Genomic DNA, 72089 nt, shown 5'->3' with positions numbered 1-72089 from the left:
TGGTCCTGTGATTACTTAATGGATCAAAATTAGTGATAAATGTGAGAACCTATGGGGGTTAATGGTAATTCAATAATTCAACAACTCACATGTCTTCCTATGACTCTTAGGATACAGTCCAGTCTCATAACCTTGGTTCTGAAGGTCCTCGGTGATGGAGCCCCTGGCCATCCCCTGGTTCTCTGCATGCCACCATACTGTTTTTCTGTCAGTTTCTTCAACTCATTGTGTTCCCCAGTCTCTGGGCTTCTGTGCATGTTGTCCCTTTTGCCTGGAAGACTCTTTCCTCAGCTCGTTGCCTGGCTAGCTCCTGTTCATATTTCAGGCCTCAGGATAAATGTCACAGTTTCAACATTTTGGAGTTATCTTTAACTTCTCTCTCTTTCCAAAAAAAAAAAAAAAAATCTCTCCCATTCATCCTCCTGCCTCTGTCTCCATTGCCACTGCTGTGGTCCAGAACTTGATCTCCTCTGGTCTGGACTGCAGCCTCTTGTCTATTCTTGCCTGCTGGTCTCTTCCCCTCCAGTTTATTTTCCATGCTGCAAATATATTTTTAAGGCGCAGTCATAATGTTGTTTGCCTCCTCTGAAACCTTCAGTATTTTCCCACTGCTGACAGGATAAAGTCCAAACATGTTAGCCTGCTGTTTAAGGCCCTCCATGGGCTGGCCCCACACACCTTCTTGGCCTCATCTCTCAACACCGGCACTCACACCCCTTATGATCTAGCATGAGGTGATCATAACCACGCTACTGTAAGGACACAGGGTGATCTGAAGTGGCTCGTGGATGGAAAGTTATTTTAATGTGTAGTGAATAAAAGTGAATTCATGGTGGTAATGTAAAGTTTCCTGTTAGAATATATTAACTTAGGTTACAGGAATGAGTCAATTTGGAGAAAAAATGGTAAGTAATAATAGCATAAGTGGTACTCAGCTGTGGGAAGAACCAGAAAGTGGGATGCAAATGGCTGAAGAATGGGAAACGGGGGTCCAACCACCTTAGTCTACTCCCCATTCTTTCAACCCACCATGCAATTTCACCTCTCCATGCCTTTGGTGATGCTGTTCCCTTATTCTGACTACCCGCTCTCCAACTTTCTGTCTATATCAAAATTCTCTCAGCCCTCAAGGCTTAACTCCTTGATGATATCTTTGCTTATTCTCTGGTCAGAATGAAGAGTTCCCTCCTCTACACACCCACAGCACATTACTTCTGCATCTATTTGGCCCTGTTTCATTTTGCTGCTTGTGTAGTTAGCACCTTACATGGCTGGCCCTTTGCCTTTTAGACAGTAAGCTTCTTTTTTTTTTAAATAAATTTATTTATTTTTGGCTGTGTTGGGTCTTTGTTGTGGTGCACGAGCTTCTCATTGCAGTGCCTTCTCTTGTTGCGGAGCATGGGCTCTAGGCACGTGGGCTTCAGTAGTTGTGGCTCTCGGGCTCTAGAGCACAGGCTCAGTAGTTGTGGCGCATGGGCTTAGTTGCGCCATGGCATGTGGGATATTCCCTGACCAGGGCTCGAACCGTGTCCCCCGCATTAGCAGGCGGATTCTTAACAACTGCGCCACCAGGGAAGCCCTAGACAGTAAGTTTCTTGAAAACAGCCTTCAGCACAGTGCCAAGCACAGGAGGATGACTCAGGATAAATATATTTGTTACATTCAGTTGTAGCACAGGGAAGTTTGATTTCAAAATTCTCCAAGTGACAGGTGAATGTTAACAGGGAAAGAAACCACCAATGCCCTCATTCCAAATAAAGAAAGGCCTCTGAGGTTCCAGGGTGTGCATGAGTGTGTAAGGCTATGGGCAGCCTGTCATTTCTAGTGTAAAACGAAAACCCGGCATCTTAATCAGTTGGCTCAAAGCCTTCAGAAATCCAAGAATGTGGCTGGTTTGTCAAAGACGAGTTTCTGTGGCTTTGTGATTATTTATTGGATCTGTATTACCATAAATATGAGAACCCGCGAGAGTAAAAAAAAGATAACTTAGTAATTCAGCAAACATAGACGAAGCATACCTCATGTGAAATTGCTAGAAGCAATGGGGGCAGGCTTGGGGCCTGGAAGGAGGAGGGTGAAAAGCATAAGTATGAAAATGATGAAAATAACTTAAGTATGGTTACTGATAACTTGTAAGAGCATTTATTGTCAACAAGCACACTGTTCAGCACTTAATGTACATTAGCTCACTTAATCCTCTCATGATCCTGAGAGGTAGATAATTTTGTTACCCCCATTTTACATATGAAGAAACTGAGGTTCAGAGACGTCACATATCTTCATTTCAAGCTTTGGGGAAGAAAGTAGGTAGCATTTGTTGAGTCTTTATTATGAACCAAGAGCTACTTTAAGCACTTTGTGTATGTTTAATTAATTTTAAGTCATATTAAGACATGTAAAAAATAAAGTTCCTGCTTTCCAGAAACTCATAGTCAAGAGGGGAAAACTGACACCATACATAATGGATATATCCTAGAGGGTGAGAACAATACAGTTAGGGTTCAAATGTCATTATATGGGGACCAAAGGAGAAGGCCATTCTTTACTACCAGGCAACCTAGAAAGCCTTCTTGCAGAAGGTAAGAGTTAAATTGAATCTTGAAGGAAGAGTAGGGTTTTGACAGATGGATTTGTTGTGGAAAGGCCTTCCACGCACAAGGAAGAGCTCAAATGAAGGCCTTGAGATGGAAGAGTCCAAGGTCTGTGAGTAATACCATAACCTGCAAAAGTAAAGGGAGCATGGGAAGCCATGGAACAGGAGATGACACTGGGAGGGAGCAGGGGAGCTCAGGTCCCATGTTGAATGGAATGAGAAGCCAATGATTGTTCTTAGCAGAGGAAGAGCATGATTATATCTGCGTATCAGTAAGATCATCTGAGATGACTGTACGAGCAGGAGAAACGGTAGGCAGAGAGGTCAGCTAAGAGTTGCAGTGACTTTGATGAGAGGCAATGGAAACGTGAAATCAGCCACTACTTCAGAAATCAATTTGAAAGATACTATGGAGGCAGAATTTTCAGGGGTTTGCAGTTGACTGGATGTAGGGGGTGAAGGAGAGGGAGTAGTGAATGATGCCTTGAAAGGGCCTGTGGGAATGCTCGGAAGGTATCAGAGTCTCTGTTTGCCTCATTTTCTAGGATCTAGTTACTCATTATTCTTCCTGAAGGTGCAATAAATTTAGAGTCTAGGGTGCCTGTCTCAGAAGTGGTAGTCACTCTTCTGTTGATCAAACGTCTTCTAAGGTGGGGTGGTTGGGCTCTGATGTCAATTTCTATAACAGAAAGAAAATGAACATCTACTGAGGTTTTTCTTTCCTCTTTGATTTTCAGAATGGTCTTGAGAGCTCTGTTCTACAATGGTAGAGGGTGAATGACTTACTTGCACAAGCTCACACAACAAGTAAATGGCAGACCTGGTCTGTCTGACTCCCAAGAGTATGTTCTATTTTTTGTATTATCAGCAACCAGAGATAGGAGGCAGACACACACACACGCACACACACACACACACACACACAAAGATGTCCATGAGAGAGAAAAAAGAACAAGAGGTGGACTTAAAGGTCTTTACTGAGGAGAAGAAATCTGAAAGAATCAACAGTGTCAAGCTTGGTCTTGCAAGAAACATAACAATGACAAGACGTGGCTCCTGTTTTCATGGAGCTTACTGGGTAGAGGAGGCATAGGGTATAAAGGCTGCTATGAAACCAATTTTTCCAAAGTGCTCTGGACTTTCAGAGATAATGTAGTCTCAGGTTGCCAGGAAAATGTTGCAGAGAAGGTATGACTTGAGCAATATCTCAAAGGAGGGGTTGTCCATGGATAGTCCAGGAAGGGTGTTCAGGGAATCTTTTAAGTGGAGGAAATAGAGCAGAGGTGAAGGAGTGAGAGAGTAAGTGCCCTTCACATTTGTTCTGTGAATAGATTGCCTGGAATACGAGCTTCGCCTAGGGGAAGAGTAGGGGGATGAGCTGGTAAAGAGTTCGAGGCAGAGAGTGCAGCAGTGCCTTGAATGCCCAGGATAACACATTTGTACTTCATCAAGTAGGCAAGGGAAAACCGCTGACTATTTTTGAGCAGCAAAGGGCTGTAATCAAAGATGCATTTGAAAGACTCTCCTGGTTGTAGGCAGTGGAATATATGGGAGAGGGTGGAGAATAGAAGGCCAGGAAAGAGGATATTGCAACAGTTTAGATAGATGGCAATACAAGCCCAGAAAAGAAGAGACAGATGGAGAGCCATCTTTTAACTGGAAGCTGGGCCTCAGAGGGGCTCTCAGGAGCATTGCCTAATTCCAAGGGTCATGAATATTTATATTCCACATCTCCCCCAAACCATCTCTTCATTCTTCTCTCCTCGCTTCTTTTCTCCTTCTTGTCCCTCTGCCTTTTCTTTCCCCCTCTTCCCTACTTTTTCCCCCATCACTCCCAGTAGTGTTCAGTAATCAGCCATGATTCTCAACATCATTCAGGAAGGAGAAGAACCGCTGAGGGAGGCTCTGAGCAAGACAGAAAGAATGAAGGAAAGAGGGTGAGAAAAAGAAGGAAGAAATGAATTAGGAAGGAGGAAGGGAGGGAGGAAGGAAGGAAGGACACTTTTCTGTAAGGAGCATTTACTGGGAACCAGGCCATGGACCCCTTTGGCAGTCTGGTAAAGCCCTTTTCTGAACAGTATTTTTTAATGCACAAAATAAAATACACAGAGTTGCAAAGGAAACTCATCATAGTAAAACACCGTTATCAAAATATTGCCAAAAAGGTCATACAGTAACATGGGCTTCTTGATTTATGCATTAAATAACCACACCTAATGGTAGTTCCAATAACTGTTGGAATTTGGACGTGGTAACGAGCATAAATGAACTTTTGGGATGACTGCAACAACTGGCATGTGAAATGTAAATCTCTGTCATGTCTATTATCGACAAATTCACAGGTATTTCTGTGGTTTGCTGCCTACATTCATCATTTCAATATGAAGTTAGTGAAAATAAACAGGTAATTTTTTCCATCCAAATTCAACGTTGTCCCTCCCTGCCTCATTCTAGGTCTATAGGTCCTTAGTTAAGAACCACTGCTCTACGGGGTCGTATAGCTTCCCACAGATTGGACATAGCAGCCTCCTAACCTGTCCCATCCTTCAGGATGACCTTTCTCCACGTCCAGTTTCCAAACTTGCCCCTGTAATTGGCTGCTCACAAAGCCCTGGTTTCTGACTGAGAAAAGCTTCAAGCTCTCAGCCCATTTGCCCAGCACCGATGACTGTCATTCTCTGAGTCCATTGAAGAACTGGCCCTTTCTCAAAATTCTGTCTAATGAGTCACTCATGCAGCCCACAGATTTTCCATAATTCTCTCATCATAGTCTTATCCTGGAAAATCACCTTACATCTACTAGTAACACCAACTCTGCCCCTGCCCCCGAATAGGTCTCTTTTCAGCTAGTTCACAGGGGACAGTCCTGAGAGAAGGTTGGGGTAATCTTTAAACCAGGAAACCTGCAGCCTCACTCCTGGTCTTCATGCCCCTCAGATGGGAGGAGAAAAATCTAATGAACTCAACAGTAGCCATCTCTCTGGGTGGAGAGGCACAGTCCTTCCCAGAGAGAGGGGACCAACGAAATGATCTCTTTGGAGCCCTCCTCATCTGGAGATTCCTGGTCTCTTTCTTCATCTGTTCCCTTGTGCTCTCCAGCCCCTGGGGTTCACTCACCTACAAAGACATAGACTGGGATCCACTGCAAAACAGAGAGTGTTTGGAGGCTTTCCTGAAGATACCGATGGGAGAGAAAGGCAATGGCCAAAGTGCTGTTCTGTTATGGTAAGAAGGCTGGTGCCTCCAAAGCTGAGCTGATTGCAGGTGCTTTGCTTTAATCTCATCACTGAGTACTTTTATCAGCTGGAGGTTTTAGCCTTGACCTAACGTTTCTCCAGTCTTCCCTGTTCTCTCCTCACCTCAACTTCCCACACACACACACCAGGCTTTAGATCATACTTTCTAATCTCTCTAATATGCATCCTTTCCCCACAGATGCTCAATTGCCTCAGGCTGGTTCTAGCTGTGTGTGTGGGAGGTGGGGTGGGGAGGAGGGGTCCCTCACAAATTAGTGCAGGAAAAGGGAATGGCTTAGGCCTCAAATAGGATCTCTGAAAAGCAGTCTGCTCTGGTGGATGCTCTTTGACTCCTCCTGTCTTCTGCTGAGAGCCAACTAGTCGACTAGAGCCTTTTTTTGCATGAATATCTAGACTTCTCAGATCCCTCCTTGTGCCTCTGTTCCCAGGGGTTCTGTACCAGTGGCCAGTGGGAGAAGCATTGCACAGAGAGCAGACCTGGCTTTCGGTCCTGGCTCCGCCAAGTTCCTCCCCGGATGCTGTGGGGGAATCGCTCTGTCTCTCTAGATCTGTTGTTGGGAGGCATTCTAGCTGCTAAAGGCATGGACTTTAGAGCCAGATAGCTGGGGTTCAGATCTCAGCTCTTCCACTTACAAGTTGGCAAACCTCTGTGGCTCGGTTTCCCCAACTGTAAAATGGGGATAATAATAGAACCTGCTTCATAGTGTTGTTCTGAGGATTGAGTGAGTGAATGTAAAGCACTTAACACAGGGCCTGGCACACAGGAGGTATTACTGTAAGTGTTTCCTATTATTATTCTTCGTTTAATTAAATGAATGACTACTGAACACCTATTATGTTTCAGGCTAAAAAGCTTGCTTCTGCACACCAGCCTTTTCAAAATTAAAGATTGTCTCCAGGTCCCAGGCCTGTGGATTCCTTTTTTCGGTAACTATCTGTTGAGTGATTACCGTTTGCCAGGTGCTGTTTTAGGTGTTGAGGATTCATTGGGGAAGAAGATGGGCATGATTCCTGCCTTCGCTGAACTCACAGTCTAGTGGAGGAGACAGACATTAAAAACTTACAAAACTGTCTATACACTTGAATTTCTGATAAGCGTCCTAAAGGAAAAGGCCAGTAATTCTCAGCATAAGCCTTCTAATGTAGGTGCTCAAAAAAATCTTTTGAATGTAATCAAAAAGGTTGCTAGGAAAATCAAATACAAAAAGGTATCAAGTGTCCTACAAGTACAAGGAAATATTGATTCCTTAGCCTTTTCCAGGAATATTAGTGGAACTCTGTCTCTCTCCCTATCTCCCACTCCGGCTTGGGCCTCCTCGATTAGACTGACTAATATGAATCTTCGGAGTTGAGCTTAGGGGATGGTTTTGGTGCACCTTGGGATGTATTGTCCTCCCCCAATGTACCCTCCATGGCCACTTGACATGCCACCCTTCCTCCTCTTCCTCTTTCTTTTCTTCCCCTTGGCTAGCTGGGGTTACCAAACTGCTCCTTGGGGGCTAGTTGGCCACATACAGGGTGAGACATATAAGAGCACATCTGCTCAGAATCTGCAGGGGAGAAGGGAGAGAGGTAAGAGGTGGGCCTGGGCTCTTCCAAGGCAAAGCACAGATGTGGGGAGGGCGAGAGTATCCTGGATAGATGAGTTCCAAAATGCTGCCAGCTCCAAGGCTGCTTACAAATCAGGTCTCTACCCCGCTTCACTTTCAGATGGGTAAATGGAAGAGGCCTAGAAAGGGCTCACACATGGTGCTAGATGCAGGGCAAAGACACACCGATTTCTATTTCTGTCTCCCTATTGTCCGGCTCAGGGCCTGGTACAGTGTAGGCATTCAAGTAAATGCTTGTGGAATAAATAATGAGGTCTGGTTTCCTGGTTCTTTAAGCAAGGTGGACTGGCAGGGCTGGGCCATGACCCTGATTTGCCAGCCATTTCCCCCCCAAAACAAAGAGCATACCATCTGAGCTGGAGCCTCCCTGAGCCAACTGGACAAGGATAACACGAACACCAGTGAATGTAGTAAAAGCAGGAAGAAGAGAAGTAGGTGACCAGACAAATCCTGAATAACCAGCACTCATGATTTCTCAAGTACAATCCAACCAACCAACAAGCAAACCCTTAGCTGCCTCGGAGTAAACAGTACCAAAGGAGAGGTGGCTGAGAAGCACAAAAGGGTCTGGTAGTTTCCTTCATAGACATTTAGGGCTGATATGATTCTAACCCTCAAGAAACTCACAGTCCAACATGTGAGGTGGATGGAATCACAGACACCCGAATGGGGTGCCGTGGGGTGTGCAGACACAGATGAGAGAAGCATCCGCCAGCCTGAGGAGGACAGGGAAGCCTCTATGGAAGCAGAGGTGCTGCGGTGAGGAGAAAGGGTGCAAAAGGCGTGGAAGGACAGCACGGGGAAGACTGCAATTAGCTCACCAAACCAGAAGCTAAGAAGCTTTGCAGGAACAACAGAAAACCAAAGAGGACTGGAAGGAAAAGGAGAGCAAGGGGACTTGGGAGCTCAGAAGAAGTGGGTGGAAGCGAGGGAAATGCTGAGAAAGAAGCAGCCCTAGGATTCCTTCTTCCTGGATTCTGAAGGTTCACCCTCAGCCTTCAGAATGACTCATTTCTAGAAAGCTTTGGATAGCTGAGGTTCGCCATAATGTGTTTTCTTCTGATCGTTCCCCTTCAATCATACTCTTACTTGTTTCGGTACTGCAATTTCAGCAATACCTGCATAGGAGAACCTATTTAATGCCAGTCAATGGGCTAGGTACTATACAAGGGACATACATAGTCCCTTCTTTCACCAAAGTTTTATTGAGGTTCTACTCAAGCCTGGCATTATTCTAGGTTGATAATCATGTGTGTGGTGGGTCAGGGGGCTGGCAGGGAGTGAAAAGTACACACATCATCAACACAAGGATTTGGGCCATCAGAGAAGTATAAAGAAGACGGAGGGGAAGGCTAGTACCTGTGTGACCTTGGACAAGACACTTCCCTTCTCTGAGTCTTGGTTTCCTCCTCTGGAAAAAGGGACTAATCATATTTATTTGCTGTGAGGAGTAGTGGTAATGTTTGAAATGTTCTCGGGAAGTGTCTGCCACTCAGAAGCATTTCCATGGTACTGGTACTCAGCTGTGCGGGGTGGGGGGGTGGGTGGCATTTGCAATGGGCTTCAACAGGCAGAGAAGTAGGAAGAGTGATCTGTCTTGTGGTGGCTGGGGAGACACAAAATTCTGCAGGTTTGCTTTGTCAGAGGGACTAGTTTCATTTGATAGGAGCCTCAGGTTTGTGGAGGGGAGCAGAAAGACAGAAGACTGGACGTTGGCAAGTGGGCCAACGTAAATAAATAAATAAATCCCTTTATGTCTGGAGATCAGCAGCTCTAGAAAGAACCTACAGAAAGTAAATGAACCCAGGAGTAGTGGCTGGAGGTGGGGACCGAGGAGGTAGAGGGTGGGACAGACAGTGTATTTCAAAATCTCTTGGAAGTCACTGGATCACTTCTCAGGGCAGGCAGGCTCTGGGGAACAACAGCATATAGTGCCTTGGTTCAGGCTAGAATGACCGACTATGTCTATTTGCTAGGGGCTGAGGAGTTGCCCTGGACTCAGGACTTTCAGTGCTAAAACCAGGGTGGTTTGGGACTTATTGGGACAGCTTGTCCTCTAGTTCAGGCCTTTGTCACTGTCTCCTGGATTTCAGCAGGCTGCTCCCCACTGCTCTACCTTCCTTTGGTCCTTTGCTGCTAGAGGATTGCTATCAAACACAGCTCTTACCCTCTGCCCTGTTTCTAACCCTCCAAAGGTTCCCATGGCCTCCGGGATCAAGTTTGAACCCGAGAGCCTGGCCTCCAGAGCCCTTGCTCCACTGGTTTCTGCCCTCCTTGAAAGTCTCACTACCCATAACTTTCACACCACACCAGATACAGCCTCCTTTCCCAACCAGGAAGTGCACTTTGCTATTCTGGGCCTTTGCCCACGGTGGTCTCTTATCAGCCTACGCATGCTTAGCATGTCCTACGCATGCTTCAAGTTGCTGTGAAAATGTCACTGTCTGAGATTCTCCACCCTGCTCTCTCCTCTGGATTCCCAAGGTACATTATACATACTTTTGGGAGAGCACATATTAGGAAGTTAGTTTGAGAGTGTAGACCCCACTGCTATATCCAGCTTCTAGTGAGATGCTTCATGTACAGTAAGCTTTTGGTATATATATCTTGAATAGTCAGCATATTCACATGATTCAAAATTCAAAAGGGTCTATAGGGAAATTCAATGAAAAGTCTCCTTCCCACTCCTGGCCTCTAACAATCCCACACCCCTCCTCCTCCTCCAGGGAAATTTTATGCGTGCCCAAGCAAATAAGGTAATTTGCTTTGTTAAATGAATAAAGGAAATAACAGTAGAAACCTAGAAACAATACAAATGTTCAAAATCTGGACCTGGCTAAGTAAGCAATTATATAGGAATCTTATAGACAATCTGCAGTCATTAAAAGTCATAAAAATTATTATAAGGTAGACTCAGTAGTATACGATATGGTAAGCTTTCAAAGCAGAGTATAAAGCAGACCTCTCCACTGAATACACTTTGTGAAGTGATAGGATGAAAGGGGGTCTGAGAGAGAAATGATTGCTGCTTTAAGGTGAAGGGATTCTGGGTTTCCTTTTATGTAAAGTTGTTTGAATATGAAAAGAAAGAGGCTGCATTATTGTGAATCTGCCTGACGAAGAAGCATGATTCATGATGGGACTCATTCATTCAGTAATTCATTCTGCAGACACTGAATGCCGGCTTTGTCAGGAGAAGGCCAGAAACAGTGCTGAGCTTCCCAGGAAGAGCACTAAGTAGGCGACAGGCCCTAAGAAACTCTAATGGAGCCAGAGGGGTGGGGAGTGTGATGAGTTCATTGCCAGGCTGTTGAGTTTGAGTTTTTGTTCATCAAGAGGAGTGGTGTGGTAGATAGATGATAGGATATGGGTCAGGGAGCTCAGCAGAAAGGTCAGGGCTAGTGCTGGCCATCAGCATACATGTGGTGTGTCATGAAAGCCGGAGGTGGGGTGAGCTCACCCAGGCAGAAGGTAGACAAGGAAAGGAGAAGACAGGTTCCATAAAGCGGGTGAGGAGTATTTCTGCCAATCTCTCAATGTCTCTGAGCCGGGGACAAGGGCACCAGGGTAGCAGAGGTGGTATCTGTCTTTGAGTGTGGGAGGGCCTCAGAGTTCAGGCAGAAATCCTCCCTCCCAGCCCCTGGCTGCCAAGTCTCATGCGCTCACAACCTGGGTCTGGTCTTAGTAGTCCAAGAGGGCCTGGTAGATCAAGAGGGGGGGCTTTGACGGGCTTAGAAAATGTGTAGGAACCCTTAAGTGAGAGGGTGGAATAGAGAGAGGGTTTAAAAGATTCACTTGTACCAAGATTGGATGGGGCTGGAAACAGGTGAGCCTGGCACTGGGAGCAGGAATGTTCTACAGGTTGAGGGATGTAGGGCCCCAGGAAGGGGAAAGTTCTGAGTCTGGGGTATTCCCCTAGTGAGCAGGTCTCATATGTGCCCTTAAAGGGCCTGGCCAGCAAAGCTGATAGAATCATTGCTCAAAATTTAGACAGAGAAAGGGGAGGGGTGATCCCCAGAGCCGTGTGCCAGTGGGGTATTTCGCCCACCTTCATATGTCCCCCGTGATTTGTGCTTCCCAGGGAATGTGGCAGACTGGAAGGACGTGGCCTGTGGAATCAGGCCCACCTGGAAGCCAGGCCCAGCTCGACACTTAGGGCTGAGTGACCTTTGGGAAATCCCTTCTCTGAGCCTCAAGTTCCTCATTTACAAATTGAGGCAATAATAATATCTACCTTGGGACGTTGTTGTGAGGATTAGAAATAGTCAAATCCTAGTATACAGTAGGTGCTCAATACATGAATTCTTGTTATTTGTGCTACCAAATGGGAATAGGATGGCCTAAGTCATTGCTGAGTTGTATTCTCTTGGAGGGATTTATTGCCAGTTGGGACAAGAAACTGAAATCTTTTTGTTTACCATCTTTTCACATACGTTTGTCAAAGGCGGTCTGGTGGGCAGATAAGTAAAAACCGTTCTCAATTTCCACTGCAGGTAACAATTCTCTCCTGTGCTGGTCATCTCCAGCACACAAAGAAAAGCATGTTCACAAAGCTTTTCGCTGGTGGTGATATATATAGAAGACTGAGAAAGCAATAGGCGGGCAGGGGTTAAAATAAGTTGTGAAATACTGAATTTAAAAAACAATGCATCCCCTCCTCTGGCCGCCAAACTTACAAACATTTGTGCCATGTTTTCTAATTGTTCAAAGTGCTTTTCCATATTTTATTTCATTTGCTCCTTACTCTGGCCTGTGAGGTAAGTAGGCCAGATGTTGTCAGCATCTGGGAGGGGCTAAAACTGAGAGAGCTGGTATTAGAACCCATACCTCCTTGCTATGGAGCGTGAGTGAACTGAGCCAGGTTAAACCTTGGATGAATAGGTGAAAAGCAATCTGTGAGGAAATGATGTGCAGGTGTTGGAAGGAGCTGTTTTGCAAGGAGACAAAGGTCACAGTGCCATCTTGTTGTTGGGTGTCTGAAAGAGCTGGGTGGCAGTGTATCTTTTGTGCTGATGAGCAAACCAGAGGCCCACAGTAAGGAGAGGAGGACTTTGGAACTCAGTTGACGTAGAGAGGTGGATTTGGGTTCAAAAGTTTTATCCTTTGCACATTGTTTTAAATGACAGCAGTGACCCCGGTGACCTGGGTGGCCCTGGGTCACCCGGCTAGGGAGGGGCAGAGCACTGAGGATTGAGGCTCAATTCAGAACCCTTAACTCCAACTTCTTGGGCTTGAAATCAGCTCATTCAGTCCCCTGCCCTGTCTTCCTTACAGGGGTGTTGAAAAGAATAAGAGTGGAAAGGACAAATCACCACATGATGGCATTAAAAGAAGTAGTGCCCAGCGTTCACCTTTTCCAAATAACTAACTGGCCTCCATGTGAGAGCTACAGAGGGCAAATATTTTGGCTACACTGATATGTTTGCACGGTCTACGTATTAGCCGTGTGGTGAAGTAAGTCACTCACTGTGTTTCCCCAAGCCAGTTTCTTTCCCTGTAAAACGAAGGCATCATCTCCCGCCTGACGGGTTGTGAGGATGAAACATGCAGCATACGTGAAATAAGCATAGCGCAAACGATGAGGCAGTACTGTTATCTGTGGAATGCTTTGAGTCCTCGCTTGCCGCAGTCCACCACACTCAGCTCACTCTAGGACCCTGAAACGCCTTCTTCTGGTGGGAGTAGAGAAGGTGGTTCTCTTTTTGTTTTCTCTAGCCGCCGGGCAGGCAGACTGAACTAGGGAGGAAAATGGAGGAAGATGGGTTTGCTCACCGCCTCTGTCTTCTTGTCCCCCATCTGAGGGGGAAATGGCAGGGGGGAAGCAGGGTGGCATAACCTTTTCTTCGGTGAGTCAGCTAAAAAGGAATTTCTAGAGCTCCAATAACATATAAGTGGTGGTTTGGGTTTGGATTTTTCAAGCTGCTCCTTCTTTTTAAGCTGCTTTGAGATGCACAACTAAAAGCACATGCAATTGGGAAGCACATGGAAAATGACAGAAGCACAGCTTGTTACCAATGTGAACTTGAAGAAATCACTCAGCGACTCTGGCCCTGTTTTCTCATCTGCAAAATGAGGACAATGCTACCAGTTTCGCAGGGTCATTGTGAGTATTAATAGCATGTGAAAGTGCCAGGTCTGGTGCCTGGCACAGAACAGAGTTTCGAACACCTACCTTTCCATTCCCTTTCCCTTCCTAGTGGACAGACCATAGTCACTGAGCTCAGAGGAAAACACTTATTATTCAGCCTATTATCATGGCTGCCATTATTCATTTAATTCTCACAACAACCCTATGAAACAGCTCATCTATGAACATAGAGAAAACAGAGGAGCAGTTCAGAGAAGTTATATTGCCCAAGGTCACACAGCTTTCAACTTTTAAAGCCAGGATTCAAACCCACTTTGTCTAGTTTGCCTGTTCGATATCAGAATGTGAGGGGGCTTCATCAGGCTGGATCTTCTGGAAGGACCATCTTTAAATAGACTCAGACCAAGGGGATAACCCCAACCTGGCCCATTTTGGTAATGAGCTCAGGGTGGAGTTTCAAGGGCACGAAATAGGCCATTGCTAGGGGCAGCCTGGCAACAACTGGAAGAGAACTACAAATGAATGTTTGATTCCCAAATCTGTGGGGAAGTTAATCTGTGCTCTGCCAGTTTCAGGAGCTTATGCTGTGAGGGTGACATGAATTCTTTATTAAGCAGTATATGTTTAGCAATAAATATATCATTGGTAGTCTTCTGTCATCTCTCACTAAACATAACGTCCTATTCATCGTCTGACAGCCCTCCATTTACCACCCTACAAAGGAGAGAGATCTGAGTCTCCTTTTCAAACCCCTGTCCGAAGCTAGACTGCAGAAGCTAGAATAGGAAGGCTGAGTCATCTTCTTAAAAGAAAATGAAGTGTACCAAAGCCACACAGAACAAAAGTATGTTTTCTATAGGTATCATTTGTTTTCACACATGGCTTCTTTTCTAGGGTATTAACCCAGGAGCTGAGGACGTGTCTTCTCTTTACCGCAGAAAGTAGGTACCTTTCCTTGTCATCTGTGCTGTCCCCCCTCTTTCACTCCCAGTTATTGGCATGACTGCAGGTACCTTATTAACTAGCAAAGTAACTGCCACGGCACACTGACCGCTTAGGACTGTGCCAGGTATGGCACAGCACGGGCAAAGAGGGCCAAAATGGTCTTCCAGCAGCCCACTTAAGAGCTAGGCTATGGCCTGAGCTGCTCTTACCCTCAGGGTTCTAGATAGATCCAGAGTAAAGGCCCTGGCCTCAGATGCTCACACAAGGATGGCTCTCATAGTGCCTTATCGGTTTCCTCATTTCTCATGGCTGAAACAAGGAAGATTGGGTAGATAGGATTGTTATGTTCTGTTCATTTACAGCTGTAATTCCCGAAAATAGAGCCGTGTGGCAGGGCAAGTCCTGGCTTTTGTGCTTGTCCCTTGTAAAGCAAGTGTTGGGTTAGTTCACAGCACTGGGGTAGAAAGGAGAAAGCAAGCTCCAGCCAGTCTGGGCAGCTCTGATGCTGGGTAACTCACTGCCCACATCAAAGGGAGATGACTAGGATCTCTCCATAAGCCCAGGGAACCACAGCTGACCCCTTCCCCTCACCCCCTGGAAGAAAGCAGCTGATACTCCTATTTCTGCACAGGCTCACATGATAGAGGGGACTTTTCTTTTTCAAAGAGAATTCATACAGCCATTGATTATACAGAACCATTTCTTAGTACTCTTTTCTTTCCATTTAAGAAAAGTGGAATATACCATGATGAGGATTCTAATGCCAAGACAAGATTGCTGGCTCATCATCTAGGATACAAATACACACTTAATTGTTTGACATTTTAATGAACGCAAAGCAAGATTAAGCATCTCTGCCTTCGTTGTACACAGCTGAACCAGGAGCCCAGGGAGGGGAAGACTGCACAGCTTTCCTTGGTGGGGAAGACAGAAGCCCCTGTAGTCCTGTCTTGTTGTGGGGAGACTAACCCATGTTCTGTCGGTTGCCATAGCCCCTAGGATGGGTGTCCTTCCAGTCATCCCAATCCCGAGCTCTGTGGAGTGCACGTTGATCATCCTCTTCCTCCTGTTCCTGATCTTGTTGCTGAGCTGCTGTTCTGAACTCTGCCCAAGTGGAAAAATGAGAAAGCAGGGTGAGGCAAAGAGTGACTGATACGGGCCCCAGCTCCACTCTGAATACAACCACATAACAAGAGAACAAAGAATATATCCCTAGCTGCCTACCCTGGGGCCAGCAGAACTGGGAAGAGTACTTACTATTACTTAACAGGTGACATGTTAAATAATAGTAAGACAGGATCCTCTGAGTGGTTTTCATGAGAAGGCAAAAACATATAAGTTGCCCCTCAAAATGAATTCTATTTTGGGAAAGAATTCTTGCTAAAATGGCCAACCCCTCACAACAGAAAACAAAAACACCAACTGACCAACAGAACCCCAGCAAACCAAAAACACTGAAGTGTTTCCATAGTATAGTGGTTATCACACTTGCCTGACAAAAACACTAAAGTAAAAAATATTTATGGTTTTATGATTTGTGATTTGCCAGGAAGGTGGGACTACAGGTGACTTCTCCTTCATCCATTTCCTTTATTACAGTTCTACAATTCTGTGTGTGTATAAAATTGGAAATCAGGTGGCAGTTGAACCTACCAGAGAAGAATGTGTGTTATTTTGCGCGTTTGGAACAGGGTGTGAGGTCCAAATGGCACTTGTCATGCAGTGTACCAAATACTACGTCTCTTTTGCACGATTTTTTTCTTTCCTTTGTGAGGTAAAGGAACAATTTCCTAGCTACTTTGAATTTGCCCATGAGAAATACTCTCATTACCATGATAAAGGATGAAATATGTGGGGAATCTGATCTCTCCTTACAGCTTAGGAGTCTTGTGTTCTGCTTTATTTAACCCTTTATTGTAACATATAAGATACTGGAAATCACACAAAAATATATATAACTTAAAATTTGGTAAGGAGGCTATACCTTTATAGCCTTCACTTGGGTCAAGATATATATTTTCTGTACCCATCCCCAAAGTTTCTCCATGAGCATCTACCAAATGACACCCTGTGCTCACTGGCTGTTAATTCCCATTCCTTCCCTCCCTGGAAATCACCAATCTACCTTCTATCTCTATAGATTTGCCTATTCTGAACATTTCACATAAATGGAATCATGTAACAAGTGGTCTTTTGTGTCTGACTTCTTTCACTTAGCATAATGCTTTTGAGGTTAGTCTTACCCATTTTCAAATATTTTGGTATATTTTTAATCTACAGGTTTCTTCTTCCAGCCCTTTCTTTCCTTACAAGTTCTCTATTGAAGAGGCAGGGGCATTTGACCTGTAGTTTCTCCAAATCTGGATTTTGCTGACTGCATAGTCGTGATGGAGTCCAACATGTTCTTCGGTATTTCTGCAGATTGGCAAGTGGACACAGAGCTTGATATGACTCAGGGTTGATCCCTTCGCATGAATACAGGTGGTGCTGTCCTCCCCCAGCAGGCGGCACATAGTATCTGTGTCTCCTATGTTGTGATGTTAGCAGCTGTTGATGCTCAATGCCTAGATTCGTTAATTTTCCCAGGGTTTCAAAATGGTGATACTCTTTAACATTTCCTTTTTTATTAAGTAGAATGCTTTTTATAAAGAGAGGCTTTCCCTCATCTACTACTATTTACAGGAAAAGAAAACAAGATTAATGCTTGATTCTTCTGCTTTAATTTACCATTTCTCAAGGTAATAAATTGGTTCCTTATCATCCTCTGAAATCGAACAATTTTTGTTTTAACTATAGTTATGAACTCATGGATTTAAACATATTTGATGAGTTTCAATGAATTGCAATGATTTCTAAAAAATATTCAAATAAGCTTTCGATTTTAGTTTTAATTTACAGAAAAATTGAGAAGATAGTACAGAGTTCTTATACATCTCTACCCAATTTCCCTTATTGTTAACATCTTACATTCCTATGGTTTGTGTGTCATAACTAATGAACCAATACTGATACACACATAACAACTAAAGTTCATACTTTATTCAGATTTCCTTAGGTTTTACGTAATGTCCTTTTTTTTGGTTCCAGAATCCCATCAAATATTCCATATTACATTAGTCCTCCGTCTCCTTCGTCTCCTCTTGGCTGTGAGAATTTCTCACTTTCCTTGTTTTTGATGACCTGGACAGTTTTGAGGGGTACTCATCAGGTATTTTGCAGAATGTCCCTCAACCTGGGGTTGCCTCATATTTTTCTCATAATTAGACTAGGGTTATGACTTTTGGAAGAGAATAACACAGTGAAGTTTCCTCCTTATCACATCAAACCAAGGCTACACACCACAAACCTGACTTATCACTGTTGATGTTAACTGGGATCACTTCAGGTAGTGTTTGTAGGGTTCCCAACTGCTCCCCCCTCCTTCTATACTATAGTCTTTGGAAGCAAGTAACTAAACATAGCCTACACTTAAGGGGTGAGGAGTTATGCTGCATCTCCTTGAGACAGGTGTATATACACAAATTATTCAGAATTATTCTGTAGGGGAGATTGGTCTCTTCGCCCCTATCTATTTATGTAATCATTTATTTCTATCACTATAGACTCACGGACACATTTTATTCCTTGTGTTATAATCCAATACTGTTATTTTCCTGCTCACATTCTTCCAGTTTTGGCCAGTAACAGTTCTTTCCAAAGGCCCTGTGTCACATTAACATACCTCAATATTTTTTTGTTTGTTGTTATTGTTTTTTGAGTGCTTCCTTATTTTCCAGTACTACAAGATATTTCAGGTTCATCTTGTATATTCCTGGTCCAGCCCTAGAATTATCCATTTCTCTAAGGAGCCCTTTAATTGGAGAATAGTATTAGAAACCAAGATTTGGGCACTAGATGTGCTCGTTGCTACTGGCAATTATCCTTTTTCAAGCCAAACTGTCTTTGGCCAGTGGAAACGTCTTCAAAGTGGCTTCTGAGTCTCTTTGACATGACCATAGCAGTCTTTGAAAGCTTCTTTCCTATCCTTTATGACAAGATGTTCCAAGCTCATCTTATTTATTTCCTGCTGCAAACCTGGAATTAGCTATTTCTCTAAGACATCCTGGTTTATTTTAATGGGAATGGTATTTCAAGAACAGAACCTGGGTTACTAGGTGTGCTCATTGCTTCCGGGCTGGTCATTGTTTCTAAGCCTTTTCAGTGGAAAAAGCAAAAGTGTGTGTGTGTGTGTGTGTACTTTTCAATAAAATGTCTCATGAGTTCATATTCAGGACTACAGGGGTGTTTTGTTTCTAACTCAGATTCGTTTGAGTTACATCTGTGTTCTTCCACACTAAAAGTCTTAGCGCTCAAAGACAGAGGATGATGGAATTTGAATATCTCATAATTACTCAGTTAATATTGTCTCACATTACACAGTCCTGGAATAACATTAATACTGTTACCAATATAATTGCTGAGAACAGTTCTTTTTTTTGCATATTCTTTCCCCATTTCTCCATGGGGAGATCTACATTACCAGAGCACTGGGCATATAGGCATTATTACTTTCTCTCTTTCAAATCTCATTTAGTCTTAGTTCTACAAGTAACTATATATTTAATGCTGACTGATATTACTTATATCAATGTCTCTCGCATCACTTTGGTTGTCTTAAGCTCATTCTCTAGCAAATTTCTCAGAAAGGGATCATGGGACCAATATTTCCTGACTTCCTGTATGTTGATAAATACCTGTACCCTTTATACCTAAAAGGCAGTTTTACCAGATATAATGTTCTTGGCTCACATTTTTTCCCCTTGAGTATCTTAAATGTTACTCCATTTTCTTCTGGCATAAACTGTTGGTGTCAAAAAGTTTGAAGATGATTGAATTTTCCTTCCTTTACAACCCACCTGCTGTTTTTGCTGAAGTATCCAAGGCATTTCTTTTTTTAAAAAAAGTCTAGTAATTTTATTAGAATGTGTCTTGCTGTTGGTCATTCTGGAGCAAAATTCTTAGGTACGCGGTGTGCTTTTTAAAAGCAAATCTAAAGTTTCCTCAATATTAGTTTTTTTTTTTAAAATATCTTTATTGGAGTATAATTGCTTTACAATGTTGTGTTAGTTTCTGCTGTACAACAAAGTGAATCAGCTGTATGTATACATGTATTCCCATATCCCCTCCCTCTTGCATCTCTCTCCCTCCCACCCTCCCTATCCCACCCCTCTAGGTGGTCACAAAGCACTGAGCTGATCTCCCTGTGCTATGCAGCTGCTTCCCACTAGCCATCCATTTTACATTTGGTAGTGTACATATGTCCATGCCACTCTCTCACTTCATCCCAGCTTATCCTTCCCCCCCACCATATCCTCAAGTCCATTCTCTACATCTGCATCTTTATTCCTGCCCTGTCACTAGGTTCATCAGTACTGTTTTTTTTAGATTCCATATATGTGCGTTAGCATATGATATCTGTTTTTCTCTTTCTGACTTACTTCACTCTGTATGACAGTCTCTAGGTCCATCCAATATTAGTTTTAAGCATTTTTTTCTTTTTCCTTGCTTCGGTATCCTTCTTTAGATAATCTTATTATCTATATGTCAGGTCTTCTTTGCTATCTTTCATATTTGTCACTTTTTCTAGAAATCTGTTCATCTTTGCCTCTTTTTGATTTAAAACATTTTCCTTTTTACTTTAGAAAGACATTTTCTGCTATATTCAATCATTCTTGTTTTCTTCTAGTTTAGCCTTCATTTATTTTCTTTTATTCAAATTGAAGTCTAACTGATTTACAATATTAGTTTCAGGTGTACAACATGTTGATTTAATATTTTATATATTATATTCCATTTAGAGTTATTATAAAATATTGGGAAGATGGTGGAAGTGTAAGAAGTGGAGATCACCTTCCTCCCCACAAATAGAACAGAAATACATCTACATGTGGAACAACTCCTACAGAACACCTACTGAACGCTGGCAGAAGACCTCAGACTTTCCAAAAGACAAGAAACTCCCCACGTACCTGGGTAGGGCAAAAGAAAAAAGAAAAAAACAGAGACAAAAGAATAGAGATGGGACCCACACCAGTGGGAGGGAGCTGTGAAGGAGGAAAGGTTTCCACACACTAGGAAGACCCTCCATTGGCAGAGATGGGGGTGGGGGGGGAAGCTTCAGAGCCATGGAGGAGAGCGCAGCCACAGGGGTGCAGAGGGCAAAGTGGAGAGATTCCCGAACAGAGGATCGGTGCTGACCAGCACTCACCAGCCCGAGAGGCTTGACTGCTCACCCGCCGGGGTGGGTGGGGGCTGGGAGCTGAGGCTCGGGCTTTGGAAGTCAGACCCCATGGAGAGGACTGGGGTTGGCTGCGTGAACACAGCCTGAAGGGAGCTGGTGTGCCACAGCCAGCTGGAGGGAGACCAGGAAAAAGTCTGGAACTGCCGAAGAGGCAAAAGACTTTTTCTTCCCTCTTTGTTTCGTGGTGCGTGAGGAGAGGGGAATAAGAGCGCCACTTAAAGGGGCTCCAGAGATGGGCGTGAGCCAAGGTTATCAGCGTGGACCACAGAGACGGGCATGAGATGCTAAGGATGCTGCTGCAGCCACCAAGAAGCCTGTGTGTGAGCACAGGTCACTCTCCACACCTCCCCTCCCAAGGGCCTGTGCAGCCCACCACTGCCAGGGTCCGCTGATCCAAGGACAACTTCCCTGGGAGAACACACGGCATGCCTCAGGCTGGTGCAACGTCATGCCAGCCTCTGCCACCACAGGCTCGCCCTGCATCTATAACCTTCCTTGCCCCCGACCTGAGTGAGCCAGATCCCCTGTATCAGCTGCTCCTTTAACCCTGTCCTGTCTGGGCAGGAACAGATGCCCTCAGGCGACCTACACACAGAGGCGGGGTCAAATCCAAAGCTGAACCCCAGGAGCTGTGCGAACAAAGAAGAGAAAGGGAAATTTCTCCCAGCAGCCTCAGAAGCAGCGGATTAAAGCTCCACAAACAACTTGATGTACCTGCATCTCTGGAACACCTGAATAGACAATGAATCATCCCAAATTGAGGTGGTGGACTTTGGGAGCAATGATATATATATTTTTTTCCTTTTTCTCTTTTTATGACTGGGTATGTGTATGCTTCTGTGTGTGATTTTGTCTGTATAGCTTTGCTTTTACCATTTGTCTTAGGGTTCTGTCTGTCTGTTTTTTTGGGGTTTTTTTGGTATAGCTTTTAGTACTTGATATCATTGGTGGATTTGTTTTGTTTGGTTGCCCTCTTCTTTCTTTTTTCTTTTCTTTTACTACTTATCTAAATTTTAAAAAAAATTAATAATTATTTTTTATTTTAATAACTTTATTTTATTTTTTCTTTCTTTCTTTCTCCTGTTTATTCTAAGCCTTATGGATGACAGGGTCTTGGTGCTTCAGCCGGGCATCAGGTCTGTGCCTCTGAGGTGGGATAGCCAACTTCAGGACACTGGTCCACAAGAGACCTCCCAGCTCCACGTAATACCAAATGGCAAAAATCTCCCAGAGATCTCCATCACAACACCAAGACCCAGCTCCACTCAACGACCAGCAAGCTACAGTGCTGGACACCCTATCCCAAACAACTAGCAAGACAGGAACACAAACCCACCCATTAGCAGAGAGGCTGCCTAAAATCAAAATAAGGTCACAGACACCCCAAAACAAACCACTGGATGAGGTCCTGCCCACCAGAAGAAACAAGATCCAGCCTCATCCACCAGAACACAGACACTAGTCCCCTCCACAAGGAAGCCTACATAACCCACTGAACCAACCTTACTCACTGGGAGCAAACACCAAAAACAATGGGAACTAACAACCTGCAGCCTGTGAAAAGGAGACACCAAACACAGTAAGTTAAGCAAAATGAGAACAGAGAAATGCACAGCAGTTGAAGGAGCAAGGTAAAAACCCACCAGACCAAACAAATGAAGAGGAAATAGGCAGTCTATGTATTTCTGAAAAGAATTTAGAGTAATGATAGTAAAGATGATCCAAAATCTTGGAAATAGAATGCAGAAAATACAAGAAACGTTTAACAAGGACCTAGAAGAACTAAAGAGCAAACAAACAGTGATGAACACAATAAATGAAATTAAAAATTCTCTAGAAGGGATCCATAGCAGAATAACTGAGGCAGAAGAACGGATAAGTGACCTGGAAGATAAAATAGTGGAAATAACTACTGCAGAGCAGAATAAAAAAAAAAAAAATGAAAAGAATTGGGGACAGTCTCAGAGACCTCTGGGACAACATTTAACGCACCAACAATAGAATTATAAGGGTCCTAGAAGAAGAAGAGAAAAAGAAAGGGACTGAGAAAATAATTGAAGAGATTATAGTTGAAAACTTCCCTAACATGGGAAAGGAAATAGTTAATCAGGTCCAGGAAGCACAGACAGTCCCATACAGGATATATCCAAGGAGAAATAAGCCAAGACACATATTAATCAAACTATCAAAAATAAAATGCAAAGAAAACATATTAAAAGCAGCAAGGGAAAAGCAACAAAAACCATACAAGGGAATCCCCATAAAGTTAACAGCTGATCTTTCAGCAGAAACTCTGCAAGCCAGAAGGGAGTCACAGGACATATTTAAAGTGCTGAAATGGAAAAACCTACAACCAAGATTATTCTACCCAGCAAGGATCTCATTCAGATTTGATGGAGAAATTAAAACTTTTACAGACAAGCAAAAGCTAAGAGAACTCAGCACCACTAAACCAGCTTTACAACAAATGCTAAAGGAACTTCTCTAGGCAGGAAACAAAAGAGAAGGAAAAAAACTACAATAACAAACACAAAACAATTAAGAAAATGGTAATAGGAATATACATATCAATAATTACCTTAAATGTAAATGGATTAAAGGCTCCAACCAGAAGACACAAACTGGCAGAATGGATACAAAAACAAGACACCTCCTTCAGACCTAGGGACACATACAGACTGAAAGTGAGGGGATGGAAAATGATATTCCATGCAAATGAAAATCAAAAGATAGCTGGCATACCAATTCTCATATCAGACAAAATAGACTTTAAAACAAAGACTATTACAAGAGACAAAGAACGACACTACATAATTGATCAAGGGATCAATCCAAGAAGAAGATATAACAACCATAAATATTTATGCACCCAACATACAAGCACCTCAATACACAAGGCAAATGCTAACAGACATAAAAGGGGAAATAGACAGTAACACAATCATAGTAGGGTACTTTAACACCCCACTTTCACCAATGGACAGATCATCCAAAATGAAAATAAATAAGGAAGCACAAGCTTTAAATGATACATTAAACAAGATGGACTTAACTGATAATTATAGGACATTCCGTCTAACAACAACAGAATACACTTTCTTCTCAAATGCTCAAGGAACATTCTCCAGGAAAGATCATATCTTGGGTCACAAATCAAGCCTTGGTAAATTTAAGAAAATTGAAATCGTATAAGTATGGTTTCTGACCACAATGCTATGAAACTAGATATCAATTACAGGAAAAAAAACTTTAAAAAATACAGACATGTGGAGGCTAAACAATACACTACTTAATAACCAAGAGATCACTGAAGAAATCAAAGATGAAATCAAAAAATACCTAGAGAAAAATGACAATGAAAACATGATGACCCAAAACATATGGGATGCAGCAGAAGCAGTTCCAAGAGGGAAGTTTATAGCATACAGACCTACCTTAAGAAACAAGAAACATCTCAGATAAACAATCTAACCTTACACCTAAAGCAGTTAGAGAAAGAAAAACAAACAAACAAAAAAAACCCCAAAGTTAGCGTCAGGAAAGAAATCATAAAGATCAGATCAGAAATAAATGAAAAAAGAAATGAAGGAAACAATAGCAAAGAGCAATAAAACTAAAAGCTGGTTCTTTGAGAAAAATAAACAAAATTGATAAACCATTAGCCAGACTCATCAAGAAAAAAAGGGAAAAGCCTCAAATCAATAGAATTAGAAATGAAAAAGGAGAAAAAACTGACACTGCAGGAATACAAAGGATCATGAGAGATTACTACAAACGACTATATGCCAATAAAATGGACAACCTGGAAGAAACGGGCAAATTCTTAGAAAAGCACAACCTTCCGAGACTGAACCAGGAAGAAACAGAAAATATAAACAGACCAATTCCAAGCACTGAAATTGAGACTCTGATTAAAAACATTCAAACAAACAAAAGCCCAGGACCAGATGGCTTCACAGGCGAATTCCATCACACATTTAGAGAAGAGCTAACACCCATCCTTCTCAAACTCTTGCAAACTATAGCAGAGGAAGGAACACTCCTAAACTCATTCTACGAGGCCACCATCATGCTGATACCAAAACCAGACAAAGATGTCACAAAGAAAGAAAACTATATGCCAATATCACTGACAAACACAGATGCAAAAATCCTCAACAAAATACTAGCAAACAGAATCCAACAGCACGTTAAAAGGATCATATAACATGATCGAGTGGGGTTTGTCCCAGGAATGCAAGGATTCTTCAATATATGCAAATCAATCAATGTGATACACCATATTAACAAATTGAAGAATAAAAAAACATATGATCATCTCAATAGATGCAGAAAAAGCTTTTGACAAAATTCAACACCCATTTATGATAAAAACCCTCCAGAAAGTAGGCATAGAGTGAACTTGCCTTGACATAATAAAGGCCATATATGACAAACCCACAGTCAACATCGTCCTCAATGGTGAAAAAATAAAACCATTTCCACTAAGATCAGGAACAAGACAAGGTTGCCCACTCTCACCACTATTATTCAACATAGTTTTGGACGTGTTAGCCACAGCAATCAGAGAAGAAAAAGAAATAAAAGGAATCCAAATCAGAAAATAAGAAATAAAGCTGTTAATGCAGATGACATGATACTATATATACAGAATCCTAAAGATGCTACCAGAAAACTACTAGAGCTAATCAATGAATCTGGTAAAGTAGCAGGATACAAAATTAATGCACAGAAATCTCCTGCATTCCTATACACTAAGGATGAAAAATCTGAAAGTGAAATTAAGGAAACACTCCCTTTTACCATTGCAACAAAAATAATAAAATACCTAGGAATAAACCTACCTAAGGAGACAAAAGACCTGTACCCAGAAAACTATAAGACACTGATGAAAGAAATTAAAGGTGATACAAATAGATGGAGAGATATACCATGTTCTTGGACTGGAAGAATCAACATTGTGAAAATGACTCTACTACCCAAAGCAATCTACAGATTCAATGTAACCCTTATCAAACTACCACTGTCATTTTTCACAGAAGTAGAACAAAAAATTTCACAATTTGTATGGAAACACAAAAGACCCGGAATAGCCAAAGCAATCTTGAGAAAGAAAAACGGAACTGGAGGAATCAGGTTCCCGCGTACTTCAGTTTAGACTAAAAAGCTACAGTTATCAAGGCAGTATGGTACTGGCACAAACACAGAAATACACATCAATGGAACAGGATAGAAAGACCAGAGATAAACCCATGCACATAGGTCACCTTATTTTTGATAAAGGGAGGAAGAATACACAATGGAGAAAAGACAGCCTCTTCAAGAAGTGGTGCTGGGAAAACTGGACAGCTACATGTAAAAGAATGAAATTAGAACATTCCCTAACACCATACACAAAAATAAACTCAAAATGGATTAAAGACCTAAATGTTAGGCCAGACACTATCAAACTCTTAGAGGAAAACATAAGCAGAACACTCTATGACATAAATCACAGCAAGATCCTTTTTGACCCACATACTAGAGAAAGGAAGTAAAAACAAAAATAAACAAATGGGACCTAATGAAACTTATAAGCTTTTGCACAGCAAAGGAAACTACAAACAAGATGAAAAGACAACCCTCAGAATGGGAGAAAATATTTGCAAACGAGTTAACGGACAAAGGATTAATTTCCAAAATGTATAAACAGCTCATGCAGCTCAATATTAAAAAACAAACAACTCAATCCAAAAATGAGTAGAAGACCTAAATAGACATTTCTCCAAAGAAGACATACAGATGGCCAAGAAGCACATGAAAAGCTGCTCAACATCACTAATTATTAGAGAAATGCAAATCAAAACTAAAATGAGGTATCACCTCACACCGGTTAGAGTGGGCATCATCAGAAAATCTACAAACAACAAATGCTGGAGAGTGTGTGGAGAAAAGGGAACGCTCTTTCACTCTTGGTGGGAATGTAAATTGGTACAGCCACTATGGAGAACAGTATGGAGGTTCCTTAAAAAAGTAAAAATAGAACTACCATACGACCCAGCAATCCCACTACTGGGCATATACCCTGAGAAAACCATAATTCAAAGAGTCACATACCACAATGTTCATTGCAGCTCTATTTACAATAGCCAGGACATGGAAGCAACCTAAGTGTCCATCAACAGATGAATGGATAAAGATGTGGCACATATATACAATGGAACATTACTCAGCCATAAAAAGAAAGGAAACTCAGTTATTTGTAGTGAGGTGGATGGACCTAGATCTGTCACACAGAGTGAAGTAAGTCAGAAAGAGAAATACAAATACCATATGCGAACACATATATATGGAATATTAAAAAAAAGTTTTAAAAAAAAGGTCATGAAGAACCTAGGGACAGGATGGGAATAAAGACACAGACCTACTAGAGAATGTACTTGAGGACACTGGGAGGGGGAAGGGTAACCTGGGACAAAGTGAGAGACTGGCATGGACATATATACACTACCAAATGTAAAACCAATAGCTAGTGGAAAGCAGCTGCATAGCACAGCGAGATCAGCTCGGTGCTTTGTGACCACCTAGAGGGGTGGGATAGGGAGGGTGGGAGGGAGGGAGATGTTAAGAGGGAAGAGATATGGGGATATATGTATATGTATAGCTGATTCACTTTGTTATAAAGCAGAAACTAACACTCCATTGTAAACCAATTGTACTCCAATAAAGATGTTAAAAAAAATTGGCTATATTCCCTGTGCTGTACAATGTATCTTTGTAGCTTATTCATTTTATACATAGTAGCTGGTACCTCTTAATCCCCTACCATCTTGCCCTTCCCTCCCTTTTCTCTCCTCACTGGTGTCCACAGGGTTGTCCTCTGTATTTGTGAGTCTGGTTCTGTTATATTTTTTATTAGATTATTTTTTTGATTCCACATATAAGTGATACCATACAGTATTTGTCTTTCTCTGACTTATTTCACTAAGCACTAATACCCTCTAGGGCTAATACCCTCTAGGGGCCATCCATGTTGTTGAAAATGGCAGAGTTTCACTCTTTTTAGGGTTAATACTCCACTGTATATATAAATATCTATATATTTTGGATATTAACCCCTTATTGGGCATACCATTTGCAAAATATTTTCTCCCATTCTGTAGGTTATCTTTTCATTTTGTTGTTGGTTTCCTTTGCTGTGCAGAAGTTTTTAAGTTTAATTAGGTCCCACTTGTTTATTTTTGCTTTTGTTTCCTTTGTCTGAGGAGACAGATCCATAATGATATTGCTACGATTTATGTCAAAGAGTGTTCTGCCTTAGCTTTCATCTCTATTATTTTTATTTTTATTTTATGGCCACACCACACAGCATGTGGGATCCTAATTCCCCAACCAGGGATCGAACCTGTGCTCCCTGCAGCGGAAGCATGAAGTCTTAACCACTGGATCACCAGGGAAGTCCCAGCCTTCCTTTCTCTTTTCTTTTCTTTTTTAACTTACTTGGCTGCGTTGGATCTTAGTTGCGGCATGCTGGCTCTTTGTTGCGGCATGTGGGCTCTCTAGTTGTGGCTCATGGGCTCTAGAGTGCATGGGCTTACTTGCCCCACAGCATGTGGGATCTTAGTTCCCTGACCAGGGATCGAACTCACATGCCCTGCATTGGAAGGCGGATTCTTAACCACTGACCACCAGGTAAGTCCCTCAGCCTTCATTTCTCAAGTGATTCTTTCTTCTTACTTCCCCCAAGTTGTCACTACATTTCTGAGTTTTTCTAATCCTGCTTTGTATTGTTCTTTCATGTCTTATTTAATTTTCTTAATGTCTTCCAACTCATTTTTAAACAGTATATTTTAAATTTGTTGTTTTCTGAATGTGTCTTTCTGGAATTTTTTCCCCCTTTTTCTCTCTTTTTTTTTAGTTGAAGTATAGTTGATTTACAATACTGTGTTAGTTTCAGGTGTACAGCAAAGTGATTCAGTTATGTATATATATATATATATATATATATATATATATATATATATATATATATATATATATATATATATATATATATATATATGTTTTTTCAGTTTATATCCTTTATATCAATTACATGTGGAATCTAAAAAATAATACAAATGAAACTATATACAAAACAGAAACTGACTCACAGACATAGAAAACAAATTTATGGTTCCCAAAGCAAGGAGGGAGGGAGGGGCAAATTAGGAGTATGGGATTAAAAGATACAAACTACTATACATAAAATAGATAAGCAACATGGAATGCTTTTGATTCTCTCCTTTTTCTCCTTATAATAACTTTGTGTGGGATCTGACCTTGATTAATTTTCCATTCACTTTTCTCACAGTTTTATTGAGATATTTTTCACATACCATAAAATTCACCCATTTAAAATGTACAATTCAGTGGTTTTTAGTATATTCAGAACTCTGCAACCATCATCACAATCTGTTGCTCATTCTTATGTGTGCTAAACTTTCCTGAACTTTTAGAAAGAACTATGGTTCAGGGTGGCTTTTCTAACTTCACAGAGGCTCCCTTTCTCCTGTTTTTATGTATGTTAAAGGAATACGATGACTTGCTTCATTAGAGTTCTTGGTTCTGGTTCTCTCTCCCATTCTTATTGAGACCTTTTCTTTCTTTATTCTTTTTTGTCCCTGTTCTGCTCAATTTGAATTCTATTCTCAGCAATTTCTCCTCAGTGTGAGACTGTGTATGAGTCGGGAGATCTGGTGGCTCATTTTCAAGAGTTCATTAAGGGTTAGCTTGCTCCATCCCTTTCAGACCTTCTGACCACAGGTTCTTTGTATTCATTCAGTTTTTATTGGAGGGCAAAACCCCTCCCATTTCAACTAATATTCTTAAACTGAACTGCCACACTTCTATTTTTTTCATTAAAAATGTTTAATTGAAGTATAGTTGACTTACAATATTTGTTTCAGATGTACAACATAGTGATTCTATATTTGTATCAATTATGTGTCATACAAAGTTAATTTAATATTATTGATTATATTCCCTGTGCTGTGCATTACATCCCTGTGACTTATTTATTTTATAACTGGTAATTTGTATCTCTTAATCCCATTCACCTATTTCACCCATCCTCCCATTCTCTCAACCACTAGTTTGTTCTCTGTATCTATGAGTCTGCTTCTGGGTTTTTTAGGAGTCATTTGTTGTATCTTTCTCTGTCTGACTTATTCACTTAGCATAATACCCTCCAGGTCCATCCATGTTGTCATAGATTGCAAGATTTTATTCATTTGTATGGCTTAGTGGTGTTGGGAAAACTGGAGAGCTACAAGTAAAAGAAACTAGACCATTTTCTCACATCATTTACAAAAATAAACTCAAAATGAATTAAAGACTTAAATGTAAGACCTGAAACCATAAAACATCTAGAAGAAAACACAGGGAGTATGCTCTTTGAAACTGGTCTTAGCAATATTTTTTTTGATCTGTCTCCTCAGGCAACGGCAACAAAACCAAAAATAGACAAACGGAACCATATGAAGCTAAAAAACTTTTGCACAGCAAAGGGAACCATCAGCAAAACAAAAAGGCAACTTAACTGAATGGGAGAAGATATTTGCAAATAATACATCTGTTAAGGGGTTAATATCCAAAATATATAAAGAACTCATACAACTCAGTACAAACAATCTGAATAAGAAATGGGCAGAAGACCTGAATAGACATTTTTCCAGAGAAGACACAGAGAAGGGCAACAGGCACATGAAAAGGTACTCAACATCACTAATCATAAGGGAAATGTAAATCAAAACCACCTCAAATGCAATGAGATACCACCTCACACTTGTCAGAATGCCACGCTTTTTAGTGAATACTTGTTTGTTGTTTTGGAATTCTCCTGTTTGTCAGGTCTTTCACATGGTCTGTCAACTCCTTGTGCTTTCTCCTACACAGATGTCCATTCCTTGTTGATCTTGTGGCTATGAATGATTTGCCCTTACCTGTTTTTATTTTGTGTTTCATGAGGATACACTGTCACTTAGTTTTGCTGTAAATATTATCCATGATTTTTTTGTCTTTTTACTGAAATATAACATACATGCAGAAAAATACACACAGTATAGTTCAATCAATTTTCACATCTGAACACATCCATGTAATTGGTACCCAGATTAAGATACAAAACATTACTAACTCTTCAGAAGTCCCCCTCAGATCCAGTTCCATTCATGATCTCCCACTAAGGGTGAGCACCATACTGGCTTTTAACCAGCATATACAAGTTTCAGCCATGTCTGAACTTTATGCTCTTTTGTGTCTGACTTTTTTTACTCAAATTATGTTTGTAAAATTTAGCTATATTTGTTACTTGTAAGTAAAGAACTATAGTCTGTTTAACCTTATTGCTAAATAGTATTTCACTGTGTGAATATGACAAAATTTATTTATCCATTTCTACTATGTATGGGCACTTAAGTAGTGTTCAGTTTGGGGTATTACAAATAATGCTGCTATGAGCATTCTTGTACAAGGCTTTTGAGGAAATATGGTCTCATTCCCCTTAGGTATATACCTGGGAGTGAAACTGCCAGGTCATGAGGGTATACACATGTTCGACTCTTGTGCAACAGTACAACCACCAACCCCCCCGAGGTTCTCAATCTTTATTGTTTCCTTTCTTCCATATACTTTAAGCTTATTTTGTTCTTGTTTTCTCCAACTTCTTAAGTTAGTACCTTAGTAACTGATTTTACCTTTCTTTTTTCTAATATAACTACTGAAAGTTATACCTTTCCCTCTCAGCACTGCTTTAGTTGTATCCCACAAGTTTTAATGTATTTCATTACCATTCAGTTAAAAATACTTAATTTTCTTTGTGATTTCTTCTTTGACTGATGGGTTATTTATAAGTATGTTGTTTAATTTTAAAATATTTAGGGACTTCCTATATGTCATTGATTGCTAACTGAATTAGACTGTGGTCAGAGAACATAGTGCAATTTCAATCTTTCAAAGTTTATGGAGGGACTCCCCTGATGGTCCAGTGGTTAGGAATCCACCTTCCAATGCAGGGGACAAGAGTTCGATCCCTGGCTGGGGAAATAAGAACCCACCTGCCATGGGGCAACTAAGCCTGTGCACCACAACTCCTGAGCCCACGCATTCTAGAGCCCATGCGCCACAACTAGAGAGAAGCCCGCGCGCTGCAATGAAGAGCCCATACACCACAACAAAAGATCTCACATGCCGTGATGAAGATCCCACGTGCCACAACTAAGATCCAATGCAGCCAAATTAATTAACTAATTTTAAAAATTAATTAATTAATTAAAAAAAAGAAAGTTTATGGACACTTATTTGGTGGCCCAGAATATGGTCTAAGTTAGTGAATGTACCATGTGCATTTGAAAAAAGCTGTATTTTGCAGCTATTGGATATATTTTTCTATAAATGTCAAACAGGTTAAGGTGGCTGTGAGTTTTCTCCAGATCTTTTATGTCCTTACTGATTTTCTGTCCAGAAATTCTTTCAGTTACTGAAATAGAAGTATGAAAATCTCTAACTATGGCTGTAGATTTGTCTATTTCTCCATTTAATTCTGTCAATTTTTCTTCATGTGATTTGAAGATTGTTATTAGTCACAAACATGTTTATGATTGCTATGTCTTCCAGATAAATTGCCCCTTTTATCAGCACTAAATGTCTTTTTGAAAGTCCAGTAACACCTTTTGTCTTGAAGTCTACTTTATCTGACATTATATAGCTTCTGCAGCTTTCTTATGTTTACTGTTAGCATGGTATATTTAAAAAATCTTTTTACATTCCACCAATCTGTACCTTTATATTTAAATGCATCTCTTGATAGGAGATCAAGAGGGTGGTGTAAGAAGATGTGGAGTTCACCTCTCCCCATGAACACATCAAAAATATATCAACGTGTAGAACGAGTCTCACTGAAAACTAACTGGAAATTGGCAGAAAGACTCCTGTACAACCAAGGTTGTAAGAAAGATACACAGAAGTCCATAGAGAAGCCTGGGCTCCACTCATGAGTACTGCATGGTAGATTGTCCCCAGGTAGGGTAGAGAAACCAGCAGCCTGCTACCCTAGGCTACTGGTTTCATGCAACAGCCTTGCTGTGCTCTCCAGCCAGAGTTGAAAGTATGTTCTAGCTCTGCTCACTTCATGCCACAAGCATGACACTGGATCTAGGGTGGCCAGGACCTGAAAAAAGACTCGACCTTGAGATGGAGAGGTGACCTGGCCCTAGGGTGGAGCCCACGTGGGGCAACAGTGGTGACCATTGCTGGAATTTACTCAAGAGGCGCCCCAGAAGCAGCCCAGACTTCTGATGGCAGCAGAGCTACTGGGTTTCCCACAGCTGCTTTGCTGCATGTGTACCCCAGCCCAAGCTGAATGTTCTGGCCCTGCTCACTCCATGCCACAGTGTGGCACTACAAAAAAAGGAAAGTACAGGCCAGTATATTTGATGAATATAAATGCAAAAATCCTCAACAAGATATTAGCAAACCAAATCTAAAAATATATAAGAAGGATCATACACAACGATCAAGCTGAATTTATTCTAGGGTCACAAGGGTAATTCAATATATGCAAATTAATCAGTGTGATACACCACATTATCAAAAGGAAGGATAAAAATCACATGATCATCTCAATAGATTTAGAAAAACCAATGTGACAAAATTCAACATCCATTAATAATAAAAACTCTGAAAGTGGGTATCGAGAGAACATATCTCAGCATAATAAAGGCCAATTAGGACAAACCCACAACCAATGTCATACTTAACGGTGAAAAGCTGAAAGCCTTCCCGCTAAATTCTGGAACAAGACAAGGATGCTCATTCTCCCCACTTCTATTCAACATAGTATTAGAAGTCCTAGTCACAGCAGACAAGAAAGAAATAAAAGGCATCCAAATCAGAAGGGAAGAGGTAAAACTGTCATTATTTGCAGATGACGTGGTACTATATCTAGAAAACCCTAAAGTCTCCACCCAAAAACTATTAGAACTAATAAATGAATTCAGCAAGGTTGCAGGATACAAGAACAATATACAGAAATCTGTTGCATTACTATACACTAACAATAAAATATCAGAAAATAAAACAGAAAAAAATCCTGCTTAAAATTGCATCAAAAAGAATAAAATACCTAGGAATAAACTTAACTAAGAAGGTGAAAGACCTATACTCTGCAAACTATAAAACATTTATAAAGGAAACTAAAGATGATACAAAGAAGTGGAAAGATATCCTGTGCTCTTGGATTAGAAGAATTAATATTATTAAAATGGCCATGCTGTCCAAAGCAATCTACAGATTTAATGCAATCCCTATCAAAATACACATGATATTTTTCACAGGACTAGAACAAATAACCCTAAAATTCATATGGAACCACAAAAGATCCTGAATTGCCAAAGCAATCTTGAGGAAAAAGAACAAAGCCAGAGGTATAATGCTCCCAGGCTTCAGAATATACTACAAAGCTACAGTAATCAAAACAGCATGGTACTCACACGAAAACAGACACACAGATTAATGGAACAGAATAGAGAGCCCAGAAATAGGCTATGGTCAATTAATTATTGACAAAAGAGGCAAGAATATATAATGAAGAAAGGACAGTCCCTTCGGTAAGTGGTGCTGGGAAAATTGGACAGCTACACGTAAAACAGTGAGATTAGAACATTCCCTCATACCGTATACAAAAATGAACTCAAAATGGATTAGGAGACCTAAATACAAGACCTGAAACCATAAAACTCCTAGAAGAGAATATAGGCAGAACACTCTGACATAATCATAGCAATATTTTTTTTTGGCTCTGTCTCCTAAGGCAAAAGAAGTAAGAGCAAAACTAAACAAATGGGACATAATTAAACTTAAAAGCTTTTACACAACAAGGGAAAATATTGACAAAATGAAAAGACAACCTATACAGTGGGAGCAAATATTTACAACTGATGTGACCCATAAGGAATTACTATCCAAAATATTATGAACAGCTCATACAATTCATCATCAAAAAAACAAACAACCCAATAAATGGGCCGAAGACCTGAAGAGACAGTTTTCCAAAGACATACAGATGGCTAACAGGCACATGAAAAGATGCTCAACAAAACTAATTATTAGAAAAATGCAAATCAAAACCACAGTTAAGTATTACCTCACACCTGTCAGAACGGCTATCATCAAAAAGTCTACAAATAACAAATGCTGGGGAGGATGTGAAGAAAAGGGAACCCTCGTACACTGTTGGTAAGAATGTAAATTGGTGCAGCCACTATGCAAAACAGTATGCAGGTGCCTCAAAAACCTAAAAATAGAACTACCATATGGTCCAGCAATTCCACTCTTAAGTATATATCTAGAAAAAATGAAACCACTAATTCGAAAAGATACATGCACCCCGATGTTTATAGCAGCACTATTTACAATAGCCAAGAGATGGAAGCAACCCAAGTGCCCATCAACAGATGAATGGATAAAGACGATGTGGTGTGTATATATATATATATATATATATATATATATACATACACACACACACACACACATACACACAGAGAATGGACTATTACTCAGCCATAAAAAAGAATGAAATTCTGCAATTTGCAGCAACATGGATGGACCTAGAGGGTATTATGCTTAGTGAAATAAGTCAGACAGAGAAAGACAAATACTGTATGATATTACTTATATGTGGAATCTAAAAAGTAATACAAATGAATGGATATGAAAAACAGAAACAGACTCAGATATATAGAAAACAAACTTGTAGCTACCAAAGAGGGCAGAGGAAAGTGGGGAGGGACAAATTAGGGGTATGGGATTAACAGATACAAACTACTATGTATAATATAGATAATCAACAAGGATATATTGTATAGCACAGGGAATGATACTCAATATCTTGTAATAACTTATAATGGAGCATAATTTACAAAAATACTGAGTCATCTTGCTGTACACCTGAAACTAATATTGTAAATCAACTATACTTCAATTAAAAAACAAATAAAATGCACCTCTTGTAGACAGCAGGTGGTTGAGTCTGGTAATCAATCTCTGATTTCTAATTTGAAGGTTTACTCCATTTATATTTAACATAATTACCGACATGGCTGTATTGGGATTTACCATTCTGCTATTGGTTTTCTGTTCATCTCATCTGTTTTTTGTTTCTCCATTCTTTCTTGCCTTCCTCCCTTTTAATTTCTCCATTGACTTTATAGCTTTCTCTCTTTGCATTATTTTTTAAAAAATAGGCCTTAGTTTTAGAGCAGTCTTAGGTATAGAGTAAAACTAAATGAAAAGTACACAGCGTTCCTATATACACCCTGCCCCACAAAGACACAGCCTCCCGCCACTATCAACATTGAGCCACAGTGGTACATTTGTTATAATCAATGAACCTACACTGATGCATCATCATCATGCAAAGTCTACAGTTTACATTAGGGTTCACTCTTGGTGTTGTACATTCTATGGATTTGGGCAAATGTATAAAGACATATATTCACCATTACAGCATCATAATGAGTAGTCTACCTGCCCCAAAAATCCTCTGTGTTTTGCCTATTCATCCCTTTTCCTCTAATCCCTGGCAACCACTGACCCTTTTACTCTCTCCATAGTTTTGCCTTTTCCAGAATGTCACGTAGCTGGAATCATACAGTATGTAGCCTTTTCAGATTAGCTTCTTTCACTTAGTAATATGCATTTAAGTTTCCTCCATGTCTTTTTATGTCTTGATAGCTCATTTGTTTTTAGCAATGAATATTATTCCATTGTCTGTATGTACCACAGTTTATCCGTTTGCCTACTGAGGGCATCTTGGTTGCTTCCAAATGTTGGCAATTATGAATAAAGCTGCTATAAACATTTGTGTGCAATTTTTGTGTGGACCTAACTTCAACTCATTTGGGTAAATACCAAGGAGCATGACTGCTTGATAGCATGGTAAGAGAATGTTTAATTCTGACAAACTGTCTTCCAAAGTGTCTGTACCATTTTACATTCCCACCAACAATGAATGACAGTCCCTGTTGCTCCATTATCTATGCCAGGATTTGGTGTTGTCAGTATTTTGGATTCTGGCCATTCTTATAGGGGTGTAGTGGGATCACGGTTGTTTTAATTTGCAATTCCCTAATGACATATGATGTTGGGCATCTTTTCATATGCTCATTTCCCATCTATATAATCTTCTTCTGTGAGGTGTCTAAGGTCTTTTACGCATTTTTAAATTGGGGTGTTAAGGGACTTCCCTGGTGGCACAGTGGTTAAGAATCTGCCTGCCAACGCAGGGGACACGGGTTCGAGCCCTGGTCCGGGAAGATCTCACGTGCCACAGAGCAACTAAGCCCCTGTGCCACAACTGTGGAGCCCATGTGCCACAACTACTGAAGCCCAAGCACCTAGAGCCTGTGCTCTGCAACGAGAAGCCACCGCAATGAGAAGCCCACACACCACAACAAAGAGTAGGCCCCGCTCGAAGCAACAAGAGAAAGCCTGCACACAGCAACGAAGACCCAATGCAACGAAAAATTAAATAAATAAATAAATAAAATTGGGGTGTTTAATTGAGGCATTGCTTTACTATCTCTGGGACCCACTGTTTCAAATGGGAAGGTGACAACAATTCAAATCATTGTTCTTCTGTGTGTAATATGTACTTTATCTCTGGCTGCTTTCAAGATTCCCTTTTTCTTTTGTTTTTGGCAGTTTGACTACGATGTGCCTATGCTTGGTTTTCCACTGTATTTAAAACCTGCTTAGTTAGGGCTTACTGATATTTCTAAATTTGAAAATTTGTGTTTCACAGATTTGGGGAACATATCAGCCATCATTTCTTCATTTTTTTTTAAATGGCCCCTTCTCTCTCTTCTCTCCTACTGGTATTCCAATTGTACATATGGTAGAACTTTTTATATTGTTCCACAGGTCATTGAGGCTCTTCATTTTTTACCAATCTTTTTTTTTTTTTCAGATTGGCTTATATCAAGTTAACCAACTCTTTCTCCTGTCATTGCCTATCTGTTATTAATCTCATCCAATTTTAAAAAATTGAAATATAGTTGATGTACAATATGTTAGTTTCAGGTGCATTACAGTGGTTTGACATTTGCATACATTATGAAATGATCACCACCATAAATCTGGTAACCGTCTGTCCCTACACAAAGTTATCACAATATTATTGACAACATTTTTTATGTTGTATATTACACCCTTGTGGCTTTATTTATTTTATAACTAGAGGTTTATAGCTCTTAATCCCCTTCACCTATTTCCCCTCTCCAACCTCCCTCTCCTGTGGCAACCACCCTTTTTTTTGTCTGTATCTATAAGTCTGGTTTGATTTTTACACTTCAGATATTGTATTTTTCAGTTCCAGAATTTTTTGTGCAGTTTCAACTTCTCTGAGATTTCTTACCTTTTCATTCATTACAAGTATATTTTCCCCTATGCCCTTGAGCATAGAAATAAGCTGCTTTAAAGTCCTTATCTGCTAATTTCAACATCTGAGTTATCTTGGGGTTGGTCTTCATTGATTGCTTTTCCTCTTGACTATAAGTCACATTTTCTTTTTTTTTTTCCCGTACGTATAGTATTTTAGGACTGAATCCCAGACTTTGTGAACGGTTATGTTGTAGAGATTATGAATTCTGTTTTGTTCCTCTAAAAAGTACTGATTTTTCATTTTAGTTAGTTTTCATTTGTCTAGAATGAAAATTCCAAATTCTGTTTCCTCTGCATTGGGCAGTAGCTAGATTATCCATTCAGTTATTTTAGCTCTATCGAGGGTGCTTGGCATCAATCCTGTATAGCTTAGTAGTCTGCCAGAGATTTGGGCAGGGCTTATACAATTAGGGCTCCTCCTCTGTGGTTCTCTCCTGGGATATCTTCTCAGTTTTCAGTTGCTACAGTCACCCTGAACTCAGTTCTCTCCTTCCTCATCCAATAAGACTGGTTTCTATCCAAGTTTTACCTACCTCCATATTACAGCAAGTGTAGCCTGCCCATGGGTGAAAAGCTATACAAAAAACAGGAAACCTTTTCAAATGATCACTCTTCTCTTTGCTACAGTGGAAACAGCATTGGAAGTGGGAATTTTAGGGCCTGTATTAAGACCCTAGCCTGGCCACTTTCTAGCTATGTTTACTTTGGGTTAGTTCTCAGACACCATTTCCTCATTCTAAAATGGGAGTAAGAATGTTTGCTTCATGGTGTTGTTAAGAGTATCAAGTGAGATAATACGTGAGATAAGGAAAATAGGCTAAGAAGGGCTAGATGATGTCCTATCTAAGTGGTAGGAGTAGTTGGTTACTCCAGATCTGTCCATGCTTTTTCTGCTATGCCATATTGCTTCCATCTTTCTAATGACTACCAGCTCCACCTTTCCCTCCCAAAGACACTTCCAAGTACCTACCATGATCTAATTACCAAACTGAGCACCAAGAACACAGTAAGCCAAAGTCCTTGCCCTCAAGAAGTTCCAAGTACCGTTCCGTTCCCTTCTTATAAATGTTGACTGCCCTACAGTTTATGTCTGATTTTGGTCACTCTCAGTGCCTTCAGATAGCTGTTTTGTTATATTCTGTTCAGTCTGTAATTGTTATCTATAGGAGGGGTTGGCCTGATACAACCTATCTACTGTTACCAGAAGCAGAACTGCTATCTATGGATTTTTGGCTTTGCTATCTAGCTGCTCAGTCTGTTTTTATGCCATGATATTTAGAGAAATTAGAAAACTATGCTGTCCCACTGCCTCCATCCTCCCAAAATCATGTGCTATTTATTTTAATAATAAATGAAATAAAATATTGACTAGAATCTATTACTCAGAATCCTTGCCCAGATTTCTTTTGCTTCTAAAAGGCAAAAATACTTGGTCTGAATTTAATTGCTCCAGAGTTAGGGACCAGTAGTGTAGTAGTATAACTACTCTCCTCCCACCCCTCCATACCTGATGTTTTCTTGGCTATACCCTGATCGGGTAATGCTCCAAATTTCCGATGCTCTTCATACCAGTCATTCACTGTCATAGATGCCAGACTTGGGTAACAAGCTCCAAATACTCTGCAAGAATCACACTGCATTTAGAAAAGTAAACATAAATAGCTCTATTAAAAAGCCTCTTCTCTTTCGTGATAAATCCTGTGTCTGTTTCATCCTTGCTCCCCTACCCAGCTATCTTCTGAGGATTTGTGCAAACTGCTGTTAGGATATGTAAAAAGAGGCATCCAGGAAGGAGAATTAAAGGCAAGAGCTTTCATGAGAAGATAAATAGCCCAGAATCATCTCTCAGTAAGCAATCCTGGAGGCTAACGCCCCACAGAGGAGTGATGATACGATGGAAGGAGTATTTATACTTGGAGGGTATAAAAGATACACAGAGGAAGAAGACTCTTCTGCCACCCTATGGAAAAGCTCCCAAAACTCAGAATTAAAACCTGGATAGGCAAACATGTCCTTTTGAGAACTGTAGCTGAAGGAAACAGTGGGAAACAATTTTAAGGTCTACAATTCTCCCTTAGATTCTTTACTTCTTTCTGTTTTTAATTAGTTAATTAATTTTTGTTGGTTTCCTTTCTAGCCTATTTTTAAGCTCGAGTTTGTGAGAGAAATGTCTGATGAAGACAGACAGAGAAAGTATCAGAAGAGATAATATCCCTCTGATGAAAGAACAGCCTCCCCAGGTGAAGCCATTACCTTCTGTTACTCATGCACTGTAAATGAACCACAAAAGCATGGGGCTTGCAAAGGCAACCCACTTTTTAATACTACCTACTTGGCTTGGACCATGTTCCGAGTGAGAACAAACGGTTTCATTGGACGCCTGTCCTGACGAGATGAGTGAGAAGTTGATGCCTAAAAAGGAAATTAATTATCAGAAGTGTACTTGTCATTCTGCCCACCCCACTACATGCAGGCTCTTATGTCTTTAGGTGCTTGAAAAGCCCTATTTATCAGTCTCTAAAATATATCTGCAGAATACTAATGGTGGAGGTTGGTTAGCTCTCCTGAGGTGGCCCAAGTATCTTGCTGGAAAGGAAGGAAGAGAAAGCTCTCCCAGGAATCATTTCACCACAAGTGAAAAATTACTTGACTTTAAAATACTCCCCTCCAAAGAGGAAGATTCCAAAGCCTTCTTCCATGTTCCATCTAAAACCCTTGAGCTGAATTTGAAGCCCCTTTCCTTAGCCTGGCCTTCAGTGCTAAAGCTGAATTATGAAGACCCTTCTGCTAAAACCTTGTCCAATGTAATTTTGCTATTAACTGTCATGAGCTCCCTAGGATGTTTTAGAAGTGGATGTTCCTAAATGCAAGGCGGGGGAAGAATGGGTTAGTATCTTTCATATATAGGTGTATAGAAATGTTTCAAGGAAACTTGGCTGTCCAGGGGCACACCAAAAAAAGAAAAGATCAAAGAAAAGATGTTCACTTGGTTCTAAACTCCATCACTTCCAGAGCCAATCCCAATACCAAATGAGAGAGCATAAAAACAAAAAACTAAGGAGATGGGAGGATCCAGAAGAGTCCAGCCTCATGATGCTTGAAAACCACTGATCTAGATATGCCCAAGGGGCCTTAAGGCTTTAGAATACTAATTGTTCATTCTTTGATCCTTTCACACGAGAAACTAGGTTGATGTTACCCTGAGGCAAAAGCTCCTGGGCTAATCAGTGAAAATCGAATTAGCAAGAGGTTTCTCTGAGGACTTAAATGCCTGCGACTAGCTGATAAATTGAACTCAATTCATGTTATATTGTGAACCAAAAAAAAAGTGGCAGCAGAGCCTAATATTTTGAAGTAGCAGCTCCAAAACACATTTATGATCTTTAGAGACAGCCAAAGTGGCGTTACAACAAGTTTTCTTTACCAGTATGCCCGACATTTTGTGCACAGAGATGTCCTTGCTGTGTTTCATACTTGGGTGACCTAAGGTGTGAGAGTGTATCATTGTGTAAGGTTAAATCCTGGTTTCTCCCCCAACCTAAACACATTCCATGTCTTTTGCTTTATCTTCTTTTTACTCTTTTCTCTTTCTCAAGTTACACTCTTCTTCTTCATTCCCATCCTATCCCTCTTCCTGTTTATTACAGTCAAGTACAGGTTTTCAAGGCCCACCTCCCTATGCCTTCCTTCAGCAGTCATGACTGCTCACAGCCCAAACCAATTTTCACTTCAGAGAAGGCTCTCTCCCTCCTGGCATGTCACAAAATTACAAAAGACTGGAAGTGTGTTACAGGTTAGAAAGCAGTGGGGAACAATACTATAAGCTAGAAAGAAAGCTATCCTAGTGAACCTTCAGCCTTCCTCCACTAATCTTAATAAGAACAATGATTTTATGGAGACTTAAAAGGATTTTAATTCGATTACTCTCCTGTAGAAGATTCAAGTCTCTGACAGTAGCTTTTTTAGCAATATAGACAGTGACGAGGCTTACCTCTTTTGAAGAGTCTTTTCCTCTCAAGATCTTTATTTCCTGGTCAATGCTCTCAATCTCTTCTAAGCTGATACAAATCCACCTTCGAAGGTGAAGGAGGTAATATTCACGAACACGCTCATCATCTGCTTGACCACTTTCCACAGCAGATTTCAGTGCAGACAACCTATGCTCCACCTCCTTCTTCTGCTTGTATCTGTTCCACAGAAACGCATTACCATGAACTTAAAAATAAAGAGGTGTTCCTTCAAAAGAAGGCCACAATACAATTTTACCTTTACAAATGACCGGGTACACCGATTTCCATTTAGGCAAAAATACAGATTCTATACCTCAGAATTTGCCACCAAGGCAGTTCTCTCAAGACTACAAGGCAAGGAAGGTATCAGCAGAAGCTGAGAAATACATTCTGAAACTAGAAAAATATCAAAGTAACCTGATCTGAGCAACTCTTCCCATCATATTTTGAGATGGGAGTGTCTTAGTAATTTTATGACATCAACCTTTACTAGGTTGGGTGCTTAGTATATACAATGTCTATTTGGGAATTACAGCTTCAAATAGTCATAGAATCTTAGGGGTCATTTACCTGCCATTGATGCAGGAATTCCTTGTGAAACAGCCTAAAAAATGGTCATCTCTTCTTTTCTTCTGGGCAAAACATTTCCAACTCCTCTAACTCATCCTAGTATAATCTGAAGACTCATATCCACCCTGCCTGCTTTTTTCAAGATGCCTTCTAGTATGTCACCTATCACTCACTGGACAACTATTTACTGAGTACCTATTGCGTGACAGGTACTGTTCTCAGTGCTTGAGACACAACAGTGCATACAAGAAAGTCCTTGCTCTCCTTAAGCCTTCAATCTAGTGTGAGAAGACAGACAAAAAGAAATAGATGAGTCAGGTGGTGGTGAGGTGCTCTGAAGAAGCAAAAAAAGCAAGGTAATGTGGATAGAGTGATGGTGCGAAAGTAGGGGCGATCAGGAGAGACTTCTTTGAAGACATGACATTTGAGCAAAGACTTCAAGGAAATAAGGATGGAAGCCATGCCAGTATCTGAAACAGTGTTCTAAGGGGGAAAAGCAAATATGAAGGTCCTGGGGTGGGAGAGTGCTGGCCTGACATGTTTGAGAAATAGCAAGGAGGTCAGTGTGGCTGGCATGGAGTGAAGAATAATAGGAAGTGAGGTCAGAGAGATAGTCAGGGCCATAGTTTGTAGAACCCTGTAGGCCAAGAAGACACGAAATATCAAACGTCATGATATTTTGAGAAGAGAAAGCCACTGGAAGCTTTAAAATAGAATACATGAAATGAACATTTTTTTAATGGACTACTCTGTTGTGTGTAGACTTGGGGGGGTGGGAGGCAAGGGTGGAGCAGGAAAATCAATTAAGAGGATATTGCCACAATCCAAGTGAGAGACAGTGACTTGAAATAGGGAGGTGGTGAGATGTGGACGTAATTAAAATATAACAGTATTTGCTGATTTATTGGATGTAAGGTCTTGAGGCAGAGAGGAACCAAGGGAAAACTCCACAACTTCCAAGAGAAGTATCTTGAAATATCTATGTCTGGAACCCCACTCTAGACATCCAGAACCAGACGCTCCTCTGTGGGTGTTCACCCAAATCTGGAGTTCTTAACCTGAGGTCCATGGACAGAGTTTGGAGGGAGGGGTGTTCTTGAACTCCCCCAAATTTTGTATAGAATTCTACATGTATGTTTCTTCTTCTTCTTCTTCTTTTTTTTTTTTTTTACTGGGGAGAGGTTAAGGAGGACCACGACCCACAAAAAGTCAAGAACCTCCCCTCTGGAAACATTCTTTATTATAAAATCTTTTAGGCTCTTCTGCTTCTTTTAATCAACAAGTGGGCACTTTATGTAATGTTACAAATAACTGTCACAGCACTATCACAGGTGGCCTTCTGAGTCAAACACTACACAGGTCAATTCCTAGTTCATGAATGCTATTACAGATATCTCTTGAGAACACTTAACTCTGGTGCCACTCCTACCCCCACCCTCTTTCCTGGATGTACCTAAGTCAGGGAAAAAAAAACTATATATATATATATATATATATATATATATATATATATATATATATATATATATATATATATATATACACACACACACACACACACACACACACGCACACGCACACGCACATATATATATCAGGGCCTTAGAATGTATGTAATCAAGGGTATATTCTTGGTTAGTCTACTAGGCCTTTGAATAAGGTTCCTGTGCTTCCTTTCCCATCCTCTGCATGCATGTGGTCTAGTCACACTCTCTGGTCTTTCCTTCTTCTCTACTTCCTTTGCTTCTATGACTTTGCTCCTAGTCATCTTTGGGACTTCTAAGTTCCTGAACTCCTATTCCTTGAGGCCAGTGATTTTTAAACCTTTCTGTCTTAGCAGAAGAACCCTTTCTTCTTATGAGAGCTTATAGTAATAAAAAAAAAAAGTAATAAAAGATAAAATCCGCCCTGTTTAAATCAGAGGAGGGCTCCCAACATGCGCCCTACCCAGGCACTGTGGTGGAATCTTAGGGCTCGACAGAACAGATTGTAAACCACTGTCCTAGACCTGTGTCACTGTTCTAGATTTCCTATGGTGAGACACTGCATGCGAACACTCCCTATCACCCTAGAATTCCCCACTGCCTGTCACCCTTCTGACTCTGGGCAACTTTCATCATTCATTCCCCTTTTCTGTTCCCAAGCTGCTGAAGAGAGGTAACGAATTACAAATTTGTGTCAAATGAGTCAACCACAAATTCATATGATCAAACTTCAGTGGAACGGTCACTCTTGTTCAGCTTTTTGCTCATCTTTTGTGGATTCCATGCCACCATCATGCTCACCAGATGGCCAGCCAATGTAGAAATTCAATTTCCCTTTTTACCTTAAAATCTCTATAGCTTCACCTTTCCTCCTCTCCTCTTGCCTTTAAGGAGCCACTGTTGTCTTTACCATTCCACTTTGGCTATAAATCCTGTCCCCACCCACATTCTTCCAAGCCTCACTCAATCAATCATCCTCCCTGTCATTAGCAGTTACAATTTTTCACTCTACTGGTGCCTTTCCCCTATCCTAGAAACACCTTCCCTCGATCCATGTTCTGCCTTTTCAAATGACCACTCTTCTCTCTTTTCTAAACAGCACTAGAACTGGGAATTTGAAGACCTGAGTTTAATGCCTGGCCACTTACCAGCCACGTAACTTTGGAGAAGTCAGTACTCAGAGCCTATTTCCTTATTTCTAAAATAGGATAATATCTGCTTCACGGGGCTGTTAAGAGGATCAAATGAACAATATTCATGAAAGTGCTTTGTAAGCAGCAAAATATTGTTATCTGATGGGAAAAATTGACGTTAAGGAGGGCTAGATGATGCCCATCTACTAGGTGGCAGAAATTGGACTGGTCACCCCAGGTCTGACTCCAAAGCCCAGGCTTTTTCTGCTATACTATATTGCTTCCATCTTTCTGATGACCACTCTGTCCTTCCCAAAGATACCTCAAGTACCTACTATGATACAATTACTGGTTGGGTACCCAGGATATAATTAGGATACTAAGGATATAATTAGTTAAGGTCTCTGACCTCTAGAAGTTCCAAGTCTAGAAAATAACAGATTGTTATGCCCTTATAAGTAACATAAACTAAGTGCTACAGTATCTGGGAGGGGAGACAGGTAGAGAGAAGCTTCAAAGAGGACATGACATTTGTTCTCTCTCTTCCCCAGGCTTCTTTCTATAAGTACTTTTACCTGTACCTTGTTGAGTCTCTTACCTCTGCTCTTTCTTTCATCTTCTTTCTCCCTTAATTTGCCCCAAGGTTTTGCCCTTGACTTTTTTTTTTTTTCTCTCTACATGTTTTTTCTTGGCAAACTATCCACACCCAGTGACACTCCTGAATTTTTAGCACTAGCAGCAAAACAGTCTGATAAGTTTTAGTTACACATTTCCATCTGTCTATAGACATGGCTGTCCAGTTGTCACTTTAGGACCTAAATTCAGTAAATCTAAAACTAGACTCATTACTTACCCAGCTTCTACTTCTCCATTTCTGTCGAAAGAATGTAGGTAGAGTTAATCAAGACTTATGCCTCAAAGATGGGAATTAGAGTAGAGAAGATATGTGAAGAAACAGGTTTTGAGGGAGAGAGAGCACATACCATTCAGGTGTTTTATGTAGGATGGCCTCAGTGTGTAAAGTCCTGAGGTGGGGGATGGAGGACTTACAGAAATTAAATAAGGATTTGAACAATTTGTTTTCTAATCATATAAATGCTTCTTGCAAAACTAATATCTCTGATAGTTGTAACTTCATTTCTATCACTTCTTCCCAGTTGAAGTACTATTATAACACGTTAACTTGTCTTTCTGCCCCTCTCTTCCCTTTCAATGTCCCATACACATCACTTCCTTACAGTTCTCCAACCATACTACTCTTAGGTTCTGACAAATCAGACTATTCTCCATTTCCTGTACATACCTCCAACTACCCTGCCTTGGGCTTTTGCTCATATTGTTCCCCGCTGCTTGACAAGAATAAAGACTTTTTGAGCACCTTCTATATACCAAGCCCTGTGCTAGACATACCACAGAGAACAAGAGAGAAATGGCTACTGCTTTCATGGAGTATACATTCCAGTAGGGGAGAAAGACAAAGCCCAGAAAGACAGATAAACGAAGAGCATGCCATGCAAAGAGAACAACATGTACGAAGACTCTGTAGAAGGAAAGGACTGGATCTGTTCGGAACTGAAAGAAGGCTATTACGGCAGCAGTCTAGTGAACAAGGGGAGTATGATATATGACGAGATTGGAGAGAGGCAGATGCCAGATCATCCAGGTCTTTATAGTTAATGGCTTGGATATTTCAGGTGAGAGATGCTGGTGGCCTAGATGAAGGTATGACAGTGGAGAGAGAAACAGAAGGACATAAGGTACATTTTGTAGCTAGAACTGGCAGGCCTTGTTGATGGACTGGATGTGGCAATTCAGAAGGGAGGAACTGAAGCTAACTCCTAGGTTTCTGGTTTAAAACCTGGGTGAGTGGTGGTCTGTTTATTGAGATGGTAAAGACATAAGTGTGGGGGCACATTTGGGGATTAAAAAGCCAGCAGTTCAATTTAAGGCATGTTAAGTTTGAGATGTCTGTGAAACATCCACGTATGGTGTTCAAAGTCAGGAGAGGTCTGGGTTAGTGATATAAATATGGGAGCCATTAGCGAAAAGATAGTGTTAGTATCTCATCTGTCAGGCATTAAAAAAAAAAAAAAAAAAAAAAGTTCAAAGATCAAGCTTTCTAACCAAAGAAATGCAAATCAAAACAATGAGGTATCTTATCTGGATTTTCTAAGTGTTGCCATTCAGTCCTGTTGCAGTGGGACATACTTTGAAACTTTGTTATTGTGGAAAGCAATATAATTACCATCAAGAGTCAAAACATTCAAACCCTTTGATTTAGCCACTGGTTCTTCTAGAAATCTGTCCTACAGGAACAGTGACAGATGCAGTTATGTTTCCTCGTAACATTACTTAGAATAGCAAATAAAACATCAACCCATAAACAGGCTAAGCATTTGACAATATTAGTTTAAATAATTATGATATGACTGTTAAGCTGGAATACTATTTAACCATTAAATACCATGGCTTCAAAAGACATGGGGGAATCAAAACAGGATGTTAGGTTTAAAAAAAAGGATTAAAAAAATCTATATTTATGGTATTCTTCCAAATTTATTAATTATAATAACTATATATCCGGAAGGAAATAAATCAGATAGTTAACAAAGATAATCTCTGAGTGCTAGGATGAAGACTTATTTTTAATTTAAAAAATGTTCTGTTTTCCAACTTTCTACAATGAGTATTATTACTTTTACATTCAGGCTAACCTGTAATTTGCAATGTTTAACCATCCTTCTAGTCTCATCTCAAATGCTACTACATTCGGAAACCTTTTCCTTAACCCTCCAACCAGATGTGATCACTCCCTGGTCTTTGTCCACAGCACCATTTGTATCTCTCTAGTGCATTTACAGTCTTTTTTTTTTTTTTTTTTTTTTGGATATATTATGATAATTTGGATACCAAACTCACTGTTTAAACTACCTGTTATATCCCAAGGGGCTGCCCCTACCTTCTTACAAAGGACATGATACTGAATTCCACTTCATATCAGTCTATCCCATTTCCTCAAAAATTATTCTCTGTCACTCACTAGCTCTTAACCATACTTTATTATTCTTTAAAGCCCTTACCACCTAAAATCACATTTTTATTTACTAGCTTACTGTCTGCCTCCTCCACCAAAACAAGAGCTCCATGAGGGCATATGGACTTTGTCTGGATCTCCATTACTTAGCACACAGTAAAGTCTCAATAAATATGTTAACTGAATCAATCAATTTTCAGCTCTCTAGACCAGGCCTCTCCTCTGAGCTTCATGCTACAGATACCTTGACTTGAATGTCTCCTAGGCATCTTAAATGCAACATGTCTCAATATACAATTCATACTCTCCCCTATCTGTTCTTCCTCTTCTATCCCCCCATCTCAATGAGTTCCACAGCCAACCACCTACATCAGAAACGTGGACATCTTCCTGCTGCTTCCTTCTACCCTACCTGTCACAACCAATTGATCGTTTTCTGCAGATTCAACCCTATAAATAAATATATCCCCTCCATCCCTTCTGCCATTGCACTAGTAAGGTCTCATCACCTCTGTGACCTAACCGGATCTAATCTTCTCCCTCAGAATGCTTCCTAACTGCTGCCAGAGTATGCTAGTTAAAATGCAAATATGACCTTGCTACTCTTTAAGGAAAAAAAAAAACCAAAAAACCTCCAGTGGATCCCTAGTCACCAAACAAATCTCAAGCTCTTTAGCATGGCCTAGTAATAGGTAACATTTATAGAATATTTACTATGTAATACATACTGCGCTAGCTGTTTTATGTGGTTTATTTTATTAATGCCTCTTAACCCTATGAGATAGGTACCACTGTTACTTAGACTTCACATATGAGGAAACCTGAGACTCAGACAGGTTACATAAGTTACCCAAAGTCCAATGGCTTATAAGTAAAGCTGGGTCTCAAACCCAGGTCTCTCATTCCACGACCTGTACTCAGCTACAAAGATATGACAATAGCTGACTTTGAGTGCTTACTGTATCAGACAATGTAAGAGCTTTTTTATGCATTTCTCTTCTATTTTATAGGACCTATTATTATCCAATTTGACATCTGGGGAAATTAAGGCACCGAGGGATTAAGCAACCTACGCAAAATCAGAATGATTAACTTTTGGAGCTGGGATTCAAACCCCCTTCCCAAGTTCTCAGGAACAAGGTCGTTCTTTCACCTTCCTCACACCCTAAGCTCTCCTTGGTCTGAACCCTAAAAATTCTTCAGCATCATTCTTTCCCCTCCTTCACCACCCACTTTGTGTTCTAGCATCACCTAATTGCTTATGGTTGTTCCCCACCCCAGCACTGTGGTCTTTAATGTCCCTGTAGCTTTACTAATGCTATTATCTCTGCTGGCTAAAGCCCTCCTTTCCTCTTCCTCTAGATGATACTCCTATTTATCCTTAAGCAACTCATCACAGGAGTCACCTCGTCCAGGGAGACTTCTCCTCTCTCCTGCTCTCTCTTTGGTTAGGTGCCCCTCCTGTCTGCTCTCCTGATACCTTGTGCATTTCCCTATCACATCATTTTATCATTTATACTGTTTCTATGCCTCTTTTCCTCACCACACTGTATGCTCCTCCAAGGCAGAGACCACCCATATTCATACAAACGCCCATACTCAGTTTGAATCCCCAGTGCCTAGCATAGCTCCTAAACACTGTGAGCACTCTTTTTAAAAAAACTAAACTAAGAGAGTAAGCAAGGTGTTCAAGGTCACAGAATGAAGCTATGCCAGTACTAAGATTAGTTCAGGATGTTACACATCTCATCCAGTATTGTTAGAACAGAGCTTCTCAATCAATTGACCATAAATGGACTATAGCTACAAGATATTTGTGCCCTTCAGAGATACTTACCTCACTGTACCATGTGAGTATTGCTGTGCCGTGATGTGGGAGAGACTGGGAGACACTCTGCTAAACTACACTGCTGTTGTTGGCAACCATAAGGTGCTAGGGGTCTGACAGTTAGGTATGATCATTTCAACCAAGGCAGAGGCTTCTTGAAAAACTCAGGAGTTTGCTCTCACCAGGGTCTATGCTAAATAAGAACCCAAAGAGTGACACACACCATTGTTTCCCACCACCCCAGGAAAAAAACAAACAAACATGCACCCCTCCCCTCCAACAGCACTGCCATTGGGCGGTCCTCAAATGACCCACCTCTCTCTTCTAGCCTGTCTCTGAGATGCCATAGCAACGAGGCTAGAATAGGCCAAGGAGGAATTAGCAGTGTTATTTTCAGCGGAGTTGGTCTTGGTTTTGGGCAGCTCAAACTCTGCCACATGATAGTATTGGCACTGAGTTAAGTAGTTTAAAAAGTGTTCTCGAGCCCACTGCAAATGATCTAGACGCTTGCTGGGGTTGACTTGTTTCATGGCGAATGCTCCTTGAAATGCTGGCACCATCAGGTACTTCAGATCGCTGGAAGCAATCTCTTCCAAATCTTCATTTCGGCTGGAAAGAGCAAAGAGGAGGCTGTGAAGTCTGGCTGGGCATTCAAACTCTGGCCCTGGCTTCCTGGGGGAGGGAAGGGCTGGGGTGGAGGTGGGGGTGGGACAAAGGGAGGAGGCACCGGGAACAGCTGCCAGTTTTCTTCATTGACAGTGGCTGAGCGCTCACACCCAGTGCCTATGCAAATAGCCAACACTAGGGAACCGAGTCGTGTGATATTAAGTATCTCGGAAGAGACGTGGAGAATGTAAACAATGTACACAAGGTCGCAGTGGGAGGAAGGGAAGAAAGGCTCCGGGTTTTAAAGTTCTCCTGCACCCAGGATCAATGGTTCCGCCCTTGGTAACTATTATTACCTACTTTCTCAGTCGTACTACCCTCTCCCCATACCTGAACAAGTCGAGCTCCAATAACATTTCGGCAGCCTTCTTCAGGAGGGCCAGTCCCTTGAACACCTTAGCTTGGATGATCCGGGAGCCGGTGGGTTCAGTCGCGACTTCCACTTCATCCAGAAGCTGCTTGCTGGTTCTGAACAGCTCGGGGAGCCGCGGCAGCAGTAACTCGCCTTCGGCCGTTGCCATCTTGGGGCAAGGAAGAACACATAAGACCTCACTTCCGGCCCTGGGACAGATGGGCTGGGCTGCCAGCAACGAAACCGGAAGGGGCGTAACATTGGTCCAGTAGCTCCATTGTTACCTAAGCGTCGGACAACTGCCAGAAGCAGCTGTTAGCTAAACCTAGCAACCGTTTCCATAGACTCATTTTACCAGGCTGCCTATTACCGGTAGTAGGCATCTGTTACAGACACACAACGCGCAAACAAACAAGCAAACCCTAGGTGCTGCTTTACGCGTGTCTACTCGTCGCCGATGTGCTTTCAATGTAAAATATACACCGGATTTTGAGAACTTATTACGAAAAAATAATGTAAAATATCTCAATAATTTTTACACTGACATGTTGAAATGCTAATGTTTTGTACATACTGGGTTAAACATATTATTAAAATTAATTTCACTTGTGTCTTTTCACTTTTTTAATGTGTCTACTAGAAAACTTAGAATTACGTTTGTGGCTAACAGCTACTGTACAGCGCTGATGTAAAAATATAACTCCAGGACTTTGAAAGAAGGGACCTCATTGCTTTGAACAAATCAATATAAATATGTACTGATTACCATAGGACACACCCCCAGTTGTCCTAGGAGATTTAATTTAAGTAAAATGCATGTTGCCTGCCCTGGAAAATAAGCTTTTAAACTAAATGTAGTTTACACTATCATTGAGAAGAAAACAATTTTCATGTAAAAACAACTAGAGGGCAATATAGTACAGTATATAACTAGGGGATATGCTGTACTGCATAGGTTGTTGGAAACCCAAGAAATGACAAATCATTTTATGTTAGGAGTAGTCAGAAAGCTTCTTAGACATGACATGCAGTCAATGAATTTCAAAGTTGGAAGAGGATCTCAAAAATCAGAGGAAAAATCCTGAGACCAGATAAGTGACTTGCCCAACGAGTTGTGACAAAGCCAGTGTCTTCTAAGTTCAATTGTTTTTACTCCATCTATCTTAAATTGAGTAGGATTTAAAAAGATGGAGAGGCCTTTCATGTGGGACAGAATGAAGCCCCAAGCTAAACCAGTGCTTGGCAAGAAGGAGAGGAGAGTGGGGCGTAAGTGTGGGTTGAAAAAGCTTCCCAGGTGATTCTAATATGCCTTCCCTTGCAACCTGCTTTAGAAGCTGAGGAGGAAAGGAAGCTCTGGTGAATCACGAATTTGATTTGTCTGGAACCTCTAATGAGTCTTGTAAACTGAACTTTCAGGGTCAGCCTTGCCAAGAATACAAAGAAGAAAGATAGTACTTGTGAAGGAGACTTAGAAACAGTCATTGTGAGACTAAAGATAATTTGTTCCTGCACATTTGCTTGGATTAAGACATAGTTTTACTCTTGCCCAAGAGAAAAAAAAAAAAAAAAAATGCAGAATTTGAATTTGGTCTTGAACTTTGTAAGCCATTTTTCTATGGCTTTCAAAATGACAGTCTTCATGAGAATCGCCAGTTACTTTCAGAGTGCATATCATATATTCACATCATCATTTTAAGTATTGCATTGCATCTTACTGAGATAATACCAAGACTAAAAAGTGGTTAGAAAAAAAGTGATAATAAAAATGAGTCATTTATTGTGTTTCTGTGTGTAAACACTTTATCACATTAAATCCCTGTTGTGTATGAGAGATTTTTAAAAAAAAAATCCTAGTTTAGGGGAACCAGAGGGGCCCTTAGAAATCTTGTAAGTAAAATGTCACTTAAACTTTTTGTAGTAGCAGAACTCTTTTTCCAAACCAAATTTTAGACAGGCCCATAGTTTTTAAAAGGGCTGCTGTGTTTGAAGTAGATACACAGAAGCCTGCCAACTCAGCCCATCTTTTCCCCAACTTGTGCAGTGGCACCGAAGGCACCAAAGCACTTCTGAGGGACACGAGGGCTTAAGTAGCACAGTATAAAAAGCACTAATCTAGCACAGCCCCCTCATTTAGCAGATGAAGAAACTGAGACCCTGAGAAGTTAGGGAACTTGCCCAAAGTTGCAGAGCTAGGATGACTAACTGGTCAACAGTATATAGAGTGAGTCGGAATGGGGAGAAACTAAAGTCCAGGAAAATAGTAGAAAGCATTTTAAGTAATCTATGCATAACTATAGAAATGAGATGACCTTTCAAGTATTTCCTGTTGTGACTCCCCGATCGAAATGATGTTCATTTGTCATGTTTGGATCAACACAGATTTTTTTCTCTTAGATAAATTTTGTGAGTCATGAGATAAATGGTATAGTAGACCTTTTCCTGCCTGTCTGAATTAAGGCGTTCGGCAATTTAGACCTTCTTTGGTCTACTGCTGTTTTGTCTTGAGTGAGTAATGTTCTACTGATATGTGTACCTGTAATGCCAGCAATAACACTAGATGAGATCAAATTGCACACAGTGTAAAGCCAAGAGCAGGCTGTAACTTGCCAAAAATTATATATGGAATAATGGCTTAATCCTTAGTGTTCAAACTATCTTCACTAAGTATTTCTGAGATTTGAATTTGCCTGACTAGTAACAAGAAGTTCATTAAGCCATGAAAGGAAAAACTCTAGTACAATGAAGACTGAAGTAAATGAAAGATTTAAATTCCTACTTTTATATCCAACTCTGAGGAATGTGGTAAAACAGTTAAAAACACTCTGGAGACTGATATTTGAGTCCTACCTCTGCTACTGAGTAGCTGTGTGTCCTTGCAGAATTCCCTTCCTTTCCACATTAGTTATGTGCTACCTAAATCCTAGGCACTGGAAATTCAAAGAACAAGACACTGGGTTTGAGCCCTTAAGGGGCCCATAGTTCAATGGGAAAGACCAGTAAACAAATAATCAAATAGGAATTTGGTAAGAATGGAGGGAATAACTTTAGCCCTGAGGGGGGCATTCTGTTAAAGGTCAAACTCCATACCTGACTTTCTGATCCTTTCTGACTTGCTGCTGACATCCTTTCCATTCTGTTCACCCATGGATCCTAAGCTCCACATTTAGTGGACTCTCCTAGTTCTCCAAACTATCATGTCCTCTTAGGCCTTCATGCATTTACATGGGTTGTGCCTTCTGCCTGCAATGTCCTTCTCTCCCTTGTCTGACTGGAAAATCTGTGTTTAGTACTGACACCTTAGCTGAAGGATCACTTCCTCCAGGAAGCATTTCCTGATCATTTACCTGCAGGTGAGGTGCCCTCCTCTTAGCTCTTCCAGCACTTTATTCATCTCCCTATGACAGTACTGGACTATGGTTTTCTTTATCCACAGTTGTCTCTCAGTAGCCTGAGAGCTCCTTGAGGTCAGGGAGAGTGTCTTGTTCGACTTTGTTTACCTCAGCACAGCACCTAACACTGTGGGGTCATTAGGTAGGGACTCAATGTTAAATGAATTAAAAACAATGATACCTTACCTTCTCTGAGTGCTCATTTCCTGCCAGATGACTGTGCTAAGTATTTTATGTGCATTTTCTCGATGAATCCCTACAACTGCCCTAAGAAATAGGTGTTGTTATATCCTTATTTTACAGATGAGGAAATTGTGGCTCAGAGAGGTTAAAGTAACTGGCCCTTTAGTGTTCCTTTACCATGGGATTTGAACCCAACTCCATTGAATCCAGATCCTATTCCAGAGCCCATGCTTTTAACCACTGTACTATACTACAAAAGAGGGGGGAAATTACAGACCCAGTGAAGAATGAAAGGGGAAATGAACATGTAACAGATTGTGCTAAAAAGTAAAAGGAAGCAAGGCTGAATCAGTAGGCTGGCCCACATTATGGAGGATGTGGAGTCAGACAGAAGTGTGTAGACTTGATGTGCTGTAAGCAATAGGGAGGCATTTGGTTTAATTCAATATTTATTAAAGACCTATTATATGCCAGCCACTGTGCTAGCTGCTGGGATATAAATATGCGTAGTCTTTGCTCCCGAAGCTCTAACTGCCAGGTGAGGGAGACCGACGACAAGTCAACGTAAAGTGGTATATGATTTTATAGTGATACATAGTGATACATTGAGAGTGATACATCTCAAAGGAGATGATGCCAAAACTGAGTCTTGAATGGTGATAGGATGTGTAGGGAACTTGAATCATTTCACTATTACTGGAACTTACAGTTGGATGCAACAAAAGGTAGGTAATTAATTCATTCAACATGTATTTATTGAATGCCTGCTATGTGCAAGACACCATTCTAGGCGCTGGAGCGAATGAGACAGACAAAACTCCTGCCCTTGTGGATCGCAAGGCAAGCAGTAGCTACTGCATGCCCATTTTTGTATAGCACTTATTTCCAAAGAACTTAGATAATGTCTTAACTGCGCCCCACAGTAGCTCTGAGAGAGACTACAGTAGGTATACTGGTCAGTCTTTCCAAAATGTGGAGGCATACTGGTGATACAAGAGATGAATTTAGGTGGTACATGGAGGACCACTTAAAACATTTAAATAGCTCTAAGCAATACCCCTAGCAACCTTCCAGCATCAGAGATAGAAAGCTTCACCTCCCGCTGTTCCCTAGGTGACTCCACCTCTTCCCCATCTGTTGCCATGGAGATGAGTGGTTTCACTTCTCTAATTCCCCTACCTCCACCCCTAGGTGAGACTCAGAGAGCCCCCTCCCAATCTCCAAGGAAAGAACTCCATGCTCCCCAACCTTTCTTCCGAATCACATCCTGCTTCTCAGGCTGTCACCATAGAAACAGAAATGTCATCCCCATCCCCCCAGGCATCTCCATGGTGACCCTCAACCTTACCCCCAGGACATAATCAGGATTAATCCTTACTAGAAGTCTAGAAATCAGGGGGCGCTGGAAGGAAGGTGAGGGTGACTCCCTGCTGTGGCTGCAGGCTTTGTCTCTTTCCCTCTGGCTTTGAATGAAGGCATGGGGACCCCTCTCTCAACAAACGGGTTAGGGAAATTACAGTTTATAAGTACCAGTTAGGTGCCAGGCACTGGGCTAGGCACTTTACATACTCAAACCATACATTTTACAGAGTTTAAGGGAGAAAGGCTCACAGAGGGGGAGGCACTTGACCTTGTTTCCCCTGCTGAGCCTCTTATCATCCTCACTGAAACCGGGAACCAAGAGGATTTTATTTCCACCATTCTTCTTTGCTGTATGACCTTGGGCAAGTAGCCTCCTGTCTCTGAGCCTCATTTTCCCCATCTGTAAAATAACAGTATTGGACTAATTGTCACCTTGAATATCCCCTTATTAATGTCAGATCATAAGTAGTTCTGATCTTCTCTTGAGGAACTGATTTTTTTCTAGGTATGAATGCTAGTAAATCTGTTAAGGTGTTTTTGTTTTTTAAAACGGACATAGTGGAGGTCTTCAAAAGTTTTTGACTGAATACTCTATAAGTTTATTGTTTAGAATCTCTAATGGTTTCTTCTAAGGTTTTTTGTTTGTTTTGAAATTTCTATTTTGAAGTAATTCACAGGAAGCTGCAGGGAGGTCTTGTGCATTCTTTACCCCACCTCTGCCAATGTTGGCATCCTAACTACCAGTATAATATCAAAACCAGTCAACGGACATGGAAACAATCCACAGAGCTTACTCAGATTTCACCAGTTTTACATGAACTCATTGGTGTGTGTGTGTGTGTGTGTGTGTGTGTGTGTGTGTGTAGTTCTAATGCAATTTTATCGCATGTGGAGATTCATGTATCCACAGCCTCAGAAGACACAGCGTTGTTCAATCACCACAAGGAATTCCTCGTGTTGTCCCTTTATAACCACACTCACCTACTTTCCGACCGTCATCCCTCATCCCTGGCAACCATAAATCTGTTCTCCATGTCTACAGTTTTGTTATTTCAAGAATTTTATAAAAATGGAATCATATAGTATATAACCTTTTGGAATTTCTTTTTTCACTCAGCATAATTCCCTGGGAATTCATCCAAGTTGTTGCATATATCAAGAGTTCATTCTTTTTATTGCTGAATAGTAAGTATCTGATGGTATGGATGCACCAGTTTGTTTAACCATTCACCTGATGAAGGACATCTGGATTGTTTCCAGTTTTAGGCTGCTATGAACATTCATGTCTTTTTGTGTGAGTCAAACATGTCTTTCATGGGCAAAATGTTTAATTTTGATGAGGTTCAATTTATCAATTTTTACTTTTATGGACTGTACTTTTCGAGTCAAGCCTAAAAACTCTTTGCCTAGCCCTAGGTCCCAAAGATGTTCTCCTATTTTTTTTTCTAAGAGTTTTATAATTTTATGTTTTATATTTAAGTCTGTAATCCATTCTGAGCTCATTTTTGTATAAGGTTGCAGTTTATTTTTTGCCTATGGTTGTCCAGTTGCCCTACTACCATTTGTTGGAAAGACTATCCTTCCTCCATTGAATTGCTTTGTACCTTTGTCAAAACTCAGTTGGGCAGATTTGTATGGGTTTATTTCTGTGTTCTCTTTTCCACTGGTCTATGTGTATATCCCTGTCAGTGCAGAGCACGGGCTTTTGAGACAGAATGCCTAGTGCCAGTTGCTAGCTTGGGTGATCCTGGGCAAGTTACCCTTCCATGACTTCCTACCTCATTCAGTATATAAGAAGGCCTTCCGAGCCTCACCTGATCTAACCCCGGCCTACCTCTCTGTGCATATCTCCTATTACTCCTCCCCTTATTCACTCTGTTCCAGCCACACTGGTCTCCTGACTGCTCCTTAATCACATCACATATGCTCCCACCTTAGAATCTTTCCTGGGCTATTTCCTTATCTCAGAACCTTCTTTCCACAGACATCTCGATTGCTACCTCCCTTATCTCCTTCAAGTCTTTTCTGAAATTTCATCTTCTCAGTGAGGCTTTATTTAAAATGGCAAAGCCTTTGCCTCTCCCCTTTCCCATGTGTTTTTACCTCCACAGCATTCATCACCATCTAATACACAATATCATCTACATATTTATTCTTTGTCTGTCTCCCACCACTAGACTACGAGCTCAAGGAGAGCAGGCATTTTTGTTTTGCTCACTGCTGTATTCCCGGTGCCTACACTGTGTCTGGTACAATACACCTTTGTTGAATGAATGAAGAAATGAGTGGATAGATGGATGGATGAATGAGTGAGTGAAAGAATGCTGTGAGCCAGGGCCAGCTCACTTGAGCAGTCTCTCTGCCCTGTAGCTTGTGCCAAGACAGGGCTCCAGCCAGCCCCATCCACTTGCCTTTCTAAGGCTGACCACCAGGTGGCAGTTGGAGCCTGAACTCTGGCTACATTTGCTTGCAGCACCACCCCCACCCCCGCCCCCCACCTCCGGCTTTCTCCCCGCTGCCTGTCAGTCTTGCCCAGGACTGTTTGACCTTCTCTGCCAAGGCTTGGCCAGGGGATTTTGTGTGAGCTGTTGAAGTAGGCAGCATTAGTACCTGAAGCTTTGCATCTTTTTCTCCTTAGAAAGGTACTAGTTTCTTTCCTATCCCCTTCTGCTTTCTGTCTCAAATGGAAGAAACCATAGATAGTAGCCACTGGGCTGCTCCAAGGTCACTGTCTGCAGCCTCTAGGACATCAGGGAACATGGACCTAAAGAGATTATATCTCCACTTCTGCCCAGCCCAGCAAGCCTCTCCCTTAAGTGGTGTTACTACACTCCTTAAAGGGGTAAAGGCTAGGTACTTTATTGCCAGGTTTAAGCCTTTTGAGTCAGCCTGGGTTTCAATCTCTACTGTGCTGCTTATTAACCCTGTATCTTGGGTGATGTTGGGTAACTGACCCAGATTCTTCAAGCCTTGGTTTTTTCAGCTGTAAAATGAGGATAATAATGGTTCCAAACTCACTGGGTGGTAAGAAGATTCAATGCGATAATGTGTGTATACAACATTAGCAGAGTGCCTGGTATGGAAGAAGGCTCAATTGAAGAGAAATCAGGGGCAGCGGTGGGGATAAATAAGACCAAACATGACGAAAACTGACCAGGGAGTATGAGGAGGGTGCCGCTTAGGTGACTAGCAGGTTGAAGCCAAGAAAAGGTGAGAGATCCAGGAAGTCTTTTCATAAGAGACCATGTTTCAGCTGTAGCTCATAGGTCAGGTCAAAATCTGCCAGACAGTCAAGCTGGAAGGGGAATCCCAGGAAGAAAGAGTGGTATGTGCAAATAAAGAAAGGCACAAAACAGTATGTGCATATCCCTGACTAACTGTAAGTAGTTAAGTATGGCTGAAATGCATGTTTCCTGTGGGGAAGTGACAAGAAATAAAGACAGGGGCCAGATCACAAAGGGCCTCATGGAGAAGAAGATTGGGACTTGATCTGGCATGCAGTGGGGAGCCATCGAAGAATTTAAAGCAAGGAAATGATGGTTACACTTGCTGGCTTGGAGATTCAGCTGCCTTGAAGGAGGGCAGAGACTGGAGGCAGGTGAGAGATTAGCTGGGCTTAGATTGGAGAAGATGTAGTGGGGATAGAGAACAATGGATGAACACCATGGATTTATTTCAGAGGAAGAAATCAGCAACCAGGTTTTTCTAAAAGCTTGCCTGAAAAAAGAAGGAGTGCTAGGTCCAGAGAAGGAAATTATGGTACAGTTTTTTTTTTGTTTTTTTTTTTTAAATACAGGTGAGACTTGAGGCTCTTCTATTCCCCGTAGCACCTGACACCAATTAACTGAATGACTGGAGGGAGGGGCACATAGCCCAATACCTGCCAAGCGGTAGGGGCCTATCCCAGATTCAGTGGGGACCCCATCCTCTGACTTCCCTCTCATCTCTAAGCCGGAGTCCCATGACACAAGTGCTGAGAGGCTGGTGAATTTACTCAGAGCCTGGATTTCCCTTCCACTTAAGGGACTTCCCTATAATGGTCCCCAAGGACTGAGGGAAACTTATAAGCCAGCCAGAGACGGTATCTCACTTTGTTCATTTCTTGGCACGCCAATATGTTAGGAAAGCCCAGCAATTCTCCTCTGTTTCTTTTTCACTTTCAAAGACCTTCACCCCCTTCTCTGCATTATCTTTCCCCAGGGAGAATTGTTGGTTCTTGATTTTCCCATCTTTTATCAATACTTCCTACTCAGCATGGGACTATTTAAAACTACCCAAGGTCCAGCCCAGGCCCACAGTTTGGAAGAAAACTAAAGGAGTCCAACAGCAAAGGCCATTCAGAACTCAGCCTGCTTTTGGCCTTGCTGTCTGTGCACCTCATGGGCAGTAGTAGAAATTCTGCCCCTCTGCCCCAAGGCTGCTATCTTCTCCATGCTGGGGACTTTTGCCTTCCTGGCCCATCTGGGGTGAAAATACAGGAGTTTGTGGTGGATAAGAAAGGGACAAATGAATACTTATATACGGGTACTTTGTGTTAAGTGTTTTGTAGATGTCATTGCATTGCATCTCCACAGCAACCCGATGAGGGAGGTATTAGTGTCATTATTTTATGGATGAAACCGAGGCTCAGGGAAATGGTAGAATTTGCCCAAGATTATTAGGTTAGTTAGTGTTAAGTCAGGAATTAAACCCATGTGTTTTTAACCTCAAAATGCATTTGTACCCAGTAAGTTATTTTGCGGGGAGAGTGGGGTGGGGTTGGGGGTGGGAGGAGAACCCCCCTGGTTGACCTTGTTTCTAAAAGAAAAGGCTAGAAATAGGTTTCTCCTGCCCTGAGTGGGTGCCACATCTCCCAAAATAAAAATCTTTTAAAAATTAAAAAAGAGTAACCAGGGGTAGGCAGTGTCTACCTAAGGAATCTATACATGGATTCATTGTTGTCTCTCCCTCCTTTCTTCACCCCCACTTGGTGAGCTCCTGGGGAACAGGGTGAGCGGGCAGACTCAGACGCAGGTTTGCTGTCCCCTCGGACAGGTCTCTTCCCCTCTCTGAGCCTTTTGTTGTTCCAGCTATAAAATGAGAGTATTGTCAGAGAGAAATGGTCTCTAAGGTCTCTTCCAGCTGTAACATTCAAGGATTGTATTGATTGTATTGTACTGTAGGATCGCCTGATTCATTCATGTATAGAAACAAATTTCCTGTTGCCATAGAGAACAAGGGCTTTTTGAACTAGAAAAAGATATGCTCAAGGAGGCAAGATAAATAGTGGAAAGGGCATAGGCTTCGAGTCAGCCAGACTTGGGTTAAAATCCTGTGCACTGGGCAGGTCACTTTGCTTCTCTGCACTTCTTTCATCATCTATAAAGCAGGAAAAACTACTCCTGTTTCTTGGAGTGAGGTAATGTATATGACAGTGCCAAGGGAGGTACTCAAGACCTTTTGTGTGTGTGTGTGTGTGTGTGTGTGTGTGTGTGTGTGTGTGTAAATGGGGTTTGGCTCTTCCTCCCCAACTCCACCCCACTCTGTCTAGCTCACAGGATATTCTTCTCTCTCCTCCTCCCTGACAGCCAGGCTGAGTGTTTCCTGCCAGGGCCTCGGCTTCCAAATTTTTCTGGCAGGGCTACAGGAAGTGTGGAACAACTCGACCTCTCTCACAACCTTGTAAAAGCCCTAAAGGGGATGGTGCAACTGAGACCCGACCAAAGACTGGACTTTAGGTGTAGCTAGCTGGAGGCTCTGGCCTCAGAGGCCCTCAACCAGCTTTGTTGGCTCAGCTCCCTCACCCTGGCCTCCAGTCTCCTGGACCATAACTGCCTGGCTAATGACAGAGTGTGCCAGTTCTTGTGTCACCCTCAGGTTCTGGACCTCTCAGCCAATTGCCTCATCAGTGACATGACGGCTTACCAGGTGACCAAACTCAGCTCACTGGAGAGCCTAATCTCTCAGACAATCACATGACTCACCTGGCTTGGGGTGCCCTCTTGGATCCCCTTTTCTGTTGGGCATCAACCCGAGCAACAGCTACATTCTGGAAATTTGCTGGCTTGTCCATGCTGTAGGAGCTCATTTCGGCCAGGAATTCTCTTCATTGAATATCCACCTTCAACCTCCCAACCTGTGGCAGCTCCACTTGAGCCCCAGTGGCCTGCAGTTATCCATAGCTGAGGGCATACCAGTTTCAGGTATTAGACCCGAGTCATTACTGACTGAGTACCTTCCCACTTCTACCCACCCAATACCATCTCCTCTATTTTAACCTCTCTGACGACTCCCTGGCCTTCCTAGAATCAAATCCCCTATCCCCAGCTTTGGGGGTTGCAGTTGGTACCATGATATAACATCCAACCTGAACGCATTATCTTGGCATATCCCACTTGACCTAAGTAGGCAGCAATCCCATGAGACTTCCTTGGTAGGCTTCCTGCCCTTCAGCACCTCATAATGGCCTGGAACTGTTTCCAGAATGTGACAACCCTCTGCCCCATGGCATCACCAGTTCTGAGGCCGGTCCCTACTTTTCCACTGTCCTTCTGCCCTTGACATCTCTGGATCTCTGGGGGAATATTATTTAGTCATTGCCCACCTGATTCTTTGAAATTATGCCCAGGCTGGAAGCCATGGACTTGAGGAACAAGGGGTTCACCTGTGTTGGAGGCATGGGGCCATGGGGGAAGAGCCCCTCAAAAGCCCCACCCCACCCCCTGCCCAAAGTCTTTTCAGGGCAGTCTTCCTAGTGAAGCATCTGGGCCTTCATGGAAGAAGCCCAGGGTCTTACATTCAGGAATCTGCCCCTGCCACCTTTTGCTCCCTGGATCTCTCAGGTAATACGGGGCTGACTTTAACTGCAGGGACATTCCGAGGCCTGCATTTCTGTTCATGGAAGCTCTCTTTGTACGGTACGGCAATAGCATGACTGACTCCCAGGCACAGCCTCCCTGCCTCTAGGAGCTCAGTGCCTTGACTTCTCTGGCTACAAGCTGAGCAGCTTTCTCAACCAAGGGCCTTGGCTGCTATCCCTTGGCCAGTCTGGACCTTCATTACCAGAGCCTGCAAGCTGTGAAAGAGTGACCCTGAGGGTCGTGCCTGACCACCTCAGAAGCTTGACCACTTCTAGCAATCTTCTCCACTGCTGGATGCTCTGCTTAGGGCCAGACCTAGAGGAAGGCCAGAGTATCTATCTATCTTGGTAGCAGAACAGCTGCTGGGCTTGACTAATGGGTGACCACAGTTTACCGTGTATGAGGCATGGGAGCCTTTGGGCTATGTGGACCTGGCTGGTGGTGACTGGCCTGTTGGTCATCCGGTGTGGTCTGACCACCTTATTGAGAAACAGTCATTGCTTGGCTCTTGGTCTGCAGTTCCACAGCAACAGTATCAGCCCAAGGCCTGAATAGGAAACTATGGGGAAAGACTGTGGGTGGGATTCTTTTGCAAGGCACGGCCCAAACCTCTTGGAGAGGGGTAAGAGAAATGAGAAACATGTGAAAGAAGATAACCATAAGCAGGCCACAGGGGGTTTCCTGTGTACAGAGGGAGACATGTTTCTCTCTAGCAGCTGAAGTGTGGATTCACAGAGGACTTTAAAGGTATCACATTTGGGTCTTTTTTTTTTTTAATTTATTTTTGTCTGCATTGGGTCTTCATTGTGGTGCATGGGCTTCTCACTGCGGTGGCTTCTCTTGTTGCGGAGCACGGGCTCTAGGCGCACAGGGTACAGTAGTTGTGGCACACAGGCTCAGTAGTTGTGTCTCACGGGCTCTACAGCGCAGGATCAGTAGTTGTCATGCACGGGTTAATTGCTCCACGGCATGTGCGATCTTCCCAGACCAGGGATCAAACCCGTGTCCCCTGCGTTGGCAGGTGGATTCTTAACCACTGCACCACCACGGAAGTCCCCACATTTGTGCAGCCAGAAAATGGAGATGTGCCAGCCCACTGGCACTACAAGAGAACTTTAGACACATCCTCCCCTCCCCCCTTCCTGAATGGTCATGCAGCCTCTGCTTAGACATCCCTCTCCCTTCCCGGGAAGCCTGTTCTAGCCATGGACTACTCTGAGTCCTAAGACAGATTTTCTTCCTTGTATTGAGTCCAAGTCTGCTTCCATTCCTGGGTTCCAGCTCTGCCCTCTGGGGCCACATCCAAATACATCTGTTCTCTTGGACTCTCACAGAAGTCTGAAGACAAGAGACCCATGAATCCTCTCTTCTTCAGGCTAGACAGTCCTAACTCTTACAATAAATCTTCAGGTACTAAACTGTCACCAAATGTAACTTCTCTGTGTCTCAGTTTCCTCACCTGTAAAATGGGGACTAAACCAGATAATACATGCAAAAATCTTGTAACAGTGTCTGGCATATTGGAAGCAGTTGGTGAGTGTGGGCTATAATTATTAAACTCATATTGCTAGATTGGATCACTCTGTGAAGTCAAAAGGCTGTGCCTTATTAATCTCTGTATGGCCAGTGCTTAGTCCAGTGTCTTGCACACAGTCGACACTTAATTCATGTCATCTGTGAGATGGTGACATGGTCTCGAGTCCCTGTTCCAGTCTACTCACTCTCTTCTGGACATATTCTGGTTTGTTCCTCTTAATGTATGAAGCCCAGAACTGAATACTGTCGGATTATTTCAGGTTCAAGTAAGTTACAGGCATAAAATCCCAGAATCCCAGAATCTCACAACAGGGATGGACTTTAAAAGTCTGTTATCTATTCCATCGAGTCTATCTTCATCTCCCAACTCCTCCATCTGATTCTACCTGCCCCAGGAAATTGTCATCAAATGCGTGAATAACGCAGTGAGCCAGGTTCTGGGAGGACAGCAGTTTCTGTGGGAACTCAAGCCCTGTGATCTCAACACACACCAGAAGAGGTGTTGGGGACTTCCCTGGTGGTGCAGTGGTTAGGAATCTGCCTGCCAATGCAGGCAACACGGGTTTGAGCCCTGGTCCGAGAAGATCCCATATGCCGCGGAGCAACTAAGCCCGCGTGCCACAACTACTGAGCCTGTGCTCTAGAGCCCATGAGCCACAACTACTGAGTCCTCATGCCACAACTACTGAAGCCCATGCGCCTAGAGCCCATGCTCCACAGCAAGAGAAGCCACCGCAATGAGAAGCCCATGCACCGCAGTGAAAAGTAGCCCCCGCTCGCCTCAACTAGAGAAAGCCCGTGCACGGCAACGAAGACCCAACGCAGCCAAAAATAAATAAATAAATTTAAAAAAAAAAGAAAAAAGAAGAAGCGTTAAGGGGTTTGGTTTAGCATCCTGACTGAGGCAACATCTGTGCTCTGGGACAGATTCCTTTCCCTTCATTTCTAAGTGAAATTACCTTTTTAAATGTGTGGGTTTGTCAAAGGGAAAAAATGGGTGTTTCTGTATCTGGGCATGTGAAGTAAGCAGTGAAGAAAGAGTGAGAGAGAGGAGAGAGGACACACAGACAGACAGAGACAGAGCGAGAGAGACAGAGATGAAAAGAGAGAGAGAGGAGACAGAGAGAGGAATGAGTAGTGGTGGAAGAGAAAGGGGGAGAGAAGAGAGACTGAGAGACAGTGATGCAGAGAAACTAAAGAGACACGTGTACATACATAGAAATGAAGCAAGAGAGGAGAGAGAGACTGAGACCCAGAGAAAGACAGAGAGAAAAGAGAGAGAGAAAGGAGAAAGAGATGGTATATAAGTATACACACACACACACATTTGGAGACAGAAACAGTGCAAGTGAGAGACAGACAGAGACACACACACACACACACACACACACACACGCCAGTAAGAACAAGTGAGCATGAGATTCAAGCTGTCTGTGGAGCCTGGAGTCCTTTCCCACCTGAATGATGGTCCTGAAGCCTTTGGGGTAACCCAGAGATCAGCAACCTAGATTTTTCTACCTGGAAGGACTCCAAAGGTCAGTTGCAGACCCTGTAACTGGCTAGTTTCTGGTCTCTCTACTATCAGTCACCCACCCCCCCCACCCCAAGTGTGATTCCTTCAAGTCTTGGTCAGTGGGTTGGTAATCATAGGGAGCGCCCAGATGGTCCTTTCTCCAGCCACCCCATGGCAGAAAAATATATACAGGCATCTCTAGTGATGGTGGCCCACAAGGAGTGTGCCAGTGTCCCAGACCGGAGTGATGCTAAGGTGCTTGGACCCACTGCCAGACAGAAGTCACCTACGCCTACATTCTGGGGAGCTTGGACTCACTGCCACATATTGGCCCATACACCACCTGGACTGGTCTGGTCTGTGGCTCCTAGATCTTTCATTCTCAAAGAACCCTTATTAAACACCTTGGCAGGGCTGGGGCTGGGGCAAGCCCTGCATGAAAGGAATCCAAAGCCAGGCCTAGGCTTACAGAGGGGAACCAGAAACAAACAGCTGAAAGGCTGCATGTGATTAACCAAGCGAACAGGTAACCAGGGCAGAATGAATAATCGACAAACACATCTACATTATGTAAAAGAATAAGGATAAATCCATACCTGACAGCAGAGAGAGAACAAGAGAATAGGCAGGGCAGAGCCAGCAAATTGGCCACTCTTCTAACTAATCAGGAGAGGCTCTCTGGATAAGGTGGAATTTCAGATTTCTGAGCATGTCTGCCCTCTCTGTAATGTGATTAAAATTGGTTTAGAAATTTATGCTATATTTCAAGTGAGTGCTGTGCTTAAAGTGTAATTGTGTTTGGCCTCATATCGGACATTCTTGAAATTAGAGCAGCTTGCATGCAATAAGGAAATTTGTTGAGAATGGAATTTGATTTTTTAAGCCAACACACAGAAGAGCAGTTGCAATCTGAGCCTCTGACGGATGGCTCCTTCAGGGCTCCCTCTCGGCTGTCTCTCTCTGTGCTGAACTTCCTGTTCATTCTGGAACTCTCCTCCAGCTCTCAGCAGGAGGGAAGCTTCTTCACCTCTGACTCCAGAAACCATATTTCTCCTGGCAGTCAGAGTCTGAGCTTTCATGACTCTCTGATCCAGGCCTCTCCTACACATCTGCCAGCCTCAGACTGTATGCCAGGTTGGGCAATTAGGGACTTCATCTTTGTCACCCAGGACTTAGGACCTTGATCTGGGATCTGAAACACCCAGAGCTGGTGCTGGGTGTATATACCCAGGTGTATCCTGGCTTGCTCTCCTTTGTCAGAACTCAAAAGAGCTGTTAGGATTGCTGGCTAATTCTCCCTCTCCACTATGGCAGAGGCTGAATGGCTGCTCAAGATTCTGTTACCACCTCAATAGAGATGGTGATGAGAAAGGAGAGAAATAGAGCGGAAAAAAAGATGTCATATTTCAGGGTATCCCAAACCCTGCTCAGATTTGACTCTGGCTAATTAACCATGGCCTTGCCATTGCGGGTTACAGAGGAACAGCCTACCTGTGTGACCCTAGAATCCTAAGACTGAGAGGGACTGCAGGCATCATCTAGTCAGTCAACAAATATTTTGAGCACATACCATGATGCTGGGGTTATAGAGCTGAACAAAACAGGCCTTGTCCCTCCCTCAGGAGCTTCCAGTCTAGAGGCGAAAACAGTCTTTATACAGAAATGTGCAATTGTTTCATTACTTGTCGGTGTGCAAAGTGCTCAGGGAAAGTACAGCTACTCTGCCTAGTTTAGTAGTCTGGAAGGCTTCCCTGCAGAATTAATGTTTCAGGTCAAGGCCAGCAGGAGGAGAGGTTAGCTAGGAGAAGGGTGGGGGGGGGTGGTTTGTGGGGGCTCCATGCAGGAGGGAGCAAAGTTCCAACTACTTCATGGACTAATTAACTTCACATAGGAAAGCCGCTCCTCAGGCCAGCTGTCTTGCAAATGACTGTTTTTGGTCACAAGAAGACCAGACTATGACAAGCCTGGCATAGAGGTATTACTCCCTCAAACATGCCCATGGATGGATCCAAGAGGATCAACTATGGATTTGATGGACAGGACACTGTTATGCTGGCAGGCAGGCAGACCGCAGCTTTGTTTAACCTTCTTCTGGTCTTATTTTTGTTTATTGGGCATGGTATATAGAGGCCTCCAATTTGACACCAGTCCAAGGGATAGGGCTGGCCTCTGTGGATCTCACCTGTCCTCAGTAAACATATTCTGCCAAGCCAAGGAAAGGGAAGAAACACTTATTGAGCACATGCTCTGTGTCAGGTGCTTTTACAAATACCTCATTAAATCCTCACGGTACACTTAAGAGGTAGGTACCTCTCTGTTTTCACAGATAGGGAAACTGAGGCACAGAGCAGTGAAGTAACCTGGTCAAGTTCGCAGAGCTAGAAAGTGGGGGAGCTGAACTGCAACCTAATGGGACTGATTCCCAAAGCAAGCTTTTCCCGCAGTTCAACACAGTTTCTCTGCAACAGCTGGACGTTCCTACCAAGCAGCAGTCCACCTGGGAGTAGACCCAACTGGGTCGTTCTGGTTCTCCATACTGGGGCCTACCTTCATGCCCGGCTGGGGCTGCCGTCACTATTCTCATCACACCTGTGCAGGGCCAGCTGGCAGACATCTCGGCTTCTCTAAGTTCTAATCAACCTTGATCCAGCACAGAGGTGCAATTAAGGGGGAGGGTGTGGAGAGACAGGCTGGTAGAGGTCTCACTTGATGCCCCTGGGGGGACAGACTCCCCCTATGTGTCCAGAGCAAAGCGTGAGAGGCATACACCCTAGAACCTTGGAAGCAGTTTCTCCTTCTGCCCAGGGGAGGCAGCTAATTCTCCGAGTGCTTCTCCCTTCTTGCCATACTCCATGTTTCCCACTCTTGGCTCATTTGGTTCTGTGCCCCAGTCATGTGCAATGATGGGCTGCCCACTCTTGAAAGTTAGCACAATCCCTTTCGGGGAGGTATTGGTGCTTGCATCGTGAAAGAGGGCTGGGGGCCGTGTGAGAAAATGGAGCACAACATCCTGTCTCTTCTGTAGAATAAACTGGGTTTTACTCTCCAGTGCCACTTCCCAAGGGTACCAAGGGGGTTGAGGTGGGGTTTCCTATCCCTGATTATAGACTTGGGCTTAAGTCTGCTGCCATTTTTCTTATTGGATGGGCCTCTTGTGGAAGAACAATACTTTCACTGAGAACTGTGAATTCTAGCACCTGACCCTGACAGAGGCATTAGGCCTTGAAATCTTAAAGAGCTCACATTCCCTTAAGACTACCTTATACCCAGGAACTGAGCCCAAGAACAGTGTTTTCCTGGCAGATAAAATTCTGTTTGGGGAAGAAAGCTCACTCAGGAAAATAAAGGCCAACTCAAAAATATGTTTGGGGAATAGAGAAGACATTAAGGTGTTACTGGGTGTGAGGTGGCAGTGGTGAGCTGGACTAACTGGCACTCTCTAAGATCTCCTCCATCTGGGAGATTCAGAGCAAAGGCAAATGTTCACAGGGATCCTTTGATCTGGCTTGACTGACAGCATGAGAAATCATCATGTCCCTTTCCAAAGGAGTTTCTCTCCCCAAACCTATGGACAGAGTACTGGTCTGGGACTCTCCTGTGGCGCAGAGCCTGACTCTGGCCTTTGCCCAGTTCACCTCTTAGCTCTCTGACCTGGACTCTATCCTGTGGTCTACTGGCCAAAAATGACTGCAGCAAACCTTCTGTTTAATGTACATGTGGGGGGGGGGGTGCGGGGCTTGAAATAGAGACACCCATTGTGAATTGTGTTGAATGTAGAAAAATGAGCCCTCTGTTTTGAAGGGAGAAATTTGAGCAAAGTACCAAGGAGGCCTTCACTTGGGCAAAAAAGGGGGGTGCTCTAGGCCCCAGGGAGTCCAGAGGCACCTGAAGAGCAACTGATTTCACTTTTTGTTCCCCTCTCAGAACCCCTGGGACCTCTACCAAACTGACATCAAGATGAGAAGATTCTCACAAAGAATTACACACACATGCGGAGTGGATGTAGACTCACAGAGCTCCTGGACTGGTGGCTGCTAGGTGTTTACCCTCTGTAATTGGTGCTATGTTGGGTCTCAATCGAAATACTTTAGAATTCATTGTCTTACATCTTCCTTCTCTCACCCAGTTTTATTAATGCTGATGGGCATTTGAGTTTGCAACTCTTTTTTTTTTTTTTTTTTTTCTTCCAAGGAGGAGCCATTGCCTTCCTGGCCTTTTCTTCTCTTTTCTTTTCTTTTTTAAGACACCAATTGCACTTGAACATTTGTTACTTTTTTTTTTTTTTTAATTAATTTATTTATTTTTGGCTGTGTTGGGTCTTCGTTTCTGTGCGAGGGCTTTCTCCAGTTGCGGCGAGCGGGGGCCACTCCTCATCGCGGTGCGCGGGCCTCTCACCATCGCGGCCCCTCCCGTTGCGGGGCACAGGCTCCAGACGCGCAGGCTCAGCAGCTGTGGCTCACGGGCCCAGTCGCTCCGCGGCATGTGGGACCCTCCCAGACCAGGGCTGGAACCTGTGTGCCCTGCATTAGCAGGCAGATTCCCAACCACTGCGCCACCAGGGAGGCCCTGAGTTTGCAACTCTTATTACACCTCTGCCACAGAACGATGAATGATAATCACAATGATAACTATAACCACAGCAACAACCCTCCTATTTGTATAATGATTTAGATCCATGGACTGGCAGTATCAGCAGCACCTGGAAGCTTGTTAGAAATGCAGAATCTCAGGCTCCCTGAACCAGAATCTGCATTTTATTTATTTAATTTTGGCTGTGTTAGGTCTCTGTTGCTGTGCACGGGCTTTCTCTGGTTGTGGTGAGCAGGGGCTACTCTTCGTTGTGGTGCACGGGCTTCTCATTGTGGTGGCTTCTCTTGTTGTGGATCCCAGGCCCTAGGTGCACAGGTTTCAGTAGTTGTGTCTCTCAGGCTCTAGAGCGCAGGTTCAGTAGTTGTGGTGCACGGGCTTGCTCCGCAGCATGTGGGATCTTCCCAGACCAGGGATTGAACCCATGTCCCCTGCATTGGCAGGCGGATTCTTAACCACTGTGCCACCAGGGAAGTCCCAGAATCTGCATTTTAACAAGATCCCAGGCGATTCGATTCACACTAAAGTTTGAGAAGCACTTGTTTAGTAGACCATGGACAACTGCCATGGGAACTTGGTCAAAGTTCTTGGGCCTCTGGATTACCTGCCATATTTTCTGTTTTGTCACCTTCTATCATTGACTCTATACCCTAAATCCTAAAGTGCCTATGAGTCTGTTTCAGGGACAGCAAAAAAGCTGGGAACTAGAGCAGTGTATCTGACTTTGTAGGCAGTCTGGGCGGGGAGAGGTGATGGTAGCTAGAAGGGAGAGACACGAATGGACCCACATGGGGCCTACGAGAAACTCACAGTGCTCCCCAATAACCATTCCCTAGTAGATTTAGATGTGACCTGGTTACCGGATACTAAAGCAAGGTTAAGAACACCAAATGGTTATGGAATCAAACCAGGCTGTTGAACACAAGCACAGAACAAGTGTTTTAGCTGTAAAGTTTAACCAGACATTTCAGTGTTCTCTGCTATCAAGTTGTCATCCAATCTCAGCTTGCACTCCAGTGACAAGGAGCTCATTACCTCACAAGGTATCTATTCTGATTCATGGGTGACCAGTTCTGTTAGAAAGTCAGTTCCTTGTGTTGAGCTGAAATATGCTTTCCCACGGTTTCTATCCATTTATGGGTCCTGGCTCTGTCTCTTGAGGCCTGTACCCCATCTGCTCTTGCTGTCCTGTAACAGTCCTTCAGAGGTATGGAAACCACACTGCCTTTGGTCTTCTCTTCTCCAAGCTAAACAGCTCCGGCTCCTTCAACTGCTTCTCATGAGACCTGGGTTCCAGTTCTCTCCCCAGCCATCTGGGCTTCCCTTAACTGGAACCCTAGCAGGATTAAGTGCAAAGGTGCAGAAAGAGG

General features: G+C 42.3%; 1 protein-coding gene and 1 pseudogene across 1 annotated transcript; both read right to left on the bottom strand.

The window, feature by feature from the left end:
• LOC137757628 (diacylglycerol O-acyltransferase 2-like protein 6) overlaps window positions 1-9663 on the bottom strand; it is a 19227-nt pseudogene extending 9564 nt beyond the window's left edge.
• A 5638-nt stretch (window positions 9664-15301) lies between these two features.
• LOC137757637 (immunoglobulin-binding protein 1-like) lies at window positions 15302-51571 on the bottom strand. The gene is given in 7 exon segments (XM_068534239.1): window positions 15302-15597; window positions 39741-39853; window positions 40566-40645; window positions 42225-42420; window positions 50608-50901; window positions 51289-51499; window positions 51502-51571. Coding segments are annotated over 7 exon segments (1104 nt in total). The 3' UTR covers window positions 15302-15457.
• Window positions 51572-72089: the final 20518 nt, after the last annotated feature.

This window comes from Eschrichtius robustus, chromosome Y (assembly GCF_028021215.1).
Source record: "Eschrichtius robustus isolate mEscRob2 chromosome Y, mEscRob2.pri, whole genome shotgun sequence".
Taxonomy (NCBI): domain Eukaryota; kingdom Metazoa; phylum Chordata; class Mammalia; order Artiodactyla; family Eschrichtiidae; genus Eschrichtius; species Eschrichtius robustus.
Note: the sequence above shows the minus strand (reverse complement) of the source record. Positions and strands in the feature narration are given on the sequence as shown.